Genomic DNA, 72089 nt, shown 5'->3' on the forward strand with positions numbered 1-72089 from the left:
ATATTATTTTCCCAGTCCTAAGAATAATATGATTTCTCAGGCCCGGGGAATTTCACCTTCCCTGTCTGAAGTTGTGCCGCTTTGTAACAGAAAGGCCTTTTGTTCCAGTTGCGCGAGTGCAAGCTTGCACTTGCCGTTTGTACCACACAGAATAAGGCCTCAGAATGGGGGTGGAACTTTGCTGACACATGTGATTTAGCAGAATACAAATACCAGGGTGAATTTGATATTTATATTCATTCTGGAACATGGCTTTATCACTTGCCTGGGGGTGAAACATTATTTTTTGAAACGTGAAATGTGAAAATGAAAAATTACAATATATAATACAGCAAAGTTCAGCATATCAGTATGCTGAATGGCTTTGGATATTACAGTGTGTAATATCAGTAAAACTGATATTCATATTTTAGAAACTGGGTATGAACATTGCCTTGTAAAACAGCAGTAACTGTTCTTTTTGTCAGCAAACACCAATCAATCTTTTCTTACCAAGATGGGATGCAGATGTCATAGCCTGCTTTCCTGGTCAATGTGGAAAAATACAAAATAAAATGTTGCTTTCCTGTGTTGGACCTCTGTCTTTTGAGAATTTCATGTCTGTGGCTAGCAAGGTTAGCAGCTAATGTCCCGCTGAGCTATACTCTATGCGAACATGCATCCATCAAGATCAAGCTGATAGGAATAGTGTGGGTTACCTTCTGTGCCTAGAAATAGCATGCCTGCTGTTCCCCTGCTAGGTGAACAATATATTGCAATAATAATAATAACATTAATAAACGATTGCATTTATATGGCACTTTCCTCACAAAGAAAGCACTTTACAGTAATGAGGGGGAAAAATGTATTTATTGTCCCATTCACTGTACAAGTGTTGCAGTGTCTTCATGACATACTATATTTCAATATGTTTCCAGCGTAACCAATTTTTACAGGTTAGCGCATCAGTAACTAACAGGCATATTATAAGGCTTGTTCAAAGAAAGAACCACACTTTCATTCGTGCATGGCAATGCAGTTAATGTGCGACCAGGCTAAGCACCTGGAGTGAGCCTTGGTGTGCATGAGAGAACCAGATGTAGCACAAGCGACTATGGGAGCTCGAAGAAATGGAGCGTGTGGACGTTGAGATCAATAAATAAGCCCACAGTCACACACACACAGCATCCTGTTTGTCACTTCTGTCCAGGTGACACACAAGTAGTCACAGACACCCCCCCTCTCTGTCCAAAGAGATTTACATCAGAGGCATCAGCAAGCAGACACCCATGTGATGATTTCACCCTCCACACTGCAAGCTCTTCGTCATTGGTAATCCACCTCACACTGGTGAAGCTCAGAGCCCTCAGAGATTTTCATCTGAAACCTTTACCTCAATGATACACAAGTGACAAAGCGGCAGAAAAGAACATGGAAATTCCACCTGAAGAATGTGTTCGCTAAATGATGACTTCACTCATTATAGCATCATTGCCTTCGCTGACTGCAGGGCTTTGACCAATAATAGCCTTCCTTTGTTTAGGTTTTGGTTTAGCTGAGTATACTATTACACCTTTGAGCTTTGGGCCCCCAGAATCCCGCTCTACCCAATTAAATTTTTTTTCTTTCTTTCATTATTAATCAAGGTGACCTCATCAAGGTGACCCGTTCTCATTTTGGATATTAAAAATCCGTGCTCATCAAGCGTGAGCGCTTACGTAGGTGAAGTTCGCTTAATCTTCCTCTTTGTGCGACCGCTCTCTGGCGTAGCTGTGAGGTATAAAGGTGTCGAGGAATTCCTGACACAGCGTAACCGTTCGGTGGCGGTAATGGGGGGGGGGCGGGGGGGCGATAACGGTCCTATGAGTCCGTCACGCTAAATCGCTCTCGATGAGAGGGGCTGTGGGAGTCGCCAAATCGCCACTTAGTCCTCCATTTGAGGCAGAAGAGAGTCGCTCTGTGCAGCCAATCAGGTGCTCGCCGGGTTTTAGAATTCGATTCCGCCACTGATGTGGCATTAAGATTGATCCGTGGTTCACGTCTGAAAGTCACCTCCACATTTACAGCGGTGCAATGCCCTCTAATGTCAGGTGTCCAAATTGGGGGGGGGGGGGGGGTGCCCAGAGGTCTTTAGCATTAAGGTTAAAAAAGACTTCCTATTTAAATATTTAAAGAATGTTTTCTTTGCATTTCCACATTTAAAAAGCGAAGGAACCCACACTCAAAATATAGACACATAAATATAAAACCTTCCTTAAAAGAGAGAGAGCAGAGAGCAAAGACTAATTTAATTAAGGTATTCACCTGCAGGGTGCATAAATATATTCAAAACAAAATGTTTTTGGTGCAAAGGAACGTCATTATTATTTTATATTTAATAAATCTCATGTTTTACACTTCTACATTCTTGGAAATATTGTGATGTTCATGATAATTAAATATTTATGTTGTTCTAAATAGCACCAGGTCTTATGTAGACTTACAATATAACATCATAATTTACACATGCACTAGTGGTTGTAGCCAATAAGAAGGCATTTGATAAAGGTCTCAAGGGTCTCTAGCATCAGGATGGTTATTTGAAGGGGCCTTCTAAGTGAGTATATTTACTGTACTACCAGAAGCTGGTTTTTCTTCAAGTTGTTTCCATCACAATACACATTGTACTTTAGCTAAAACTAAAACAATGTGCTGCACATCATATGTTCTGAGAAGAATAATTTGGAGAATGTGCTTCGCCTCTTCAACATCTGGTAATCCATTTCACAGAGCCGTCTTACCGCAGCTGTTCTGACAGCAAAGCACGTTATGGGAGTTTGGGATTCCACACCTGACTCGCCTCTGTCTGTACTCCCCTATATAAACCGTTCAGTTGCAGAACACTGCTCCCAGGCCTACGCATTAAAAAAAACACAACCGACAACAACAAAAAAAAGGACATTCCCGGGTCTGGCTCACCACTTGAAAGAGATCACATCCTTGAACTGAATGCTTGTAGACATGCCTGAGGGTGTGTGTGTGTGTGAGAGAGAGTGTGTGTGTCTGTGTGTGTCAGAGCCGAGCATGTACACAGAACAATATGCGTATACCTCATTCTAGCCATAAGAGGATGACTCCATCTCATTCCCCCTCCAGCGTGTGCGTTTCATTTCCTGTACGTGAAAGAAATGATCCGCACAGCTGCCACGGAAAGCAGATATGCCATCCCCTCGAAACGGACTTCAAAACAAGCCTCTTTTGTTCCCCACGGCAATTTAGGAAACAATATCACCAACCGCAGCAACGAAAGCTGCTGACGATTGCGCAAAGACTAATGACTACCTACAGATGTAAACTACCCTGTCCAGAAAATTGACCCAGTTGAGTCAATCTCGAGGAAAGACTCTTTGTTGCACTTTAACTTTCCATGTCATCTGCAGTAAAATAATTACATAAGATAAAATACAGCTGCAAGCAGCAAATCCGGGGTCCAAGCACCATGGGCGCTATTCCACTGCAATTGTACCATGTCCATGTAACACAGGGCTATCAAGCTCCAGTCCTGGAAGGCTGCAGTGCCTGCTGGTTTTCAGAGTGTTATAGCACGAGTCATTAAAGTAAATCGTTGATTGGCTGGAGAATCCACATACCTCGCCCTCAATGCCTTAATTGGGGCTGATTGAAAGGAAACCATGAATACCTGCAGATGCAGCAGCCCTCCAGGACTGTAGTTTGATGTAACCCCAGATACAACTTAACACCATTAATAATCATTGTTGTGTTGCCTGTTAACGATGCATGCGGACCACATGAGATTTGGTGGTGTTATTTGAATTGTATCCTATTCCATGTTTTTTAAAAATCTCGGCACCATAAAGTGTATAGACATTCAACCAGTAATGCTGAAGATCTGTGTAACCCTGTGAAACATGATATGACACTAAAGCTACCCACTGGTGGCTATCAGCTCCAACAGTGAACTGGACCTACGATTGGAGTCATCAAAAAGCCTGACAATGTGGAAAACTGCTGAGGTTTGACATCTAACAGGGAGCTCTCTCCCCCCCCCCCTTCCCCCTCTTAGCAATCTCCTCTAAGCCCTGTCTTTGAGCGGGGGAAAAAAAGGAGAAAAAAGGAAAAAAAGGAAAGAAAAGAGGAATCCCTCCAGGATGTCTGTGATATTTGAAACCCATCTGATCTCACAGCAACCTGGGTTAGGGGGAGGAAACCAGGCAGTGTACAGTGACTATCGCTGGCTGTGGTGTTGTGATTGAAGACAGAGAAGAGCCGGGTGGTGAACTTGGCACTGAGGTGAGGGGAGGGGTGGCAGTGGAAGTGAAATCCCCCCCCCACACCGCCCCCTCTCCCCCCCGGGGGTAATTCAAGCTGACAAGATGGAGGTCTGCAGAGTCTGACAGGTTCCACATCCATTACCAAGATGGGGGGTGGGAGGTGGGGGTGGGGGTGGGGCACAGTTGTCAGTCCTTGTGATGCTTAGTGCATCTATCCAAGGAGAGGGACTGAATGATCAAAGGATCAAGGATGACGAGTCAAGTCCAGAAAAGTCGACTCCGCTGCCTCGGCTTATTCTCGCTGGAAAGGGAAAGAGCTAGCGCAGTGCTATCGGAGGCTAACAGAACTTCAGCAAATGCTACAACAACCTACAAATGCATAATAAGGAATATATATATATATATATATATAATAAGTATTTATTTTATTTTAGGATTTGAGGAGCTTGTGGGTGGAAGGAGGGTGAAGTTGGGGGGGGGGGGGGGGTTGTCGAAATGCAGGATAAGGTCTAAATATCAGACATATTTAACACTCATGGAGCCACCGTACTGTGTAGGGAATTACAAGACGGAATGCCGGACCTACCGAGACGCTGAAAGAGTTTCATTTCACAGCTTTAAGAGCAGAAAGTGTTAAGGCGCTCGGCACAGAAAACGCCTGTAACTCTGGTGTAATTGGAAGAGCGTGCGTGGCACAGATCTGGCCCGCGGACCAGGTGCGACGCAGGGAGGCGCAGTGCCATGAAATTGCCACCATCGCGGCGGGACAGGGGGAGGAATAAAGAAAAACGCATTTCGAACGCTTGGCGGCACCGCTAAGAGCGCCGCGGAAGCGCCAGCTGCCGCTCTGAATCACAGTAACCGACGTTCGGGGAATTACACAGATGTCACAGAAGAGGATCCCGATGACAGCGCAAAAAAACAAAATGGCACTAGTCACGTTTGACATACGTGTCGTGTGTGAAGAAATGTGTCAGTCTTCATGGTTTCATTGCGTGTTATCCATTTTGTCCACCATAAAGACACACCCTCTTAATTTTCTAATTACCTAATTATCTGAAGACGTGCCCTCTTTACCGATCGCTTGTGGTTATTTCTAGGACTGAGGGTAGACACTGTTTGGTCTGTTCGTCATGCACTGAGGAAGGTTTGAATTGCATGCACTTTTGAGCACATTTTTTGCACCGATGTGTTTTAATCGCATATGCATAAGTCTGCAGCGTACTTTCTGCAACAGAACGAGCACAACAAATAAATAAACAATAAACCCCGCACAGACGTTGGCAGGTCTTAGGAAGTCTTAGACCTATGAACCACTGGCCGTGACTGATGTTACAGGAGGTGACCGTAATCCTAAAAAACAAGCAAGACCTCTGGCACTATTATTCTCTCTTGTGAGAATTCACAACCGCAGCTGGTGTTGCTTTCTTGCCATTACCCTACATTCACTGAGGACGTTTTTCCTGCAATCTTTTTTTTTTTTTTGGCCAGCTAGCTAAGTGTATTTAATTAAGTCCTAAATCTTTTTTGCACATTTCCTTTGGCTAACCATCAATCGTTTGGGGGGCAATCTGGCGATCTCAATCCAGTGGAAGCTAATTTCCTGTGTTCCTCACAGTAACGAATAACGACACAGCTGTGCTTGTCTGCATATTGTGGCTGCTGTACATACACACAGTACATACGCGTACACTTCATACTGGAACTCGTAATCAAATGTGATCATTTTTTATTTTAATTGATAACAGCAGGAATATTTCAGTTACGCCGTGAATTCTTGATTGGTCTCCGGCAAGCCAAATTTTACTTACAGACTTCTGTGGCGGTAAGAGCTCTTGACTCTATACCTTACTCTACATACACCACTGTATTTGAGAGAATCCATGGGCTGGTCTTATGTATTGCTTCCATATCCTTATCTAAATGCACATATTTAAGCAAGTGCACTTCATTGTTTAATCTCTTATATCATGCAGTTTAATAATATTTTCCACTTATTTTAAATTTAGGTAATTTCTTAAGCATGAAAATAGAATCAGGAGAAGAAGTCACCTGTGATTCGCAGGTGGCAGGTGTCTACAGTCATTCGTTACAGCTGAAGAGAGGGTAGGGCAATTTTCTCCAACAGTCTGGTGATTTAAACCACAGTGTGAAAATCAAGTCTTTGGCCTGCATTCAATAAACATTTCTCTAACTTTGACTTGCAGGCATTGCACATTTTTTCTTCACAAACTCAGTTTGGTGAATGGCAAGTGAAAAAATAAAAAGCAAATGTTGCCTTTGTTTGTTAAAACTAAGGATAAATGTTGATTGAACCCAGACTATTGTTTTTCTTTGGCAAAAGGCAGAGCACAAATCATTCATTGCAAGTTTTATAGTCACAAAACACATTTTATCCACTGTATAATTCAGCCTTGGATTCACTTAACCAGTACAGTCTACAGCATTAAGGACTTGTAAAGAAAAACACCCAGAGGGAGGTTTTTAAAATAACCAATACTTTATTTAATAATATCTAAATTAACCATGGGTGGATACGTACACACGGCAAAGATATAAAATGTCTAAACAAGATCAAACAACAACAGTGAGCTTCTTTTTGTCCTCCCCTGTAAAAGTCAGAGGAACAACTCTGATGCAACAGAAATCAAAAACTATGCAAGTACACAGGATCTCATGAAAGAACCTAAAAACAGAAATGTCATTGTGTTGCATGCTTCGCTGTTTGCAGAAACTTGTTTTCAGACGGTGTTTTTGGCAACAACTGTGATTGAAAAACACTGATGGGGAAACAAAAAAATGAAAGCTCCAAGTTTCCATCTGTGTCTGTGTCTCTTTTCAGAAACACTGCGAAACATTTACAAAAACACTTTTGATTCGAAAGTAGTTTTAAATAATTCAATACTTTTTCAATAGATGAATTACCAAGAAAGTTTCACTTTTCTATTAACACTTGCAGCCTATAACAGAAACTGCCTGCAGTCGTAGGTAAGTAGGCAACAACAACCAATCAAATAAATACAGATAAATGTAACTTAATGAATAAATAATTATGGATTTGGTCTGTGTTCAAAGATAACAATGTGGAAATTATGCGGCTAATTTTGTATCCATCATTACATAAAATGGCGACTTGCATTTTTGGGTGTACTGGAAGACCTCCACTCTGTCAGGGTATACAAATATTGTGCAAAACCATAGTAACTATTGTGCAAAGTCATTTTGTATACTTGTGATACCTCAAAAGTTTCTAGAATTAGGCTACAGGAGTATGTTTTTTAAATAAAAAAAAAGCTTTATAATTGCAGTTTGTATCTATTAAGCACTTCTTAAATAAGTCACCGAATAACAGCACAATGACAAGGTATTATCACACAGCTTCCATATCAATACAGTAATGCTTCATAGATGACATTTCAATTAAAATTAAAACAAACAAACAAAATAATGATAATAATAATAATAATTTTGTTCAGAATACACAAATGCACATATCACAAAAGCTCAGGTGTGTATGAACATACAGGCCAGGTATGCCTCGGATAAAAATGCAACATTCGATGACCCTGTTTGCTACCTTGACCTGGTCTCCATTTCCTGCTTATGTATAAATATTTTTTTGCACGACACCAATTGAAACTACCAGTAGTACGTGAGAGGGCCACATCCAGACTAGTGTACTTTGCTGTGCCTGAGACGGAAAAAACTGTGCAAAATGACAATTGCAACAAACGCTTGGCTCCTGAACAGGGTGGTGGGGGTAAAAAGGGGGGGGGGGGGCGGTGGCGGGTGGGAGCTGATATTACAAACATTGGCCTAGGAGAGACAGACAGACAGACGTACTGTAGGTAGTCGCTCTGACGCACGTACACGACTGTGCCTTTGACCGAGAACTGTAAACGCTGACATTTCCTTTAACGTATGTTGAGAAGACAGGAACCCACTGTAAAAATGCTGCCTCTCCAGACTGACAAACACACATCCCCCCCCCCGCCCCCCCCCACCCCCCCTCTCCCCCCCCTTCCTCCTTCACCACGCCCACCCCCGACCCTCCGGGTGAAAATTGCTTGCAGCCTGAAAAGTGCTCTTTTTGCTCCAAATTGGTTCTCCAGAATCCAAGTGCAAAAAACCCGACTTGAGTTTACCCAACATCCCAGGGAGGGCTCTCTCTCACGGCGAGAGCTCTGACGCAGATGCTACGCGTTACCAAGCTACTAAAGAGTAGATCAAACTAGGAGAGAGAGAAAAACAAAAAACAAAGAGCAGCTGTAAGTATACGGGTACCCACTCGCATGAACATTCGACACACGCTCAGTTCTGGACACCAAAACCACTCCTGAAAATATGTGGTTCATTAAGAAAAATGCAGAAATCAAGCAACACAGTACTGATTCATGCTTCCTCTGGGGTTCAGATGTTTTGATGGTTGATGGTGGCCAGGGCTGAATGCTTCTCAGTGTTAAAGGAGTTTATTTCTGATTGCTTTAAGTTGAAAGTAAAAAATTTTGTCCACATATGGAGCTGTCACTGTTTGTATGCACTGCAAAACCCCCCCAGAAAACTAACAAAAAAGGCTATGACAACAAACTGCATTGAATAAAAACAAAAACACAATGGAGTATATTCTTGTAAGAGATAAAGGATAAAAATATCAATGTTTGGTCAATGTTTGAAGAGCAGAAATTCACGGGGGAAATGACTATGCTGGAGCAGTGTATTCACCCATCTCGTTAGCTGAACAGCCATGACTGAAAGAAGAACTTCTTCCCTGCTTCCAGAATTTTGACAGGAGGAAAAAAAAAAACCCAAAAAAAAAAAAAAACCAAAAAGAAAAAAAAAACCCAAACCAGCGCCTGCCCATGCGGAGGTGCTAACGCGCCGGAAGGACTCTCTCACCCAACAGAGGTGCAAGTTAATTAGCCAGCCTCCCTCCAACACAGCATCTGGTGCCAGGAACACTTTGTCACTAGATTAAAGTTATTAATGTGCAGTATTTGCCTGCCTCCTTCAGCAAGTGTGGGGTTGGGGGAGGGTGGGGACTGATCCGGATGATGGAGAGATTAAACATGACAATTTTTTTCAGCCCTGTGGATCATACAGAGTGGACTGCGCGTGTGTGTGCGCAAGGTCGAAAGGAACGCAATTTCTCCTGATGCGGCCAATGCCACACCCACATAAAACAGGGATGCCGAGGTTAGCTCAAGGAAATGGCATCGATGACACTCCAACCGCCGTATTTCAGTTTGAATCACTAATAACCTTGCGTTTGAAAAAAAAAATCCTGCGATTTACGCGACCGCCGGGTCTTATGGAATACAGGAAAATTTGCCGCGTGTGCGAAAAAAAAAAATCAGATGCCGTTTTTTTTTTTACGAACCGCGTTTACCGCGTTCATAAAAACGAGAGAACGGGCTGACGCGGCAAACCGGCCGCGGCCGTGGCGTGCGAGGAGACGCCGTTAGCGAGGGCGCCGGGGCGAGAACTTTAAGGAGCGATGCGGTGTGTGTGCGCGCACAGCCGCTGTCTCCTAGCACATTACAGACCTCATTACTTATTTAAATTTGCTTAGCAGCGGCGGCCTTTTCTAAAGGGTGACTCCGCCAAGGCACAGCCTCCATTTTACACCGCAGCGCAGCTGCGAACATCAGGGGGCCGCCGTGGCAACGGCGAGCGTCGCGTTTGGGATCTGCGTCTACCGGCTCGGGGTTCGAAAAGCCACAGCCCTGCCCTTTTCGAAGAGCGACCCCGCGTAGCAGAAGTTTTTATTTTGAGCTTTCTCCCCCCCCCCCATCGTCCCCCGTCTCGCCAGGGCGGCCCCCGTCAGCTGCGTTTCATTAGATTTAAGCGGGGGGTTCGGCTAATGAGCTGTGGCTGCCGGTTGCTGCCTGGGTGCGGACCTCCTGCCTCGCTCAATCTTCAATTTTTCATTGATCTGCGAGGGGAAGTGTGCTTGGCGGCAGATGCCACACAGTTGTTAGTTATAATATGTGTGGGTTACTGGGGCATGCTGAGGAACATTAATGTGTGTGTGTGTGCGTGTGTGTGTGTATGTGTGTGTGTGCACGTGTGTGTGTGTGTGTGTGCGCGCGTGCATGTGTGTGTGCGTGTGTATGTGTGTGTGTGCGCATGTGTATATGTGTGTGCGTGTTTGCATGCCTGCATGTTTGTATGTGTGTGTTTGTGTTCATGTGCATGTGTGTGTGTGTGTATGGGTGTGTGTGCATGTGTGTGTGTGTGCATGTGTATATGTGTGTGTGTGTGTGTGTGTGTATATGTGTGTGTGTGCATGCCTGCATGTTTGTATGTGTGTGTTTGTGTTCATGTGCGTGTGTGTGTGGGCGTGCGCGTGTAGAGGGTGGAGGGCTGAGGGTTAGGTGTGTGTGTGCATGTGTATGTAAATGGGGTAGGCGAGGGTAAGGCTGTCATGCATAATGGTTAAAATACCAATTGACATGAAAGGGACTAATATAAGCAAGCAGGGCAGCACTGCTGAATTATAAATGGCTGCCATTTTGCTGAACTGGGCTGCAACCACCGTATCGACAAGATTTCCTGTTGCAAAAACACCAGCTGTTTGGGACCTGTGGGAAGGGGGGGGGGGGGGGGGCACTGTTTGTGGGTTCCTTGGGTTGTGTGCTACATCCACCAGTTCCTAAAGGGACAGCATGGCATCAGGCTGTGTTTCCAAAAAACAGGAGTGCTGTTAAGTAGGAACAGTATGGGTGGGGGGGTCAAACTCACTACGACCAATGAGGCGTGAAATCTCAGGTCAGGTCCAGTACACGCTATAATAAAGGGAAGCAACACCATGTTCACAACCGCTGTTCAGAAAGGGGGTGGGGGGGGGGGGGGTAACAAAAAAAAAATTAAAACAAATGACCACGTTGAGAGGCCACCAAAAAACCGGGGTCTTTCTGAAAGGACCATCTCCCTGCTCTTGATCTTCATAAATTTAGACTTATTGATCATAAGAATGTTTTTAGGTATTAGATAACAAACAATGCAGAGAAATGAAGATCAAAGCTTCAAGCCCTTTCTTTGCTAAATGTAGTTCATTTTACATCAGTCTGAATCCGGTGCCAGGCAACGGGGCCAACCCACCGCTAGAACAGTGGCTCGGATGGCACAAACCATCCGACAGCCAACAAAAATGTACTTTATTTTTTAAATTAAAAACAACAAAATAAAATAAACAAATAAAAATAAAACCAACCCTGCATTTTACATATGCACAACTGCGGAGGACAGAACGACAACAACGAGAGATTCTGTCACCATTATTCCTCACACGTTAATAACCGAACGACGATTAATATAGTTCATACTGTGCTCGGGGACATGGGGAAAGTGGTACAAACCACACACCAGTAGAGATAGTAGAAGAAGGAGAGGACGAAGAACGCCATTTTGCACCAGGCCTCTTTCTGGCAGAACTTGAGCGTGTCGCCGTTCATCACGGACGCGGGGTCGTAGAGGAGCTCGGGCGTGTCCGTGGGGCTATGGAAGTACCTACCGAAGAGGGAGAGGACAAGCACGGGTAGTTCAGCTCGAAACAGCGGCCCCTCCCACACCCCCCCCCTCAGGGACCGGAACATCCCCCATACGTTCGCAAGTGTGACCCAACGTGGTAAACGAGGGGGGGGAATTGTTCACATTTTATTTTCACATTTTTTTCATGTTGGCACATTATGGCACTTGAGGGAATGATGGGTGAGAACTTCAAGGTTCCAAATCTGCGCTTCAAAATGATTTTCTTTCGAAATCTCATCGGACAAAATCTAAACATTGTGTAAAGTTGACAGCTGAGCAATCTCACCCCCCTTCACAAATACTTTGTTTGTCGCTCTGGATAAGAGCATCTGATAAATACCAAATTGTTAACTGTAAATATAATTGTTAACACTTCAGAAAGAAGGAATAAGACAGACGAGAACGTGGGGGAAGGAGGACAGAGTTTGAAATATTTTGGGGACAATTGTAGATTGGATGTTTTTTTTTTTTTTTGGCGAGCACACATTCGCCGGTCGCCTTTCTGCCGCGCCGCATTCCGATTCGAGCGCTGAAATTCCGCTCCGTCCTCCGCGTTAGGGGTCCAGATGGCATGTGACAGCGTCCGGCGAAGGGTGGGCAGCTGCGGCGGCTTCGGGTAGCCCCGGAGCGAGGCGGTGTTGCCACGCCCCGTCTTCGAGGAGCGAAGAGCCGCTCCAGGCTCCGGTTCGGGGATCCGGACCTCTACCCTGACCCCTGCCAAGCCGGCTTTCGCTTCCGCCGAAACGCGGGGGCCCCCTGCTCTGGCGAAATCAGAAACGATCGAGCGCTACGCGACGCTGGCAGGTGCGCGAGAGACACACAGACACGCCGGGCCCCAGGTTAAAGCCAGACCAGCTGCGTACACAAATTAACCGTCACCGCAAGTGTGGCAGCAAATGCCAAGTGTTAACATGAAATATTAATGACGCGTAATGAGATTCAAATCAAAAGGCTTTTTTTTTTACGCCGCGGGAAAGAATCCGATCTAAATTGCGCCCGAAACATTCAGAGACGCTGGATCAGCCCGTTCCCGAGGCCACACCTCCTGTTGGTGCCCTCATGACCGGGGAGGAACAAAAACAAAACAACAAATAATCCCTCAACCGCAACAGCTGCTGACGCTTGTACGGCTTTCATCTGGGCTCCTGTCTGGAATAGCCAGATGCTGAAAGTACTTCTGAGGACCGTTGTCTGAGGAAAAAAAAAGGAGATTTCGGGAGCCCACAGCCACAGCCATCCACTCAAACTCCACTCCGAGACCCCTCTCACTGACCCCTCACTCTCATACGTATTTATGACTTATTATCTGGACTCTCGTTCCGCATGGCTAACCCTGTGGTGAAGCTCTCCCCTTTCTTTCTCTCTCATTCTCTCTCTCTCTCTTTCTCTCTCACCCCCTTCACCTCCTTTTCCCCTCTTAACTACTCTATTTGTTCCTCTCTATGACTCTTTCCCTGTTTCTCCCCCCACCTCTCTTTCACTCTCTCTCCCTCTTTTCTTCTCGTTCTCTCCTCTGTCTTTTACTCCCTCTCTGTACCTCTCCTTCTCGCACACCCACGTGCCCCGAAGGTCACACAGTTCAGACAGAAAGACACGCGGAGGAGGAGGACGAGGAGGGGAGGGGGGAGGAAGAGCGTCAGCTGAAATCTTGCGGAGCGGAGTGAAGTAAAAGCGGAAAGGCACCAGGCCTCAGCTGGGCTCGGTGGGGGAGGGAGACAGGCGTGTCGGGGGCCAGAACGTTCTCTCAGCTGCAACCCCGAGTGGCATCTGTAGCCAAAGGCCATGTGGCAGCTCGGGCAACTAACGAGACGCAAACGCGTCATGTGACTTCACCCAGCCGCACAGAAGCAGCCAATCGGAGTCCTTCGAGTCGCTGGGTGAGGCGTGCGCGATTACACTTTCTGTTGTTTGTTAAACTAAACAACAGCAAGACTAAAGAACCCCACTTACACACAAGAGACTTGAATTTTGACAGGCAGCCCATTTGTTTCTTAATTGCTAGGCTTTCACAGATATCACAGTTGACATATAAACAGGGGTTCATGCTACTGTGTTCTTTCCGAAACTTAAATCTGAGGCAATAAGGTTTGATCTATTCGCACAGATGAATTGTAATACATAATTTAGTAGTACGAGATGAGTTTTTGGCCGTTTTCTTTTATCGGTTTTTGTTCGGTTGCATTTGTCAAAGCAGATGGTGAGTAAAGGCACATGTTTGACAGCGACAGCCAACGCCAGCGAAGTGTGAACCACAAGCCACTGGCACCGAGCGCGCGCAGCTGTTTTTTGAAAGGGGCCGGCCGTTTTCGGGAAAACGGGAAGGGGCGATTCTGGTCCTTACCTCCACGTGTTGTAGAAGAGGAGCGGGACATTGAGGCCCACAGTCAGCCACTCCTGAGCGCACAGGAACATAATGCAGAAGAGGCCGTGGATGGAATATTCCGGAAGCACCAGCTGGGGAGGAGGAGAAAAACCGCAAGGCTTTAGCGGCTAATCACAATCACGTTAATGAAGCGGGCACTGTTGTAGAGAGAGAGAAACCGACATCGTATGAGAATGTAAGTGGCTATGCTCGAGTTACACTAGCAACTGTCCAGCAGCCTGAGGATAAAGCTAAATGGCTGAGATCAACCCATTCACATTAAACATGGCCGACGTATTATTGACCCATTCATTTTTTTCCCCTCACGTGAATATTATTTCTTTATATCAGTACAGGTTATGACTACTTGTAATAGCATTTATTATGGTTGAAATAATTAAGCAGAAACAAACAGCAACATAAAAAAGAGCCTGTTAGTTCATCTGGGATGCGTCAGTGGCAGTACTTACACAAGCACAGAATAATATTAAATAAATTTGAAGTGTAAATACAATGAGTGTTAAATCTTTGATGAGGTGGGACACGGGCATTAAATCCATTGTTATGCCAGATCTAGGTTGTTTGATGGTTAATTCTTAGTTCATTTTAGGTTATTAACCTGTAGATGAATAATTATGTAATGTGCAACTATTATGAAAATAAAATTTTGTAACATATTGTAGATTAGGTCCAGAGCTAAGGTTAACCTTCATTAAGGCCACGGAATCGTCCCCCTCTATCATTGGCTACATGAACCGCTCCTCTTGAAATAATGCGCTCGAGTATTCTGATAAATAATGACTGACGAGCATCCACTAGATGGGCGCCATAAATTGGTGATAAATGAGTGGGAATTTGTCTCTGAATTACAGCCACCCTGTTTCATGGAGTGTAGCACAGTGGGTAAGGAACTAGACTTGTAACCGAAAGGTTGCAGGTTCGATTCCCGGGTAAGGACACTGCCGTTGTACCCTTGAGCAAGGTACTTAACCTGCATTGCTTCAGTATATATCCAGCTGTATAAATGGATACAATGTAAAATGCTATGTAAAATGTTGTGTAAGTCGCTCTGGATAAGAGCGTCTGCTAAATGCCTGTAATGTAATGTAATGCCACATTTGAGACCACTAGCTGAAGTACTACTGCAATGTATGAGGCAGTCCACCACCTCCCTGCAAAAAACGAACAAAAAAAAACCCTCAAAAAAACCCAAAAACACACAGTCCCCAATTACACCCACGCGTAGTAAGTGCTAAAAACAACAAAGACCAAAATAGCAACTTCGGTACAACTCATTTCAGGCCATCTGCCATCTACATTGCTCCAAAACATCACTGCTGTGCCAATCAGATGCATTTCTGCATTGTTGTCAAAGGCGACCCATTGAATCAACAGTGCCGCTGACTCTGACACTGTCGCGAACTGCCGCAGTGCCCAAATTGCTCTATAAATAGCTGCTCAATCTGATGTACGCAATTGGGGAAAAAAGGCAATAACATTGGTAAAACAGTGCATGAGGAGGCCTGTTTGGAGAAGTATGTGTGAAAGCACAAAGCAATTGGGAGTTTGTGCTGATTCATCTGTGGCTTCGTGTGGTTCTGTGGGGGAGGTAGAACAATGAAACACACTACACAGTGTTTGGGATTTCTGCTACAATGCGTTGTAGCTCAGCCCCAGGAAATGGGAGGGGGTGGGGGGTGAGGGGGGGTGGGGTGCGGTGAGAGAAGACCACTGTGTATTTTATGCTCCTCTTGTGATCTTCAGTATGTGATTTCTTTTTTTGTACACACACAAAGCAAATGCAGGAGCTCATCTAAAAAAAAAACCAATTTCCTTTAATTGAACATTTCAGACAATTTAACTGAAGCTAAATATAAAAGATAAATATTTGTAAAATACCAATGTTCTGAACTTCTCTGATTACCTTAACCACCAGCTGCCAATTTACAGTGCCGTACACCGGAGATGAATTCATTCACTCATTGCATAAACAGATCAATCCAATCAAGCCTTGCACATGTCAGAAGGATCTTGTTTATATGTTCATCTTGAGCTCATGCCCCACATCAAGCAATCATGAACAAATGGAATTAAGCTTTGAAAATAAGATGAGAATGAATGAATAAAATGGTAAACTAGTAATGTTTCCCCCCCCCAGATATCATACTTTCTGTGCAGGGTTGGGGAATGTACAGCACATGGAAGTACTATGCTGCTGCAGTAGGGCAAAGCTTGGATCAGTTTATTTCACCTAGGAGCACCCCCTGTATAAGTTGCATGTGGGTATGAGGGTGTAAGGGACAGGCTATATTTAACCCTTTGAAGAGTAGGCTTTTTGAAATGTTTTTTTGCCAAGTCAGAGTTCTAGAACTCCATTGCTTTAAATTACCAGTAGAGATTGTGACATCAGCATTAGAATGTTCAGTTATGAACATTCTAATTGCATGTCAGTGATCGTACGCCTTAAAGGGTTAATGGATATTGTGAAAGGTAAAGCTTTGCTATGGATTTTTGGGATGGGAAGTGTAATTTTAATACAATTTCTGCATGCCTGGGGGAAGAGAGGTCAAGGAAAGCATGGGCTGATTTCTTAAATATAAAAACTAGGATGCCTAAGGGAGGGGAAGTGGATTCATTATAACGGCACACAGGGGTTTTTCCATTTTATACCATTTTTATTATCTACACCTAGTGTAACAGTAACAAACCCGTCCAGCTGCTAATGTTTTGTAGCTATTCCTGTGCATTGAAAATGGCAGGAAGAGGAAAAAAAAAATAAAATAAAAAAATCTATCCAGTGTTTTCTTCCTTCCTTGTCAGACTGTGAAAGCGTACCAAAGCACGACCTCATTTAAAACTATTTCAGGGATTTCTAATCTCAGTGCAATAATTACACACTTATCAGGAAACAATATTTTTAACTTGGCACGCGGCCCCTCTGTGTCGTCTGCGCAGCCCCGGTCCGGGTGACGTCACAAAGACGACGGGGGCGGCTTCGAGCCGCGTTTGGGCCTAATTGAAAAGTGGTAATTTGGAGCAGCTGGCGGAGCCGAAGAGGAGAACGCCGGGACCGATCCGTAATTACAGCTTCGTTTCGCCCGGCCCGAGGCCTCTTCCGCAGCTGACTACCTTTGGGGCGCACAGTGCTTCTGTTCCTCCCCCCCCCACCCCAACACCCCAACACCCCTTTTTTTTTCCCAGCGCCGCACTTTGAACTCGACTTCATTAGCTCGAAAAAAAATTAAAAGAGAGAGAGAGCTCCGCGAAGGAGATGAGATTACTCTGCACATTTCGGCACCCACATCGGACAGACCCCGTGCATCAGAGCGAGAGACGTGCCCGTCGGCCATCTTTGGTGAGAAGTTCTCACGTGGCCCGCGTTCTGCTGACAGGCTGAGAAGTTTTTCCCACAATAAAAAAAATAAAAAAAATAAATTCAGAGAATCTTTTTTTTTTTTTGGTTTTTGGTTTGTGTTTTGTCATCAGATAACCGACTGAACTTGTCAGTTGAAAGGATGCAGTGGAAGCTCTTTGTAGGATTTTTCACTTCCACAGAACTTATTTTACAGGTCTTCAGACATGCGCCTTGATGGTACCACTTATTTTATTGTTTCTGTACATTGCCCATTTCTTGCTGTTGTGGTGTTTACTTATCATGTTAAATACACTTCTGTAAGTCTGCTAAAAGCAGATTGCAAAAAGACTAAATTGCACATTTTTAAACTGTTTCAATGGCCCTCCGGCCAAAAATATTTATTATTTAATAGACACAAGTTAAGGCGAAAATGTACCAAGGTTAGATTGAGTTATCTGCACTACAGAAGAACACGAACCGCTCCAGGGTAACACCGATACAGGACGAGAAGTTGGAAAAAATGTTTAGGCTCATAAGCACGCAATTAACCTCCTCCCCCCTCCTCATAAGAACCAAGCCCTGGGCCCAGTCAAGAGAAAGAGACACTCCAACAGGTCAGACCCTCTCAGTAATTAAGAGACTCCGCTGCAGTTGCTCAGAGTCACTCAGAGCCGAAGTTCGAGAGGTTCCCCGGTGCGTTTGGAGGGCTCCTTTCTTAATCCCCCTCCATGGGACAAGCGCCCGTTCAGTGTCGCGGCCCATTCAGTGTTTTTTAGGTGCCTAACGAGAGCTCTCACGCTCCGCTCACTGATGCGCGTTTGACTCCCGCTCCTCCCCCCCGCACCGACTGGAGGGTTATTATTCCCAGAATGCTCCATTCTTTTTTTTTTTTCTTCTTTTCTTTTCCCCAGCAGTGGCTGTGCCGTGGTTACCAATTAACGCCACTTAACTTTAATTACACACTTCTCAGACTGATCACATGGGCTCGGGACACTGGTTGACTCGTGAGCCATTTTGGTAAAAACGCAAATCTATACCACCTGAGTGCTATTAGAGCCTGTAAACCTTTAGATTTCCCCACAGGTTTTAGCTCCCCTCCACAAGCTTATGTTCATTTGGACAACAAAAAAAAGAAATGCATAAGAGATGAGACCTGGAGACTAGAGTAATAAAGGGCAAAAAAGAAATAAATAAAATCTTGATATTAAAGTCCGTGGCACTGTAGCTAGAGTTTAACATTTCATGAAAAGATACGTTTCTCATCTTGCCATCAGAGCCTCTCGAGTAACTCTGGATGGAAGGCTGCCAAATGAAATGATAAAAATGGATATTCCTGCAAGCTGAAAATTTGGAAATGGAAGCTCAAATTCAACCTAATGTGCATAGTCATGCAATTAACAAGGTTAGCGCATGTGCCTTTGATGGCTCCACTGTGGAAACTGACAGGCTAATGATGTCACACCAGAAATAGAAGGGAGACCAAAATAAAAAAAATAAAAAAAAACCTAATTTCAAAATTCCATTAAGGACTGCATATTGCATTCAAAATTATAGACTATAGCTTTTTCGAAATTCATATGCAATCATGAACATTGATCCCAGGGGGGACATATTCCCTCTCCCCAACTTTGGAGAAACAGCCCCCAATATCATCATGCTGTACTGGGTGGTACTGTTAGACCCCTCAAAAATAAAAAATAAAAATCCTAAAGAATATTTCCCGTTTTCCCACCCACCAAGTTGATCAAGTAAATCTCCTTTCTTGTATGCCATAGGAAAAACTGGAGAATTGGATAATTCAGAAACTCAACCATAGGTTCTCTCGAGTGCAGTGGTACATCTAATAGACATTCTGGATTTTAGAATGCCCGTTAGAATTCAGAAATGCCCATTAGATTTTAGAATGCCTATCCAGTTCTGCTAGTGTACCCATTGAAGCCAGTGGACTAGCAAAAGGACATTAAAACAAGCAGTAAAAACTTGCGATTGCCATAATTGGGGGGGCCCCCTCTTCTATCACAGTCTCACAATACTAACCTCCAGGGTCTCGCACACCTGCATTTATTTAAGCTGCAGAAATCAATGCCTGATTGCACACAGGTGGAGATCACTCAGCACAATGAACCTGCCCGAGAGCAATTTGCTAATTCCTGTAGCACACTCCACTCTCAGTCCGCCCACAGCCAAAAGTATGTAGGCCGCTTAATTCTACTTGAGAGCAACTGGTAATTTGCGCTCCTCCACCAGAAGCTTAATGTTCAGTGGAATTGATTGAGCCCAATAAGCAATCACAATGCCAACACAAACATGTAAATTCAAATACAGTCCCTCAGTCCTGGTGCCCTTGTTGTTTGTGTTTTTTTCAGAGAAGTGGTTAGGTCACTAACCAATTAATGCATCGTTTGCACCTGGAATGCCTGAATTGATGTCCAATTCAAACAATGGCTCCAATTGAACAATTAAGAGAATGAGGTGCTGTTGAACAACAATATCAAGGATCTAGACTGCCTCTTGCTATAGTTTTTGAAGCACAAAATCATTTTACTATATGTAATGCAGAATTGTGACTGTATGTGAGACTTATCACAACAGTTACTTCTACAGATTTCACATTCTAATTAGGTACTGACAGCTGCCACTTAAAAAAACAGGTGTGATAAATAATTGTACAGATTTCCAATTTTGAATTAGTACCTGCAACTTGTCCTCACTGCTACTCATAAAATGCTTAATATAATTAGATCCTGACTAGTTGTTTAGAAAAAGAGCTAGATGTTCTATGCACAAAGTAATGGCCAGTCCTACTTTCATAACACACAAGTTCCTTCAGAAGCTGAAACCATTTGTGTCAAAATTTCTCTCACATTTTATTCAACACTCCAAAGGACGTTCCGTTTCTAAATATAGACGATAACAACACACACACACACACCATAGAAATCAACTCTGATTAACTTCCAGTAGAAAAGAGCAGGTAATTAAATGTCTTGCGGGAGCCACGGCAACGACAGAATTCCAGAGTCATCGTTACAATGGCGGAGTGGCAATAGTGAGAGGAGTTCGCAAGGCTCTGCAGAAATATGACAGAAAGAGAAACAGTCAACAGAATCCTCGGGAACAAATGTGAAATTTGCATATAAATGGGCGTGTACCACACTGAATGTTCTCCGCCTCATTGGTTGCTGGGATTAATCTGGCCGTGGTTCTCATTTTAGCGACATTTTTTTTTTTCTATGCCATCGGAGATCAAAAGAGCTTCTAGTATCCAATTACTGTCTTTCTTCTTACAACAGTGGCGATAATTAAGAGCAGCAAATGATTATACTTATTTTCTCTTTAAAAGACACTTGTTCCTGAGAGACACAATATCAAATGAACGTACTGTACTTTCTGTTTTGTTATGCAAGCACATGTTCAATTCAGTGCATTTTTTTTCCCAAGAAGTGAACGGGCAATTTAGCTAAACTTAACCGTTTTTTTGAAAACTAGCAAACAGAGCCAAACATCGACCAACTCGAGAGCCTCACAAAAGATGGAGCTGGACCTACAATGAAGTATGAAGTCGGAAACCATTTAGAATGAACTAGAGGTTGGCTACTGAATCACCCCACATGTTTGTTAAAAAAAGGGGTCAACCCAGAGTTCCATATTTTGAAGTCAGTTTGAGGAGCTAAGGACCACACCTCCCATCAGCCCATTAATGCTAAATTCCATGACACACTTCCCTTTGAATGGTATAGGGTATCTGCCAGAGCTCAGGCGTGATGAATACACAGGGTAGTGGGAATACCCCTCAAGCCTGGGACTCAGGGTTAAAGAATGAAGGGGCTGCTGGTTGACACTGGCGGGGGTGGGGGGTTAGAGTAGAAAATTAAGGGGTGGGAGTAGGGGGAAGCAGGAATTTGGGGGGGTGGTGTAGGTGTAGGGGAGGGCAGATAATTGCCTTAATTTAGCGATCATCGAGAGCACTGTGTCTTTTCGAGATTGGCGCTAATGATGACACGAAGCTCGTTGGGGCGAATGTCACACCTCAGCTGCCGGCACGTCGGGCCGACGCTCTGGTGACAAGCTAATGGGCGACTGGGGCCCTTTCACACCCTCGTACAGGGGAAAATGAGACACGGAGAGCCGCCATTCACCCTTTTCTCCGCCGAACATTCTAATTCTGATGTAACAAGCAGTGGAGGTTCTAGAACATTGCAGGAATTCTTTTTTTTTTTTTAAAAGCACACACTGGAGTAGAATTTTTTTTTTGTGTGTGTAATACTAGCCTGGAAGATTTTTTTATTATTTATTTATTTTTAAAACCAGGCTCCATGTGTTTAATTTTTAATGTTTCATCTTTGAAAAGTCAGTTTAGCATTTACATCAGAGCTAATAAGCAGCGATGTTCAATCAGCTCTCTCTTTTTCGGTTCACAGTGATCTCAGCCTCTCATGCATATTCAAAGCCCAGCCCGGCAGTGCTGCCAGACTCCTTGATGCCGTACATGATATCCACGCTAGCAGGGTAACAGAACAGCAAGCGTTTGAGTCCCAGAGGATGCCCACGCCCTGCCCTGGGCAGTTTAAAGGAAAAGGAAGTTTTTGCTGAAGGCAGCGTCAAGATCTCTCTGTTTCCAGCTCGAGAAATTGCAGCAGTGCATGAGCGAGAGAGGCGTCGAGGTAAGGACTCATTTTTGGAATGCTGTTCGAAAGTTGGGGCATGGGCTCTGCTTCGGGAAGGGTCTGGTGTCTTATAAAGAACTCGTCTGTGGAGAACGCTGCTCGAACGCTAGGGCGTGGGCTCTGCTTCCGGAAGGTTCCGGTGCCTAAAACTAATGGGACAAGGCCTCAATGTGGAATCTGCACCGACATGGAAAAAGTGCAGGTTTTTTGGTTAGTTAGGCAGAACCGCTGCTTCAAGAAGCCAACCCCGATGGTGAACCGGAAATCAATGGGTCTAAATCCGAACGATTGGTCCACTGAACGTTTATTCAACCAGGCAAACCCACCGAGATATAGAACCTTTTTTTGACAAGGGACACCTGACCAGGAGGGCAGCTCGATATACTCTGACAATAACCACCATCGACCAAGCAAAGAGTACCCGCAGTTAAAAACCGTGACACATTTCTGAGTTTCCAATTACCGAGATTCGATCAGACCGAAGGTGTAAACATTTGACATTTTGAGTGGCCGAGAAGAGGGAGCTGCACTCTGTATGTGCGGTCCATTTACGATTTAACAATAGAACAGGCCGAGCAAGTGTCCTAGCCTTTGCCGAAAGATGAACACTACAACAGCCCTTATTGTGTTATTTAGGTCTCAGCTGAGTGTTGCATTTGGGTGTTTTTCGAGTCCTATGTCTCTCGCTCTCTCTGTCCCTCTCTCTAGTGAAGATGATGAAAATGGATCCATTAATACGCCGCTTTTAATACAGGCATTTATTTCTGTAGCGTGCGCTGCTCGGATTCTGCAGATGTTTATTTTTAGATTCGGGAAAAAACGACGGAAAGTAAAAATGTGGCTCCGCATTCTCCGTCGGTTTAGTCATAGCAACTGGCAACCGAAGAAGGGAAAATCAGAAGGAAACAGAGAAAATGAGATCCGTGCAAACGAGGCCCAAACCAGGCGAGAGCAAACGCTCGGAAAGTGAAATCTCAAATCCAGATTCAGATGGCATCGTGAAAATTTGAGATGCACCACATTCAGTCTAAAGAAGCAAAAAAAAAAAAAAAAAAACATTATTCAGGCCCACATTTAGCATGCGTTTCACATTGGCTGTAAGTCTATAAGCCTTGGTGACACTTGTATCCACTGGTGCTGCATGATTGACAGCTGATATCGCATAGCCCATAAGCCTCGTCGCTGCTGCCGACGGAAGCGAACGCTACGTTCCGTTCCGTCCCTCGTTCCCCACGAAACCCGGGGAAGGCGACTCTCGCACGCCGGCCTGTCGAGCGCTATCGTGCTGCCGCCGCTAACGCCTTTAAAGATGAATGCGAAAAAACCACGCACTGCGAGGGGAAGGAACGGGAAAATCCTTTGTACTGAAACATCAAAACGTAGCTTCCCCCCCGTTTGAAGAACAAACACGGCGGGCGGAAGGCGAGCGGCCGCGGGGGGAGACGCCGCCGCCGAGTGCTCCACCGCGATTGGCTGAGAGAGGAGAATCGCCTTGACACCGGCGCTGGAGAACAACCGGGCCTTCGCCGCTCTGTCGAGACTCTGAATTTCAGAACGAAGTAGGAAATCAGAGAGGAAAAATGGGGGGAGGGGGGTGGGTCGAGACGAGATGAGTGGTTCTTTGGTCGACCGGGCTGTGGTCCTGTTCACTCTGAAGCTAGATCGTATCGGACCGTCTATACAATACAGAAGACCAGCCTGCTGAGCGACTCCAGGCCTCTATGCTTCTGAAAAGCAGCTATCCTGGATTTTTTAAATTTTAAATCTTGAAAGTGTAAAATGACTTCATTTGAAATCAAAGGACAGAGAGACAACTGTCCAGATCACCCTGTAGTGTACTGTATGCCTACATTCCCATATGGAAATGCAAGAAACTTTTTAACGGATGCAGAACACAAATACAGAATGCAATTTTCAACATTAATTTTCACTCCCTGTGGGAATTCCGAGAGTGTTTTGGCGGGAATATGTAAATGTTCAGTAATGCTAAGGAGATGTATACATCTCCATAAGCAAAGTAGAAAAAGAGCATTTCCCGCTGAAGAATCTATAAATACGATGAAAAAAAAGAAATGCCACACAAGGCTGAGTGGAATCTAATGCACAAACTACTGAGCGGAGGAGACAACGACACAGCCTGTGTTTAATATTAATTTAAATTGCTTGGCAGCTGGCTGTCAGTTGCTTGTTGAGTAGAAATGAAACATTTTTTTCTCTCCCCACCGCTACTGCCTAGGATTAAAGCCCAGCGCTTTTACATAATCTGTGATTATTCAGACGGTAAAAAAAAAAAAAAAAAAAAGTTGGCAATTTCCCGTACCTGGGAGAGAAACCCACAGGGGGAGGGTTCCACTTTTCTAATGCTGGTTCTGCTTTGATCTGCTCGTTGTTTGTTTCCTTAAGCTGTCACACATTTTGAGAATGCAGAATTTTGAGAAGTTATTTTATTTTTTTTGGGGCCCACACAATGCAATTAAAGAAGCACTCCAGAATGCCAACTTAATTGACGTTAAAACCCTCAGTGTAAAATGGGTTTTTTTACGGAAGTTCGTAGAGGTCATGCAATATTTATTTCCTTGTTCCCGTTATCTTGAAATCACCGCTTGTCGTCTTGTGATCTCAACATAGCAAAAAAGCTGTTTTCTCGTGGTCACTACCTGTTCGTCTCGTTATCTCGACATAACAAAAGTTGTCGTTTCGAGATAACGAGATAATCTCTGCCAAGATGACCTCTACCGTCTGAATGCCGTGATTGTGTGATGGACAGGTGATAGAATATTCTACACTGCCCTACGATGGATGAACACATTCAATTTTACTTTGCCCTGGGCAAGGCTTGGGTAGAAATTGCATCATAGAAATCAATAATAGACAACTCGGAGGTTTACTTCGACCAGGGCAAGGCTTGGGTAGAAATGACATCATAGAAATCAATAATAGACAACTCGGAGGTTTACTTTGACCAGGGGCTGACTCAGGTTGAAACCAGGGACAGACTCTCAGGTAGAAACTTGGAAGCTGCTCCACAATTTCTACCTGAGGCAGTCTATTGCTGGTGGGAGAGAAGACTACACATAAAAAATGTGAACCTCAAGCCATATATTATTGTCCGCCTATCCAGATTCTCACTCGACTGATGGAATCATGAATTTGTCAATATGGACACGACATGTTCACAAGGAGACTTTCATTATTAATCCTTGTGCATTTATTTGAAAATCTGATCATTCAAAAATATGTTGAACGACCCATTCACCTGGAATTGAATACGATTCCTCTGAAATGACTTATCGATCATATTCAACATGTACCTTTATGAATGATATTCACAGCAGAACCAAGCCTGGACTAGCTTGCTTGCCAGGATTTTAGGTTTGCAAGGCATACGCTGCATCACAAACGCAATGCAAATACCTCATTCTGTAAATCAACACAGACGACAACGGCTATACAGTATGTTTCTGTACCCGAGACTAGGAAGGGAAAAAGCAAAGAAAAGAAGAGCAATTAAAAATATTTGAGATAAATCAAGTTTTCAGGTACTAAGATTGTTTTTTGAAAAGAAACGTGTCTCATGTCTGTGTGAAAGACAACAGAAGCTCCTTCAAACGAGCGATGCACTGTGTTTGGACGCCGCCGCGGATTCAGGGAAAGCTGAAACAACAGGGCACACGTGTGCTGCGTGGGTCATTCTGGCAAGGACACTGCTGCCCCCCCCCCCACGCCCCAGCCCCCCCCCGCCCACTCCCACCTCCCCAGCTCCCCCCTGGCCCCCCGCCCCCATCCCCTCTATGTGACACGGGCCGCAGGCTGTATTTAGCAGATAAACAGAGGATGACAAGCCTGACCTCCCCAGGGCCAACGGCCACACGGAGGGCCAGAAGCCAGAAATACAGGTACCGGGCGGCCGCGCGGAGGGCCAGAAGCCAGAAATACAGGTACCGGGCGGCCGCGCGGAGGGCCAGAAGCCAGAAATACAGGTACCGGGCAGCCGCGCGGAGGGCCAGAAGGGGCAGACGGGCCTCCGAAACACACGCCAGATTGATGCCGCGCTGCTTCAGAATCGTAACCGGCCCTGGCGTCTCCAAGGTTCGTCAGGTCCCGCAGAGACGACAGCTAAGATCAAAGCTAACGCTAATCAAACGCCTCGTTCCGTGCAGGCTAACTCATTAAGGATGCACAGGTCTACATTCATTTTTTTTTTTTAAATCATTTTTAAAAATCAATTTCTCCAATGCTTCGCTTGCTCAGCGTTTTTTTCTGTTCCGCTTCAGAATAGAATAATAACTAGATCACATTGCTCATCCGGCCACATTATTAATTTATTGGGGAGGGGGTGGTTTCTGTGTCTCCAGGCAATTGATAAATTATCAATGTCGAAAACTTTGGGCATTCCCAAATTCTCTAGCATTGCAAACCCGGTTTCCTCCGACAGGACCCCACTCGCTGAAATGCCTGGAGAGGATTTAGGGATGTCGTGTGAAATGTGTGCATACGCACCAGCCCATGTTTCACTCTCACTTCAGCAGGAAAGACTGCAACGCTGCCCAATCGCATGATGAATATTATCGGGGTGAGTTTCAGTAGCATGTAAAAACGGGAAGACAGAAGACAGCACAACTAGGACAAGACTCAGAGAGAGACAGAGGGAGAGGGAAAGGGAGTGTGTGTACGTGTGTGTATGTGTGTGTGTGTGTTGCGTGTTGTGTGTGTGTGTGTGTGAGAGAGAGAGAGAGAGAGAGAGAGAGAGTTGATTTAACACTGAACAGTCTGCAGTGTAACCAGACATAATATGATGGTCCAGCAGCAACATATTCTATTATCATGTAATATTATATTAATGGAGTGGGGCTGAATATTATAGTAATGAACATTCAGACCCATTACAGAACTCCCTCGTTAGCTTTATATATAACCTAATATTGTTCACCCTGCATTTAACCATGAAATGGATGTTTCTCTCCATGATATTGAGATCATTATTCTTGTCTGTGAAAGGCAAGATATCGGCTAATATGGATGCACAACAGTAGCTTGTACAGCAGGTTAGTAAAAAGGTTCACTTAACATAAAACAGAAACCCATGTCATGTGACTCATTTGCATTTATGGTTTCACCAGTTGAATCTGCAAACCCTGCCACTCGGAAACACGAATGATTCACATCCACCACCCCACTCAGCTTGCTGCTCTCGATTGGCCAAGCCAGCTGTCCGTGCGAACGGAGGGCGAGATCTGCGATCACGGTTACCTTTCGCAGGAGGAAGCAGATCCGCTCGATGTTCCTGAGCCTCTCCCGCTGGAAGACAAACAGGAGGAGGAGCAAAGAGTTAATACCCCAGCGAAGAGTTAATACCCCAGCAAAGAATTAATACCCCAGAGACAAAGGGCACATGCAAAACCCACACATACATGTAACACTACAAGGTGGCAATCTGCTCCCGCATCATTAATTCAGGGCCTGAGCCAAAGGTAATTAAGGCACAAGGAATGCTGGGAAACTACAAGAAGTCTCATTAATGGCACCTCAAACTGGTGTGCCGCTCGGAGCGACAGAAAAACGTGCAGTTACAGTGACCTTCCTAAGTATATTATATATTTATTTATTTATTTAGTCTTGCAGTTGACAAGCAAGTGGCTTTTGGAAGAAAAAAACAAACGCTGCTGTAATATGTTTTGAGGCAGGCAGCAGGCAGCGGGGGAACCGTTTCCCGCCTCAGACGAGACGCTAACGCTGCCGTCCCTCCAACTGCCGTCGCCCAACTGCCATCCGCCGCCTGCAGCGCTGCTGGGCCGCTGTCGGGCCTACGAGCTAACGGGTCCCGAAGGCCTCGTCTTAACCTCAGCTAACGGCCGCTCGTTTTCGCCCCTTGTGGGATTACAGAGCGGCAGAACCGCCGGCGACATCGAGCGCCGCGTTTAGACGACTACTGTCGGGGAACGGGCCCGGCAAAATGTCTCGAACAGAGACAAAGCTCTTTCAGGATTTTTCCCGCCGTGAAGTTTACAAACATGGCCTCAGCTTTGACTCTGTTGCCTCCATTATTTTGTAGGCCAAATTGTCATGATACCTATTTTTAGCATTGCCAGGGTTAGACATCCTCCCATGTTAACAACAAATTCCTTTCTTCCACTAGCCTTTTATTTATTTCTTTCTTTATTTGTTTCTTTAGCTGTTTGTTTAGCTGTTTCTCAGCTGCTGTGAACTGTAGCCAAGCATTAGAGGGGAAAATATTATTTTGCTTTAATGTGGAAGACTGAATAAATATAAATAAATGGAATGTGGGTAACAAGGAGCAGGGAACAGCCCGGAACTCTCCTAAAGCGTTCTGCCTGACGTGCTCTGGCAGTAGGGGGGAACTCCGCTTTGAAAGGCTCTATTAATGAAGTCCGAACATGCATATTTAATTGCAATTCTTAAAAAAATAATAAATCCCCAAGAAGGAAACACTTCATCTGACACAGTTCATTATTCATACCGCTGGACTAAGCTTCTAAATAATGTAATATGTAATGTAAGAGGTAAAGAGGGCTTAAATCAGAGGTAAGACTGTTGAAACACATTGTACAGTTCACTGTTAATTTCCCCTCAAGCAAAGGCTTTCTTCTGTTTATCCCAAAAAAAGAACAAAAAAAATAAAAAATACAAAGTGCCCCATACACATTAATATGCTCAGTGTTTAATCAACTCTTGCAAACTACATATGACCCTATTGGACTCACATGTACTCTATTACAGTTGAATTATCACTGGACATTTTACTGTGTACACTAATGACTGGGTCGCTGATTTCTTCTCAATTCTTAAAGATCTGAAGTAGCAAAATGCACATTTCCGGTGAATGCACTCTGAACACGTGTGTGTGCGTGTTTGTGTGTGTGAAGTGTTTTGAGAAAACATTTGTAAGAATTGCAATCGGAGTGAAAACAAGCGAAAAGCTCTCGTAGGCTTGCTGAAACAGCACAGCATAATGGCACTCGCTTTTCACTGTGTCTACAGATCCAGTTGCAGCGTTTAGGCGTTTGAGGAAAAACTGCAAATTTAACAGAAGCAGGGAAATAATAGAGAAAGACAAGGGAAAAGGAAAGGAATTGTATCGCTAGTGCTGAGAATGCTGCTGTTGAATTCCTTTTGACAGTTAGTGAGAGGTAAACTTTGATTGAACCCATTCCAATTCCCAGCCTCCACCCTGCACTGGTGTTTCATCTGAGCAAGTCTTACAAAAGCAGCACACGATAAAATATGCTGCACTTATTTTCGACCTACACCAACTTTAATCAAATCTGAGCGTGTGACATGTTTTGTTTTCTTCAGATTTTCTTGTTTGCTTTTGAACAAGGCCATGATGCAGATATATTCCAGGAGCAGCCGACATATCAACGTGTATATTTAGCGAGCAATTAGACCAAATTCACTTTGAAATGTTAGTCTGGGACAATTCAGTTGACATACAAGTTGTGCAGTACTGTAAAATAATTTTTAAAATGAAAACAACAACAAAAAAGAGCATTTTTTGGCAGGCGAATCACGGACAGCTAATTAACACCAACCGAAAGAAAAAGGACCCCTCCCCTCAACATTCTACTTGACCTTCAAACTGGAGCCTGCAGCTTCTCTCCAGGGAAGGACAAGTGCATGTTGTGCTTCCCAGCCAGTGTTTATTGGACTGAACAGACACACTAGAGTTGGGTAAAGAGAGGATGCTCCATATCACACTGCGCAGTGTGCTATTAAGTACCTTGGAGCCCTCTGGGAGAGGCCATCAGCTGCCAAATCTCATTAAAATCTGATGCAGTTTCCTAAAAAGGGGACATTTTAGGGTGTGGGTCTGGTTGATACAGTATATGTATATTAGTATGGGTGTGTGTTTGTTTGATACATTATGGACTTGCTACTGTGGTTATGGGTCTGATTGTATGTTTATTGTATTATAGGTGTTGATTTGGTTGATACAGGGCAGAGTTGTTACTGTGGCTATGGGTATGGTTGATACAGTATACAGATATTACTAGGGGGTGTGGATTTGGTTGATACAGTATGGAGTTGTTACTCTGTTTATGGGTCTGGTTGATATACTGTGGTTATGGGGCTGGTTGATGCGGTATGCTAATGCAGATAGATAAGAAGGATCTGCAGTGTCGGCTGATCTATTTGTGTTTTATCGGACTGGTCTGAGAAAGCCTACCCCAAATGCTGAATTTCCAGGCACAGGTAACCACAGCACACGAGAAAAAGCAGTCAGTCAAGCCAAACCTTCGGTGTTCTCTCAGCATGGGAATGGCCAGACAGCATTAATAAAATGTGTATCCAGGAAAGCAACTCATAACCTAAATGCACTTCACTCTTAAGGTGATGAAGCTGGAATGACCTACTACACAATATTGAACAAGTGCTACAGACCCATTTACAAGGTACAACATACAACAGGTTCATTTCCATATTGTTAAGCACATTGAAAATGCATGCTTGATCTCTTCCACTGAAATGATTTTAAAAAACATTGAGGTTTATGAGGTGGCACAAATTAATATTGCCACGGTTTATAACAGGGTCGTTGATAATTCAGTGGAGGGAAATCATTGTTCTGTATCAGTACTGGGAAAAGGGCTATTGCACGATTAACAGGCAAATCAATCCAAACTGGGAAATTTAGACAATGGCAACCGGAGTAGCTATTAAAATTTTACAATAGGCAGAGCACGATAAAGCCATAACTTTTACCAACATGGAACACGGTCATCGTTTATGACATGCATTCATGTACGTTGTAAAGGGCACACATTTTTTTCTGCGGAAACACTCTGTATTTCATATGCTAGCTCACTGCTCCAGAACCGACAGAAGCTTCAGAACCACCCCGAGCTCAGACAGAACCCTCAGGGAGGACGGAACACGGAGAAGATTCCGTGTTCCACCACAGCGTCTGCAGGCGAGCATGTTCTCTGAGCCCAGAGAGCGATGTAGGGGAATGTCCCAGTGCACCCTCTCCCTCCATAACCGCTAACACTGACACAGGGGATATGGGTACTGCGCAGCGAATCTGACCGACCCCGCACACGCGAGCGCATCTGCGCAGTGCGAGCGCAGACGGCCCTTTTAAAAAAAAAAAGAATCGCTCTTTAACGCGTGCACGTGCCCGGCGTGTCTGGCGCCGGAGCGAGCGGCTAAATCAGCCTGCTCCGGCACCCCCCGCCGAGAGCTCCCAGGATGCACTCTGGCTTCCGGAGAGCAGCCCGGCTGACAGGCGGCGCTAATTAGCCTGCCCCGGCGCAGAAGGTAAGAAGGTCGGGTGGTGAGATCAGCGGGGGGTGGGGGATGTGATCAATCTCCCCCTTCTCCCCCCCTCCCAGTCCTAATGCAGGGATAGAGAAGGTAGTGTATGTGCTGGGGTGGGTGGGGGGAATGGAGAGCAGAGCAGCGTGGGATCTTGATGCGGGCTAACCAACGGGCTAGCTTTAAAGAAATGTTAACCACGTTTTCTTCGAGCCTCGGCACTACGCAGTGAAATGCCCTCAGTGTTACTTCAGCTGAAGCCCGAATGTGTACGAGTCCAACAGGGACCGTACGTACTCTGCAAGAGTTAATTTAACACTGAGAGTTTTACTGCGTAAGGTGGCTCAGGCTCATCGATTATTCAGCACGAGGTAATGAGCGCAACCTGGTGTTTTTTTTTAAATTTTTTTTTTTTTAATTGACTGCCAGGGACAGCCACCAGTAGTGATTGTTTCAATTTATTTAAACGACGCGCATCTTTTCACCGCTGATGGCGCTGGGTTGCGCGGCGCTGTTGGGAGCAACCGACGCGCCAGTCGCACAAACAAACCCAGCTGTTCCAAATGCATTCCTACCCCTGGCGGGATGGAGCCAATCGCATCCACCCTGCTCCCCCCCCCTCCCCCTTTCCCCCAGGAGCCCCCCCCCCCCGGTCACAGCAGCCCCAGTCTGTGATTGTGGTGAGGGCCTCTAATGATGGAAGCCCTCTTTCAAATAACCTGGCGTCGGCAAATGCCCGTTTTTCGCTTTGGCAGAGATGGGGGCACGTCCCCTCCACAGCCCCCAATTTTTCCACAGTAGATAGCATGCCCCCCCCCCCCCCATACCCTGTTAGCCAGTCATTTGTCAGGACTGTGCTGGTGCTTCTTCGGGAGGAATGGGGGGGGGGTATAAGTGACATTTAGACAGCTGGCTTCTGTATTATTCATGCCCTGCTGTAGATGAGAGGAGAGGCATTTGGAAAAAGTGGAAGGGGGGGGTGAGAATCACACCTGGAACCTGACACCTCCACCAGCAGATCAAAGGTCTTTCTTAACCACACCCCCCCCCCCCCCCCCACATGAATAGGTAGACGGGAGAATAGAACTGCTGCACTCGGTTTCCTTATTTATTCCCCCCCCCCCCCCCCCACTACTAACCGCGTGAAGTGGATTGCCCTGATCGATCGGGACCTTGAAATCCGCTTGGAGCTCATCGAAGGCCGTTATCTGAGAGAGAGAGAGAGAGAGAGAGAGAGAGAGAGGGGGGGGGGGGAAAGGAAGAGGACAGAGAGTTAGCCTGCTGGAAGAGTGAAATGCCAGCTTTGGTTTCCCTCTGAGAGGAAGAGAACCGCTCGAACGCGGCGTCTTCGTTCACCTCTGATTCGTCTCAAATTCACCTCTCCGAGCCGGGAGCGCGGTACGCAACCAATGGAGCGGACCATAAACAATTCAAATCGCCGTGGCGACGGCGGCGGCAGAAGCGGTGGCGGTAATGAGACAGAAATCCCCGGCAACGGCAATCTTTGATGTTAACGCCTGTACAGTCGTGTACGGTACAGCAGACAGCGGGGATCCAGGGGTGTCTAATGAAAGGAGAAACGGATGGGATCCCAGCTCAGCCAATCGCTGAGGAAAACAACAGCAGCGGCAGAAGAGGAAGATAAAGAAGAGCCAGGCGCCAGGTTCTACCTCGCGTTTTAAGACAAAGCACAGTAGCAATACCCTGCAGCCAGACTGCACTCTGCACTGTACTCTTGCACCCTGTCAATGCACAGTACCTCTGACACAGGAATCTTAACTTAGAACTGTCCTTTTTGTAAACACAGGGGAAGGCGTGAACATCCTGTCGATAATATCATTCGACGGGCGTCACAGCAGATCACAAACACGTTGCCACCTTTACAAGGGTTTTTTTCCCTCTCCTTGTTCCACCGACCCCCCCCCCCCCCCCCCAGTATTTGCCATATTGAGGCATGGTTTGTCATACCTGTGTGTAATTCACTTCTCTGGAGCTTTTTGAAAGACAAGTTAATTCTACAGGTGAACATGTTAACCACACCTCCGCCTATTGCTTTTGACGGACGTGTAGCTAATTGAGGCTTATCGTTTGCCAAATTAACACCATTGTTCTGCAGCTCTCGTTCACTCCCTGATGAAGGCCATGTAGCTGGGGGTATTTTATTGTTTCGATACATGAAAGGCATTTTTACTTTATATGGGCAGAGTAGCCTGCCTTGGTTTCTGTTTTTGCTCTTTGATTCAGGTTTGTTTCCTGTACCTCTTTTGCTGGCATAAAAGCCACAAAAAAAATAAAATAAATAAATAAATAAAAATAAAATCTGTGTCCATGGGTCAGTGAACACTCCCTTTTAAGATGCTTCTACTAGCCCGTGCCCACGGCTACAACGAGAAGCTGGAGCTTGTGATATTCATCCCGTAAAAACGTGATGTGTTCACACATTAATGAAGACAATAGCCTGTGTGTGTATAATGTCAGTGAAAGAACAAAACAACCGACAATACCAACTGGCACATAAATAATGAAGTGGCTCTCCTGTTTTATTCATGAAGGTGCGGAATCACAAGAGACCACCTTGAACAGCTGAACAAAAAAGACAGTTGCTCAGGCCAATGTACGAGCACAAATGTGCACAAACAATTGTAATCACGCGGTTCCTGCATTTTCCCTCAGCCTAAGCTACAAACAGCTCTGCGCAAATCACTCACAACTGGAAAACCCAGACGCCGTAGCCAATCCAAGAGGACTGCGTGCCACAGACCGGGGGACTTCCAGACTACACGCAGAACCACACATTCGGGGGGATTACTCCCGTTGACATCCTGAAGTTTAAAAAAAAAAAAAAAAACTGAACGCTGACAAACGGTGCCAAACCGACGCGCCACTTAATGGCTCTTGCGTTGGGGCTGAATTCTGAGTGACGTTTCGTCAGAAATGCCACTTAAAAGGCAGGCCGTTCGCGAATGCCTCACTGTAAGCACGCTAACATCTGTGTGTGTCTTGGCACCGCCAAGAGACCATGGTAATGGTTTTTTTTTCTTTTTTTTTTTTTGCTTTGGGGGATAAATCTCACAAGCACAATGCCTCCGGCTGGCAAGCGATCACATGAAAACCCCCTCCGTTTCGTTTGCTGCCTGCTATAATTAATGCCGTGCGCTGTGGTACTTCTCAACATCACACGTGAAAATACTGAGCGCCATTCCCTAAGTCTAGAGTAAATAGCTTATCATGGTACGCCTGGTATACAGTACAAAACACATTTTCTTTTTAAGATACCAGAAAGCTGAAAAAACATGGAAATATCTGACAGTTTGTTTTGAAATTAATTTAGGCATTTTCGAGACATTTTCTCTATATTAGAGCAAAAGATGGTGAGGTATTTGTGTTAAAGTCAAAATTGTTAAGTGTAACATATTAAGCAAACATTAACTGAGCATGAACATCTTTAAACTGTATTAAAATACCTTATTAACTTCCCAGTTTTAAATGACTTTACTAGGAAAGACCGCAAAACAACTCAACTAATGCTTTACAGCAGTAATTGAAGTTATATAAGCAGTTATAACTCATTTATTAAGGGGTAAGCACAATCTTCTCTATAACAGATCCTGCAAAACAATGAACAAAAGGAACCTTCATGTAAAAAGTGTTCTTATATGAAACAATTATGTAACATAAACTATTTAATATTTTATTGTAAACATATTGTATAAGTTCTAATGGGAAGGGTTATCAATCTGTTCCAAAAAAGAACTTCAGGGTTGAGCAATACATTTGCTGTGAGAGACAGTCACATATGCCAGATCATATGGCTCTTAGGAGGACCCAATTGCATGGGCACACAGTTCTAGTATAATTTTATTTTAGTACACATCACTTTATGGTCTACCAGTTTAGGTCAAGCCCAAGATACAATGGGAAGGAGAACCCAAAACGCAATAAATGCAAATAAAGGGAAAAAACATGGCTGCTGCAATTCAGCTTGAATGCGTGTCATTACTGTAGAGGAGATATGGTGTACAATTAACCACTAAAATCAATAAAGTCAATATAAGAGTACATTTTGGTAAATGGCACCAATTGTGCTGCTAGCTCCTGGCAAAATTACTGCTTGGCTTGACAGGTAAAGGCTCTCACAGTGCTTTATTTTAACAGGACTTAAGACGCTCGGCTGAAGTCTCAGTGTGATAAACCACATGCACTGCAATGTGACCCCCCAGACCACATGGAATAATCATTTATTGATCTGCATTTCCTGTCTGAGCTGCAGGTGCTTTGTGTTTATATCAGCAAACAGTTTAACACATTCCACCCCCCACCCCCACCCCCCAAACCACTCCCCCGCAACCCCACATTTGTTTCATCTTTCACTGTGGGCCTGATTGTCTGAATTGAAAATCTACATCTTTCCAATTTACTGAACAATTTGTTAGAATCTGCATCGTTTTTTTAAACCCTAGTTCTGAATGGCCATTTCGTACTTGTGGGGCTGCTGTTGCGCTGCTGTGACAGCATAGTCAGTTTGTGATGTCACAGAGGGGCATTCACGTCCCCTGGAACACACACGTAACCAGCCGCTGCTTCATTTCATTCCGTGGTCCACCGGCTGAGCTGTGTAACCATGGCACCAGAGGCCTGCACATCTTCAGGAGCATGCCCAGAGGTGACTGTAATGACATCATTGACCAGAGGAGTCTCTCTTTTATGGTGCGTTAGGGTAAAGCTTTCCAGATGGAAACCTGGCCTACAGAACCAGAACCAGAACCCTCCTGGGTGGTACATCATGGTTAATTGTGCGTTTCCCTGTTGGACTCCTAACTACAGACAACATGGTAGTTATATTATTCTGCATTGTGGGCATATTACTACACTAAGGTCTAATGCTTCATCTAGCTATGACACCCATAAGCTTTGAATATACAATTTTCCACCTTGCTTTAGATCAGGGGTACTCAAATCTGGCCCTCAAGGGCAGCAGTACTGCTGGTTTTTCTCTTCTGCCTGATAGTCTGTAGTCCAATAATGTCTCTAATGGGCCAGAGATTACACTCACCTGGCGCGTCAGGTTAAATCAATCCCCGATTAGAGAAGAGGATTGAAAGCCAGCAGCACTTACTGGTTTCCAGGGCCATATTTGAGTACCCCTGCTCTAGACCACAGACCACTGAAAGCCCCAATACCATTACAAAGCCAGCAAGTCATCAGAAACTCCTGTAAGTATCTAAAATATCCTGAAATGAAAACTGAAAGGGCACTATTCCTTACTATGAACAGGTAGATGGATACAGAGAAGCAAACGGAAGACAGGTTCAATTTATAAGCATCATTAATGTCTTTAACTAAAGAGTGTTCTTTAAAATATCAATGTGCAGTACAACAGGTTAAGCAGCTAAACTATTACAAGTAGTAACAAAAGTTACACAATCATCCGACGTCACTTTGTCAGCAATGAACCATATAATCTGCCTTCGGAAACTTTGATTCTAAAGTCTGTAATATACAGGTTATTGTACTACAGAACTTTTCTGTGATACTCACTGTAATTAAACGAAGCTCTTTGTCATTTTATCGCTCTCACTCTCTCCCTCTTTCTCACACCTCACACGCACACTTTTCTCTCTCAGAAACAAGATACCAGACGTTCCGTTTTCATGTTTTTCCCCCCCCCCCCCAATTATAAAGTTTCATGCAGTTCCTTGCTCATCGGAACGAAACTTTGGAAACGCCACACGTATCCAACTTAGGCAGCTGCCTCCAGAGCCTTAATCACACACACCCGCTCATCGTGAGATTGTGACGAATCCCGAGGCTCTAATGAAGGCCTCCGCTCGGGCCAGAGGACACGGTGTCGCGCGCAGCTGAGGACCAGAGGAGCCGCGAAACGGCCGATTTTGCTCACGCTCCCCGATGACATCAGACGCCGTCGAGAGCAACAGCTTGCCAGCGACCGGCTTTGAGCCGAGAGGCGGATCGAAGAGAGACGCCGACGATGTCTGTTTCGCAGATCGCTAATGCGCCTGTGTGCGTCTCACATCGCCAACGGGAATATAGCGGGAACACCATGTGCCAGCTGAGTGATTGTGTGAGTGGGGGGGGGGGGGGGGGGGGGGGGTGTTATCTTAACGTATGTCCCTTAGAATGACGAGCTTCTTAATTATGTCCTTGCCAGAGGTTTTTTTTTGTTAAATATAAATCACAAGGTCCTGATAAACAGTATGTAAGGCGTACTAATGATGTGTGTTTGTATGTGGGCTGTACATGGCCAGTGGGTGAGGACTTTCAGCCAGAGCACTGAGCCGAGCATGAAGCACACAGCAACACACTTCTCCTTATGTCCTCATTGCCTCAAAGCTATTTATTGCCAATGAGAGTGCTCTCTCTCTCGCTCTCTCAGTCTCTAAGGAGTGACATACTGTCAAGATATACTGTTGATACTTCACAGCCATACACACACAAAAGCACATGAAAACATACACATACACACACACACAGATAAACACACACACAAGCATGCACACACACGGCACATATGAACACACACAAGCATGCATGCGCACACACACACACCACATATAAACACACACACACACACACACAAACATGCATGCATGCATGCACACACACACACGGCACATATAAACACACACACAAGCATGCATGCACGCACACACACACACACAACACATATAAACACACACACAAGCATGCATGCACGCACACACACACACACAACGCATATAAACACACACACACAAACATGCATGCATGCACGCACACAACACACACACACACACACACACACACACCTCCTAACACACATAATTGAAGCGAAAAATACAGTGACGTGTTGTTGGACACCCCTGCTTAATGAGCGTAATCCATCAGTCCAGTTTCTGACACAGCAGTCATAATTCATCTGAAGTGACATGACTGGGTGTTCCCCGGGAGTTATTAATGACATAACTTGTCATCAATAAACATTCTGTAAGTACTTCTTGCTGCCCCAGCAGAGCTGAATGCATCCATTTATATACAACACCGCAGACAACCATGTGCTCCATGAAAAATGCAAAACAAAATGAAAAATCTATTACAATTTTGCGTGTAACACAGCAGCGTGTCGGGGATTAAAAATTACTCAACTGTGCAGAATCAGAACAGTGTACGCAGTTTGTTATGTCAGCATATTTCACAGCTATCGTCCCTCCAGTAAATACCATGGTCGCGGTTCACTCATTTAATGTAATTTTTAAAGGGGGGAAGCCTGCCAAATGACCGCGTAATTCCCTTTAGAAGGCACGAGCCACGGCGACAGTCGCTTTTCAAAAGTACAGTCTGCGCTTGCGTGACTTAAACGAAGAAACTCGGTTTATATTCCAAGGTTAGAGAGTAACCGATAAAAGAGGTAATAATCGCGTTTAAGGATAAAATGTGTGCCATCGTTCTCGTGGCAGCAGCTGCACGCGCAGAACGGTGCTGCCCTCCTCCGAATTCAGCACCACGTAAATGACACGGTGATAAATGCCAGTGTCAGATTTTTTTCCAGGTCTGTTGCTACGCAGAGGGAGGCCTGGAACACAAGGAACAATCCCCCTCCCACCACCAGCCCTCGCCCGCCCCAGCGTGGGAGCTCTATCAAGGTACTTTGAAAAGGGGGCATTGCTGTTCTTTGTGACTCGACGTTGCAAAAAATGTCAGACTCCCGAGATGCGTTTTCACACTACTTTGTTCTGAGAATGGACAACAGAGAAACGTACTGAAACGATACAGTGATATGATAAAAAAAACACCAACCCTGCCTTTACAATCAATCATGCAACACTAGCGCTGGATTGGATTGTCACATCGTTTTGAGGATTTTGAGCAAGTGTCAGGTGTGTCAGTACATTAAGTATTACACTTGCTTAGTAATAAAAGATAGATTTTTTCCCCATGTGCAAATGTTTATTTACCATTTTAAATGGGAAGCGCACGTATAAACTAAGCAGCGACACAGGCATTTAAAAAATAACTCCCCGCGTTAAAGTTTTGATCAAGAGAGGGAATGCGCCACGAGATCTATAGCTAAAAACCAGACAGACAGCTCAGCAAGCCTCAAAAGGTCTCTCAAAATACTTCAAAAACAGAGTGCTGGTCTTACACACAAAATACAAACCACTTAGTAAAAAAACTAAAACAAAAATAAATACATCTTGTGTTTTATATATCCCAGCAAAATGGAATGTAGGTTATCTGCCTTATCCTGCACCCAGCTGGATTTTCATAACAGAACTAAAAGTCAAATTTATGCAGCGTATGCTGCTTTCAGTCAAGAGAGTATTAAGGAGATAAAAGACAGCGTTAGACAGGGTGCGAAGCCTAGAAATAGATTAACATATATTAATATGACACATTAAGACTACAGCAGGGAGTCCAAAATTCCTGTCCAAATACATCAAATGTTCATAGCTACCTTTATGCAGCATATCAATTAAAACGTTATTGAGGAGGAGGAAGGAGGAAGTAAAATTTACACTTACGTGCCAAATTGCAAAGAAGATCAACGAGGCGCAGAGAACCAACGAGAGCATGTAGCAGAAGGCAGCAAAAGTAAACATCATTTAAATTAACCCGTGGAAATTTTCCCAGAGATGATTCAGAGGGAAAACTGAAAATTAGGGCGCAACACCGACAAAAGACAAATCGAGCATCGTCTTCTGAACGTTTGCAACAATTTGTTGCAGATCGTCTCCAGCGAAGGGTGCGCAAGTTTCACTCTTTAAACGCCGTGTTTCAAAACCAGACGGCTCCCATAATAAGCTTCGGCATAATGGCAATATTCGAAGAAAGCGCGGTGTGTGTAAATAGGGACATAGAAAAAGGAGGAAATGGCTATCTTCTCAAAACACATCGGTCACGATAATATCCCCGAAGTAGATGCGATGCGATCCACAAGACGCTGTACAGTACTCTAGGGCAGTCCGGAGACGCGGACTGTAGCTGACAGACACAGGTAATCCATTCTGCGACACGACAAAGTGGCGCCACGAGAGATTTTAAACACGAGCTCAGCAACTCTCTCCAGGCGACATAACAGGTAATAAGCGCTCCCCTCAAAACACGATTAACCTATAGATCCACTCCACAAAAGGCGCAGGCGGTGTCTCCCAACAGGTGGATTTAAAGTGGCAGTAACTTCTACACCTCTTCAATATCCCTCTCCAGAATAACTACCATTCTGCTTTATCATATGCATAAAAAACGACTGGGTGACGCTTTACTTGCATGTAGTTTCATCAGTTGGATAAAAACGTATTTCCCAGAAGCTTAGATGAAAGCAGCTGCCTACACTACTTCTTGAAATTTTTTGTAAGGGTTTATTTGCGTAACTTCTAATCTTATATTTGTAAAGCGGGACAAATTACACATTGGCTCTTGTTCTTTCTTATTCCTGGCTCATATCTTCACTGTGGGTCATTCAGCGGTTGTAAAATCCCACACATATCCCATTGGGATTGTATCCTGATTGCATTCGGAAATCTTTGCTATTGCACTCACAGACCTAGCATAAGTTAAGTTACCGCTGAGCACCCAAACAAAATCACAATTTCACATGTGAGTTAAAATATTCACATGTGCAAATGTTACATGTGAACTGGACCTTTTCATATGTGATTGACCTTTTCCACATGTGAATAAAAATTCCAACATGTGGAAACAAAATATGTGACATGAAATCATGTGAAATTCCTCATTTTCACACATCACTGGCTTTTTAAAATGTGAACTGCACAGGTTACCTTTTCCTGCTCTCATCTTAGAAGTGGGATTATTTTTATAGTTCACATGTGTACTCTTCACATGTTGGGTGTTCACATGTGGTTTTTGAACACGTGTGATTTCTTTGTAAAGAGGCCCATATGGGGGTGGATGTATGATTTCAAGATACGCATGCAGTTCATGTACACTTAGGCCAGAGTCCTCACAAATTCCACGTAAAGCAGAAAAACAAAACATGTTTATTTTAAAAGAGCGCCTAAAATCTTAAGAACCGCTCTGGATGTTAATTTTTAAAAAAGCCACTTCTTATAAGTGAAGGAAAAAAAAAAAACCAAAACTTTGTTTAAAAAAAAGCATGACTCACGGCAAATAAAGGAACGGTACAAAAAAAAAAAAAAAACTTTTTTTCGGTCATTTAACTTTTTTTTTTTCTTTTTTTTTTCCTGAGGTTCTGTCAAGCTGTCCAATCTCAGCATGAAGCCTGTGGCACTGGCGCATACCCCAATGACTTGGTTCTGACGGTGTGAGCGGCAGGCACACAGCGTTCTTCAGAGACCCTCTTCTTAACGATCTTAGGACCGAGCCGGGACTTCGGGAGCTTTACATCCGAGCTCTAAATGGGACATCCTCATTATTTCACCACGGTGAAAATCGGCAGTTAAATAAATCATGGAAGCACACTGAGGAATATAACTGGAGGGGCCTCGCTTTGGGGAGGAGTGGGAAGGGAGAGAGTTCCTTTATTGGATTCCTATATTCTGCTCACAGACGTTAAGATTGTATGTTTGATTAAAAGTTAATGTCTGTCTGTCTGCCTGTCTGTCTGTTCATCTGTCTATCTGCCTGCCTGTTTGCCTGTCTGTCTGTCTGTTTGTCAGTTCATCCACCTGCCTGCCTGCCTGTCTGTCTGCCTGCCTGCCTGCCTGCTTGTCTGTCTGTCTGTCTGTCTGTCTGTTATCTTGACCCTTTTGATGTGGGTCTGTGAAAGTGTGCAAACATTTCAGAGACTAGAGTTTGAATTCATCCCTAATATATTCCTATATTCTTAAATTAAATGTTATAAATGTACGATAATTTAAAAAAATACATTATTTTGATGTGTACACTGTCGAGCTTTTACAAGCTTACGACACAATCAATGGTTAAGCATTGCAATGACAATAACATGAACAATAAAAAACCAAATCTTTTTTATTATGATGATGATCATTCATGTTATTAATATGATTATTTATAATAAAAATTGCAGTGTATTAATAATAATAATAATAATAATAATAATAATAATAATAATAATAATAATAATAATAATAATGGTGATGTCTTATTAAAGAATCGCTGTTCTTGCTATTATATAGACCTACTGCTGTTATGCGCAATCTCTTGCCGCCATCCTGTGGCTGAATTCGAAAGTAGTTCCATTGTGGATTCGGCAGGTTCTCAAATGTCAGCGCTTCCATCACCATTAGATGACGCTGTAATTGATCAATTTTAGTGGTTTATAGTGAAGCAATGCAAATAGTACATAATTTAGGTCACAATGCAAGCATCTACAATTAAATGAAACGTTTTATTCAATGCGACACTTCTTCAGATTGTGAGGTAGTGTCATGACGCGTCATGTGTGACGTTCTTCAGCACTGCAGACAGCAGTGTTTTGGTTTCATGTCTGCAGATCTTGCGACATCGTTGCGAATCGGACACCAGGAAATCTTATTTTCACTGTAAGGCCAATTAATGTAGGCATTAATGTTAGCACCTAGAGACGCAGCTATTGAATATTGGAAAGCAATGCAGAGCGTATATTAGCAACTATCTAGACAAGTTACAGTGATTAAAAAACACAAATAAATTAAACAATCCTAGCTATATTGGGTTCCCCTTATCCTAATGGTCATCGGTGTTCTCATCAGCCAATAAAGATAAATTATCTCAATTCACAGTCCCTCACTGCAGTGCGCTCTCAGCCGTTTCCAAGGCGACCGAGGACGCTTGTTTAAACAAGTTTTTCAAGCTCTCTCTCTTGCCCTTCAAGTTGCGTTGTCTTAGCAACCATGCGTATTCATCTTGGCTTAACTAGTTATCTGCAGGTAAATTTCGTGACAGAGCAGGCGTTTCGTGTTATTTTAATTTATAAAGATTATGCTTTAGTTACCTCAAGTAGCTACGTACCCTCATTTTTTAACAACATGCACAGAGACGAGGATGTGGACCTGCGTCGTGATGAAGGTATAGGCAGCATTTCTCTGTAATCCGTTCAGTATTATTATGGAACGTTATGGATTAACAATGAAATCCTAAATGCTTATTAAAGTCTAACAGAGTTTATGCGAGTCAAAACTGGATAAATTGTACTCTGTCACGGTTGTTTTTACATTGAACATTTTGCGGTGTTTGCTAACAGACGGCCTTATTTGGGACATTAGTTTATTTGTTTGGGGAACCAAACAAATCTTTCATAGTCTCATTTGCAACACCAGTTCATTATTTGGCATTGCTTGGTTCTTAAAATCGGAATAGGAATTTTTTTATTGAAATGTAAAACAATACTGATGTAAACATCTTACTAACAAACAATTTATTTAATACAGTGCAGTATAAAATGAAAGAAAGCAGAGCAATGTAGCAATAGTTTCAAAACAGACTATTTTAGGTCATGGTCATGCCTTCACCCACTCCATGCAGTGTTCACTCTGAGAACAAAGATTAGCTTTAAATGCAGAATATGAACCTTTTCACTCACAAGTTGCTCTTATGTATAGTAAGAGAACATAATGAAAAGAGAGGAAGCAGCCTGGTTAGCAACAATTCCATGATTCTAGAAGATCCACTGATTTGAACATTTTGAATACAGCACTGTGATGGCGTTCACCAAAGGCTAAATCTCGGTGGGTGAACCTCCCCACTCTCTTCCTCCCCCCTTCCCTCGACAGGACCTCAGGGATGCCATGTCTGTGCGATTCTGAGGCCCAGTGGGGCAGCAGAGCAGCCTCTCAAACCCCAGGGCAGACGCTACATCCCTCACGGGCATGGAGAAGAGGCCTCCTACAGACCCCACGTACAGCACATCGAGCCTGACCTCACTGAGTAAGTGGGCCTGCTGTGCGTTGATCCGGTCTACAGGGACGTACTGTGAAGGAGATTCTCTGGAATCTTCCAGCATCATGTGTTTTAAATAGAGATTGCTTCTTAGAACAGCGTTTATGATGTCATAATCATAGAAGTGTAATGGAAAGGAACACCCCTCTCAACAGATGCTCTCAGCCTCAACAGTGAAAGGTACTTCCACACTCCATTTTAAGACCACTTCCACTTCCTCGCTCCTTTCTAATGTTCTCCCTCCTTCCTTACTGGCTCGACACGTCTACTGTGAGATGCTGCAGACAGTAAGACCTTTTCACTGTGGCAGTTTCATTAACTCTGCAAGGACTTCCTTTAGTACACACAAGGTCGTTTGCATTTCTCACGTCTCTGTAGAACTCCAAAGGCCTTTTATGTGCTGTTTTAGACGCAAAAATTTATTGCACACTTTAACCATCAGTTCTATGGTATAAGTGATCTTCCTAATGTGTACACAAACAGTATACACTATATAAGTCAGGGGTCGGGAACCCAAATGTTAACACACATCCTCTTTAAACAGATTGTTCCCTGTTGCTGTGTGATGGATGGCTTTGGGGGGAAATAAGCAGCAAGTAGTACATGGCAAGGAATGCGTCGTGGTGAAATCCTGTTTCTATTGCTGTCTCCAGACTATTCTGAGCTGACAGCGTGATTCACCAAGTCCCAAGATTATACCATGTCAGAATTACTGCCAAGACAGGAAGTGAAAAAAAAAAAAACTTTATTGATTAACTGTTGGATTCAGTTCACTGAGCCCTTCTTGGGACTGTCTGCACCCTGGGAGAGTTACGGCTGTAAGCCAGAAGGGGGCGCTTGTTACCAAATTGGGCGATTGCTGCCGGCCTTTCTGCTCACCTCTAGGTTTACGTCTAATTTGCATATTTGCAGGTGTGACCTGGACTGGAAATCGCGTCTGCGCTGGCTGCCTCAGCCCCGCTACAGCGATGCCCCCTTTCCGGAAATAAAGGCCGCCAAATTCCCGGACGGGGCCAGGCTGCTGAGGTCCTTCCCGCGTAAGTGAGCGGGCTGTCAATCAGCGAGGGCTCCGGTGACTGACAGCGGCCGTCTATTTCCCCAGAGGAGCGCAAGGCTCTCCTGTGGAATTCACAGAGCACAGTCTGAGCTCTGGATCTCAAAATCACGTGATTCGAGGAGGCGCACGTCCGCACATTAAGCAATGAAGCACCTTGGGGCAGTTCTGGCACATTAAATCTGAACTGTGATGAGGCAGTTTGCACCAATAGCTGAACAGCGATCTTATTTGACAAATTGACATCTGTGAGCAGTAATAAAATCCAGGCGTGAACCCGTGTCTTTCATGACACTATTAAATGGCGCATCGTCGATTATTACAATGGCGACACGTTAAGAGCAGTAAAATGCGCTTGCAAAAATACTTTACGGATTTCCCGAAAAAAGAAAAACTCTTTCGTGACATCACTTGGGATTGATGATCTAAGGAATTGCAGTAATTGCTTCCTTCATGAATTATATGAAGTTATATGCCAGATGTATGCTTTCATGCCAGTTGCATTTCGAGCCTCGCCCTTGCTTTTTGCATCACTGGATGATAACGGCAGCTCAATCATTTAGAAAGATTTTTTGGTCGCACCAGTTGCAGTCACCAAAAGACGGATGAACAAAGGACCTCCGCAGCTTTCTGGCACATGCATCTTAGACAACAGCACAAGGCCCCGTGCTACATCAGCCCTGTTAATGTACATTTCACTCACAGAGAATACATTTGACCCCTATCGGACTCGCGTAAACTCGCGTGTTACAGTTGAACTGCCACTGAGCATTTTGCCGTGTACCGGCGTAAGTCACAAGGAAGGCCAGCCATCATTGGCTGATGAGACCACCGAATGTTAACCGTTACTTTCTTGAAGGAGTTCTCCTTTCCGTCTGAGGCGTTGTGGAATGCGGACCGTGGTCCTGTCACCACAGACGACCTATCAGCAACCGGTAATGATCGAGCGCTGTGTGAACGCTTTGTGATGGCGTACACAATCGAGTAATTTGATCGCCTGCATTGCTATAAATCACATTCCCCTTCATGGGATAAATAGATTAGAGAAAGATTACCTGAAGGAAAAAAAATATTCAAATTTTTCTTCTTACAAATTCTCTGCTCACTAGTAGAATTCAATTTTACCACTTTGTTTTGCAGATGATAACATGATATCTGAATCTGAATGGACGTTTTATCCCAGCTTTGGGCTACCGGTGACCTACCATGTTGGCAAAAGATGCCTAATTGATGGCGTTCACCATTACAGAAGCTTAAGGAGCTCTTCTGAAAGAACATTAGAGTTGAGACTCGGGAGGAAAAGACAGAGTGAGTCCTCTTTAATGATCATCCTGTTCTCTTTTTACATTTGTAAAAAAGTACTCACTGGCATTGTCTGAAAGCTGTCAGCAAATGGTTGTATTTTGGGTTTTACACAAATCTATGACCATTATATTTATTATTTTAAATACTATTTTATGCCCCTTGAGTATTCTTTTCAAGTGTATTTCAAAATTGAATTTATTCTGCAAGTCAACGCTGCAGGAAACAGGGTGTATTATTTATGATAAATATGTCATTATTGCCTGTTATTATTACAGTCAGGTCTCCTTGCTGTGTGATCAGGGGGTCCAGGCCTTATATTTCTCCAGAGTACAGCACTGACTTTCACAAATTTGGATCTACGTTACCCGCTGTGGGTTTTGGGTAAGTAATGCATACGTTTCACAACACAATAAAAAAAAAAAGTAAAAGGAATTATGAGAATGAAACCCTACTGGACTGACTCATAAAAAACCAGATGAGAGAGGCCCTCGCTGTCCATGTGGCCTCACACATCATGTAGATTGGGGTACTTTGGAATAGCATGTGGATTGCAATTGCACACATTTATATACATTTTCTGGTATTACTTGTTTCTGTGACACAGCAAGTATTGTAATTAACCTTTGTAATTGCATTTTTTCCCTATAAGTTATGCTGTGTTGTTACGTACTCTGACAAGTGACCAACATAAACAGAGCTGACACCAGGTTTGCCAAAACAAAATCATTATTTAAAAAAAGGTTGCTACATCCAAACAAGATAAAACAAAACTCACAGTCTGAAGTAACCAGAATCATGGTGGTCCAGGGGTGAAGGAGAGAGAGAGGATGACGAAGCCACCCAGAGCTTCTTAAATAGGCTCCAAACAGGTGCACACCATTAACCCGGAACAGAAGAATTACATGGCTAGGAGGCTGCTAGCACCCCCTGCTGGCCGATGGGTGTAACTCATGTGCGTTGTAAAAGCTTAATTCAGAGGCAGAGGAAGATACCGCCAGCAGATGGCGACATTTTCTTACTCATCAGCAGAAACTGTTACAGTCCTAGTCCCATTGGAGGAAAACTGCTGAAGGATTCCCAGAGAGTATATATATATATATATATTTTAAATACTTCAGAGCTACGTGGTTGGAGACCAGGCTCTGTGAAGTGATGAAGCTTGATGGGTCTACAGTGTATGTTTCCTGTTATATTGATCTGTAATCCTTTGGGTGCCACAATCTACCAGTAGTTAAGCAATTACTCTCTGATGTTTGCATTGTTGGTGCATACTGTCAGTCATTATGTGCATATCATATTGTATATTTCACTTACGTCAAGGTAAGTGAAATATACAAAACAATCATGCCATTTGCCCATTTCAAATCAAAGGTCAAGAGTCTAGGGGTCAAGGGTCATTCCATTTATCCTTCTGGTTCCATTTAATTTCCAATGCAGATCCTCGGCTACACTGAAAGGAGACACATTCATCCCTCTTCAGCATCCAACCGGCCGTCAGTGGTGAGCATCTGCACTGAGGACATAACTTTCAATCACGGAAAGCAGGGAGAAGTCTATGCATCCGGTCTATTCAAGATCTATCACCGGAATAAAAAATGTGCTCTGCATGTAAATTACATATTTTACTGATGCTTGAATTTATTTATGTATTCTCCCCTGGGCCGCGGTTCACTGTACCTGTGCCTGTGCCCTCAGCATGACCTACCGACAGAAGAAAGCCTTGAAAGATCGAGAGGCCGACGTTCTGGAGGTCAGGAAGCTGGACGACTGGAGGCCCGCAGCGCCCATAACCCCGCCCCTGTGTGAGAACAGACACGGGAAACACAAGAAGGCGGACTGCTCGTGGAGAACGGCGCAGGGGGAAAAGCTCGCTTCGTCCATGTCTGCGCTACTTTCGACAAAGATTAAATAAGTCACAATTCACAGTGACATTATGCCAACCACCAATGTATAGAAAAGACCATTGCAAAAAAAAAAAAAAAAAAAAAATTTAAAACATGAATGTAACCAACCACCCAGATAATCACAAATTAGTGCTCCAGGAAGTGTGGAAGAACGATTTCACAGTGAGCAGTTCCCTTAAGCACACGGTTTGTAATTAACAACCAGTCGATGTTTTGATTTGATTTCCACCTCTGCGGAGTGAAGTTTTCCACCACTCCTCTCTGCGCATAATGACTAGTTTTTGTAGTGCCGTTCCAGAAGGAGCGTCATTTTGCCCACGGGAAAGAAAGGCTGAGAGTTTTCCAACCCGGAAATTAATTTTTGTCCACTGTAGAGGACACAAGTCTCTCCTCTGAACCTCAATAACCACATACTCTACCATGCTGAAATCTACAGCACAAGACATTGAGTGAAAATTACAGTATCTTTGCAAATATTTTCACTGCGCAATGTTTTTGTTATCCAAGACTCTTACGTAAAAAAAAAAAAAAAAAAAGAAGAAAATACTTAAACTTTCTTTCTGCTGGGCTCAGGAGGATATAAGGCGGCGGAGGTGTGAGTTTAACTGCAGGGGGAACATAAAACACGGGGAGCAACACATCCAAACAACCAAGGTCGAACGCAGGAGGTGGTTTTTTTGTGCTGTACGGCCGGGTTTTGCTGAGTTGCAAATGCCACCCGCCTGAGGCAGTTAATAACTTGACCTTTCTTTCCCCTTATCAGCTGAGACACATCAAATAGATTTCCTTTAATTCCCCCGGGAAGATACATGGAGGTACCCTGACTGATTCAGCGAAAAGCAGATCACAGATCTCAGTCACCGTAAACTGGAGTCTTCTTATATATATATATATATATATATATATATATATATATATATATATATATATACTCTTTATAGGATGCTTGGCAGCTTGAACAGTTTGTTAAGGTGAAATTTAAAAATTCAGTTGTAACTCCAACTGATGCTTTATGTTCTGTATATATTCATATATACAATAATGAAACATTCAATCATTCACTACACCAGTTGAATATGCTGTCAGTGTCATAATTCACCTGGCTAGTCATACCAGTGTGAATGATAATTTTCTGAGATAAGCTTAAAATTTAAGAGGTTTTATGTTTAATAATGTTATTTACTTTCTGGCTTGACTGTAATTCTGACATAATGTAATAAAGAGCAATGGGCAGAGTAACTTTAGCACTGCATAAATCCCTGCGTTTATCCTTCCTGTGACTCTCAAAGTGCAATAACACAAAGAGAGGGGAGAGAGAGAGAGAGAGAGAGGGAAAGCAAGTGAGACAGATTAAGAGTGGGCAGAGAGAGAGAGAGAGAGCGCAAGAGTGAGCGAAACACAGAGAGCTAGTGAGAGAGCGATGGAGAGCGAATGAGAGAGCGACAGAGGGAGAGGAAGTGAGAGAGAGATTACGAGTTTGCATTTGTACACACACACACACACACACACACACACACACATAAAAAAGAGAGAGCGCTTACCCACAGTACCTTCACGAGCTCCCTCCTCCTCCCTCCCCCGAGGAGGTCCGGGAATGGCTTTTCCCTGACAGAGCGAGCCGCGGCCAGGTTCGCCCCGCTGCAGATACGACCTTATCTCCCAGAGACAGGCCCTTCTCCTGCTCGCCGCCGCCGCCGCCGCCTGCGCTTGCATTTCAAATGTGTAAATCCGCCACAGCATCTGACTGTGAAGTGACTGCGAGAGCCGACCGGCTTCTTAAACACAACTTCAGCTACAGAATAGCCCTCGGCCAGCAGCTTACAGTACGGTACTAAGGGCGTTGCGCTAACAATCAGATGGGGGGGGGGGATTTCCGTTGCATCTCTTAAATTTTTCATGTACCTCGCGTCCGCATTTGATGATCAGCAAAACTAATGGAATAAATCCTGTTTGTGTTGCAAAAAAAGGCTACACCTTGTAATAAGTGAAGGAAAATGTCGATTGAACCCCAGGCTGCAGCAACATCACTCTTGAGCAACATGATCGTTATGACATAGGCGGCCTTTGTTTGCCACATCTTATAACAGCCTAAAATCATGTAGACTCTGGTGGCCATTAAAGCTTGACATTAAAACGAGACACTGTAAAAGCGTGCCAAGCTGAATCGATTTGAACTGATTTGAATGCTGGAGCTGTCCAGGGTCCTGGTTTGAAGCTGGCCCTGTCTATGTGGAGTCTGATACCCCCTGAGTCTCTCTCTGTAGTCTCCCAAGCCGTCGAGATTAATTTGCATCTCTAAAGTGGTCCTGAACGTGTGGGTGGACTGGGGCACCATGCTCTGACCCCTGGGTCTGACCCCGGCAAACTGCAAATGCAGGCTAGCAAAAAATATACGAACTGGTTATTTCAACACCGGCGTACAGTAAACACGTGAAAGCATTTACCTTCATTGTTCATTGCATTCAAGGTTGCGTTTGTTTCTTTCCAGAACTGCGATTTTAATTTTGTGATATTCGGTGAATATAAAAAAAAAAAACGGTTATTCTGTTATGTTCTCTGCTGACATACTGGAGTTTTATTAGCTCATAAAATTCATCCACACCGGCAGGAAAATCAGCAGGCCCTTGGGGAGCTAGTGAACTCTGACCTCTGAATGGGCCCTGAGACATGCACAAACCACCGGAAAAGGGGGTAACTGCCGATACAAAGCTCCCTGTGGGGTCTTAGCACGGGGGCGGGGCCTATGTGCGAAAAACACTGCAACCAACAGCAGGGCTGTCGGGCGAAATTCCCAAGCCTGGGACAAAATTATATTACTTTTCCCTGAGCCTGGGACAATAATATTTACCACAGGTTCACAGGCCATTAACCAAATCCCCTCCCCCCCTCTCTAGGGCCTGGGACCCCCAACTGACGGTGGCCCCGACCAGCAGTCTTGAAGCTGGGCTTTCAATCAGTCCACTAACTGCTCTGCTAAATGCTGTGTGCCCTCACAGTACAATTTCACCAGGGAGCTATACCTGTAACACTCCCAATAATGGGCCTCATCAAGCCTTCTCCAGCAACAGTGACCGCTGGGTCAAACACACCAGAGAGGAATAAGGCACACACCCTAACCCACCCTCTTTAGCTGTGTTCGATACCAGTGATCCTAAATGGCCTAATCAACAGCAAAATAAAATAAATTTAAAAAATGATCTGTAGAATGAGTGGCAGACTGCTGGAATGAACAAGGCTTAGACACATGCAGCCCCATAATTTGGCTTCCCTTCTCTCTGTGGCATTCAGGTCTTTCCCCGAGTCCAAACACAGAGGCGCAGGTGAGAGCAGCTGTCTCAATATCTAATGTTAGCGGACAAGCAGCCGAGCCCCGACTCCCCTTCAATACACTCCACCGTGTTCACTGAAGGGAGTGCGCGTGTTGACATTTAAAGAGCGGCCCTGCTCGTGGTGGAGCTCAGGTTTCATAAAGAAAAGAATGACGTGTTTAAAGTGTGGACATGCAGCTGTAGGGTCTGTTTGCAAAAGCGTTTTGTGTGAGAAAAAAACGAGTGAAATTCTTCACGACGGCACAGAACGTGGTATGAAAATAAATTCCCCTCTCTTCCATTCCAGCCGCTTCTAAGTATTGTTGGGCCCGCGAGAGACGATCGTAAAAAGGACGATAATATATTAGAGTGAGTGTGTTCCATTTCGTAAATGAGTTTCCGGGCGCAGATTAAAAAAAATATAGTCGGAAAAAACATTCCGGTTCATGTAAGGACACGCATTCCGAAAGAATGTCTGCTGCACTATAGGCCTTCTGTAAAGATTAGCTAAATACAGCGAAGTTCGCTCCGTATTACAGGCGTTTGGCTCCGAAGCCCCCGGCCATATTGATTAGCACATAATTACACAGTGAACCCTTGCCATCGGAGAAACGCCCAACGCAGCCCTCTTTCTGATTACGGCAGTGTATTTCCGTGCCCGGAAATGGTCAGCGGGAACGTTTTTTTTGTTCCATCACAGTGCCCACTGTTTTTTAAAAACGACAACGGTATGTCGTTGACAAACCGTGAAAACAGACCGTGGGTGGTTTTCGGACTTCGCCAAATCGCCGCGTCGCTGCTTCAGCTGTGTTCTTTGGACTCCGAAGCGTTCGTCTGCCTGGGTCACATTGATGCTACGGTGTTATAATGATGAATGAGTCTATTTGCCTTCCCATTTCTATGACTACAGTAATGCTTGGACAAGGTCATAGAAACAGGACTGTGTGCAGGACCCAGCCTCCCTTTATTTCAAATAGTTGTATCTGTTTAATCTCTTAATAATCAATAACTTTAAGCTTGCCAAAACAATTTATAGTGTCATGTTCAAGATTTAATTAGGAAATACAAACCAAACACCCCGACAGAGGTGATTCATGTGGAGGTAGAAGATCGTAACCATTGACAGTTGGATATTTTTTATATATATAAGAGGTCAGCTTGGGATCTTATATTTCACTGGATTTGTTGCTTTGTTGCTGGATATTTATGCTGACATGATAGATCACAACATTTCCCATTAGAGTTTTAGAGTTGCCATTAAAAACATTACACCTTAATTCAAATCATGCGGTGCTGATATTTGACTGACTTACTGTATACATGTCATTGTAATTTAATTGACTGTTGTGAACATCCAAAAAATAGCTTCTGAAGGTTTTATTTTTCAGAAAGATACTGTGCAAAATCAGAAACTGTATTTTTTCATTTTAGAATATAAAATGATAACTGTTTATGATCATAGGATAGAGAGGGTAGAATACAGTTGACAGTAATAATGCAGAACTGATTTTATGTTGGCTGCCACTAGAGGACAGTGTTTAATTTATTTTCTCTTGGCTCAATCCATCATTTTAGTGACATTCATAAAATGCAGTTTAAAAACTCTCTCTCTCTCTCTGTCGCTGTGTATGTGTGTCTATTTTAAGAGCTCAACGATCGTTAACCATTTAAGGTCTGAGATCATATATGTGATCAGATACGTGATCAGAATGTTCTTAACTGCACATTCTAACGCTGATGTAACAATCACCATTGTTAATGTAAATCAATGTAATTCTAGAACACTGACTAAGAATTTTGAAAAAAGAAAACAAACAAACAAACAAAAAAAAACTGTACTCTTCAAAGAGTTAATGACATTGCCGGAATTTAGGATCTCCTGGGCGTGTCAGAGGAATGGAACTCCTGTGAAACAGAACTGCTGTGATGTCATAGGCAGGGAGGTTATTCTGTAGGAAAGAGCAGCGATGCAAGAGCACCTATCTGCATCCGTCAGCTCGCCGCCCGCTATCTTCAGTGCGACAGTGTGCTGAATCAGCAGCTTTGTCGTCTCGCTGCCATCCTCTATTCTCTGGGCCTGCCGGGCTCCTCTCCGCTGAACAGCGTCCGTGTCAAATTTGCTCTGCCGTCATTTCACTGAGGGTTTTTAACCTGCTATTGAGTCAGCAGACCTTCTTCTTTCTCGTTTAAGCCGAGCGGGCAGTAATGTCCGCTTCATTTAAATCAGCGCGCTGAACATCCAAGGAGGCGGCTCCGCGCATTGCTTGCCAGGCACGGTATCCCTCTTACGCAACGTGCCTTGAGTTCACCTTGACATAAAAGGTACTGATAAATAATCAATAGTGCGCGTAGGAGGCGTGGCTGTAGAACTGGAGGATTGCCTTGCGGGAAACAGGACGGGGATTCACCCGATTTCCGATGCCACATCTGCTGATTCGGCTAGCTCTTTATTCTTAATAAATAAAGGACTTGTGCCCTCGCGTTGCTATTCACGCTATGCCGCGCCTCTTGTTTTCATCGGTGTCCTCACCTGTTTCCGTGGGATTACTTGCAACCGTGGTCATCAGAAAGGGTGGGCTGGGGTTTGTTTGCATTGCTAAGGACCGCATTAATTCCTCTCCCCCCCTCGTCCTTTTTTTCGCTGTAGATGACATTTAGAAAATCTCGAAGGGCTCTCTAAAGATTTCACGGTGACACCGCGCTGGTTCGCCGCGGTGTGAGAAGGCAATTTCCCATGTATTTGGGGCTTCTAAATAAAGCGACTGTCTGGCGCGCGTCACCTCCAGCGTGACCTACGCGGGAATTCTGGGTATTTCGTGATTAGGCACAGCTGCGGGGACTGTCCATGTCTGGCGGTAAGGTCGCCAGACTAAACCAGGCCAGCCCAGCCCTCCCCCTTCTTCGCCTACCGCTGGGGAATTCACGGGCAGGCCTGGAGGCTCAGGCCGGGCCTTTCAATAACAATGAGAGCAGCAGGAGCCCCCCCCCAACATGAGGGGATATGCTGGGGCCGTAGTCACGACAACGACCCGGATAAATGGAGCCTCAGGTGCGGCCCAGGGCAAACCCTTACAGCGCTGACAGCGACGTGATGAGAAACCCCCCCCGGCTGTTGCTTTCATCTACGGTGTTCAAACTTCCATTCTCGGACAGTAGATTCTCCAAACAACAAGTCCTTAAGTGTAACATCCAATTCATTAAATGTCCGTGAAAGGCATTCTACCAGTACAGATGCCGCCCTGCCTTGCATGCATAAAACTGTAAACTGCAATGCGGTAAATAAGGCACTAGTGGTGATGCTAGTTTATTTTTTATTTTACTTTTTTATTAAGCCATTTTATTGGACACCTGCGGAGTGTAGGTATACAACAGTGGTGACCAACCCTGTTACTGGAGATCTACCATCCTGTAGGTTTTCATTTGAACCCTAATTTGGCACACCTGACTCTGCTAATTTGCGGCTCAACATGAGCTACAGCTGTTGAATGAGGTGTGCTTGGTTAGTGTTGGAGTGAAAACAATCGGTCTCCAGGCACAGGGTTGGTTACCACTGGTATATAGCGTATGTGAATATGTAACTTATATATTTATTGTAGATTTCCAATTAGCATGCATGAAAGTGACATCGGTAAAATACAGTACTTACACCAATACACTTGCAAAATGCAAGCAAAACCCCAGGGCCTTAAGGCACCCATTGAACTCACTTAAACTTACCCCCCCCCCCCATCCTCCATAGATTGACTTCCCTGTCTGTTAAAACTAATCAGTCTAAAATTGAGTTCATTGAGTTCATTTGGCTGAGATTTAAAGATTCATGCAGCTATCCTTCTATCTGAATCTGCAGCTGCGTGTCTAAGTGCAGGTACCACAAAAGCATATGCCTACTTTTCATACAATCCATTGGAACTCGCGGAGATGAATAATCGGAAGCCGTCGTCGTTTTCAATTAAGAGCACCAGAAGCGTCGTCAATTCTTTTCCATTGATTCCCTTTTTAAGACAAATTAAAGTATCAGGGAAGGCACAGATGTTCACAAGGGCAGAATGGGCTTTAGATGAATAGCCCTTTGATTAGGTTTTCAATATGCAGGAAGTCAGCATTCGTCTCAGAGCGCACTGACATTATGTCTGGGAGACATGCTGATTACTGAGACGCATACAGTTGTATTTCCTATTCAAATGACGATAGACGTATCACTGCACGTGTAAAAAAAAAAGGGAAGACTGGTGTTTGCTTGTATCTCGAGGCCGGTTTATTTTGAGGAACGTGTGCTGTCGTGTAGACAAAGTTCTCTATGATGAGAACTTAAAGGGAGAAGAACTACCAGCGGCAAGCAGAACAACCAACCACCTAAAAGAAAGTCGGTTGCTTTTTAATGATCAGACAAGTTTTAGTTTATTTAATTCAGATCCCAAGATACCCTGGCTGTTTTTTTTGCCTGAGAGAAAATGAAATTGCTACAGAAGTTTCCGTAACTTATTTCATCTTATTTTACTGTGTGTGTTCCCCCTGACCTTATTACCAGGCAGTGCCTGATATTGGGAGGAGGCACCCTAATAAAAGCCCTGCTCTAATGTAACGAATACCAGCCGCGTTAATCCAGCCGCTCGCTGTACCTTTCCAAACAGGTTAAAGGAAGGAGGAGAGAAAATATCTGGGGAGACGGTGGCTGTAATGATGTCAGAAATCGAGAAGACGGAAAAGAATATTTTCCGCAAGAAGCATCGGCCATTAGGGAACGCCGTTTTTCTGCTTTTGCCTGGATATTTATAGACGACCGCCTCTAGCAACAACAGCTATATATATATTATATATATATATATTTTGTTCATTACTACAGTGGTTCAGGTGAATGTGAAGCAGGGGGTATCTCTGCAGAAATGCATTATCCACTGCTACACTCTGTCATATAGGGATATGGGTCTCTCTGATACAGTAGTTGTCCTGACATTGCCCTGCCTATACTTAATTGACCTTTTTGTAGCATGCCCGTATTATTGATAGTTCAATGTGTTATACTGCTTAATAAAGCAGTTATAAGGTGTTAAAGTTTGCTTTCTACACATTGTTCTGTACTGGCTTTTCTCTGTAACCCCCCCATCACACATCTAATTTTCTTAATCCCTAATTTGTGCTAGAGCACAATATATGCATGCGCACACATACCCCCACACACACCCCACACACACACATACACACAAGCACACACACAGACACACACAAATACCCAGACACACATGCAAGCACACACAAACAAACACACACACACACACACACACTCACACAAACACACACACACACACACACACACACACGCACACACACACACAGACTTCCTGTAAGTCCTGCCTCTCGTACCATCTTCCTGTAAATCAGCGACTGTATGACTCCACCACCGCGGAGGCCTTTTTGTTGATGAAAGCATGCGCGACGGTGTACACGGAGCCTTGTGTGTCGGTGTCTAAATAAATAGATTGAGACGGAACGGCCCCCATTCACTTTCATGAGCCAACGGGCCATCTCAGACTATCTCCGAACAGCTGCTTCCTGCTCGTATTAGACTTTTACTGTGTGAATCTGAAAACCCATTTCACACATGCCTAGCCATACTTCATCATTTTTTTTGCCATGTCTGAATGGCAGAAAAGGAAAAGCGTCAAACCCCGTTGACATTTTTTTCTTTTTTTTTTTTTCTTCCTCTTCCCCCGATAAAACATTCAGGAAACACTTTGCAAATAGCAAGCATCCATCAGGCTTGAATAAAATGCAGGAGTTGGTATGCGGTGCACTGAAGAACTGTTTGTTCTGAAGGGAAACTGGCTGGATTATATGATAGAAAGAGCCTTTTAATAACTATAAAAATCCCACAAGTGGATAAATATGAGACTGGATGAGATATAAACCATAAAATACAAAGGTTGTGCAGTTTGATGTGTTAGAAGGAGACATCCCTGTTAAAAAAGGTATTACAAGGAGGACACTCTTCATACACTTATTTGTGCTTTTCTGTAGTCTAGCCCAGGAGTAAACCATGCATTTAAAACTGAGTTTCTTAAACACAGTTTAAATTTTTCCTGGCGTTTGTTCTAAAATCTGGATTACATAAATCTGGCTGTTCGAACTCTGCTTGCTAAACTTCTTTAAAGTAAACCGTGAAGAGGGCAGGATTGAATTCAGATTAATGCGGTTTCCCCATTGTGGTGGAGGCAAGTCTATTGCCTGGGCAAATGACAACGAAGACCTACAAACACAAAAACCACAAAGGCCATCCAGAACAGATGTTATATGCAAGAGCAAGCCACTGAATTACTTTTTATTAAATTATGTTTTCCAACCAATAAATATACAAATACATCGTGATAGAGATGCAGTCCGCAATGGCACATGTGAAAACAATGTGGAAATACACCAAACATGTATGAAATAAAGCTGATAAGGACAATTACATATATATATATATATGTAGATATATGAATGTGTGACTTCCCTGGAGTCAGTGTTTGTGTAGGTGGATTACACATTTTCATTAAGTGTAACAAATCCTTGAATTTTCATATTCTATCCCAGGTTTGTGAAGGAACCTCAGGTCAGCAGCAAGTGCACATATTTATTCTAATTATTCTAATTATAATTAGGCTTTCCGCAGGTTGATTAATCTTTTCCTATCTAAGTCAAGTACTGCAGTTAAAAAATAAGTAATCTGAAGTTAAATAATTTTTTTCAGAAATCAAAATAATTAAATTTGGATCATGTAAACAAGAATTAAACCTCCTCCTGATTTAATTGAAACTTCCAAGAATTAAAAATTACATTACAGCTTCCTGTGAATGTACCAATGTGCACAAGGATAATCTCATTGTCTTGAATATTGAGTATAAAGCCAGGCACGTAAAATAAAGAGAAACTATAGAAATGATGACAGTAACAAATCCTTTCAGTGTGGAGAGACAGAAAATCTTGCTTTTCACTGTGTTTCCAGGCCTATGAATACAGTATGGAGAGAAAGGGGTAAGATCATAGTAGGACCCAGTTTATTGTGTATGTGACTCAAAAGATGAAAAAAACGATGAAATTCAATTAGAATCCTTCATTGTCTGTTAATTATGGCACAAAATGGCTATTTTCCTGTTCAAAGAATACATGGACAGAAGAAATATTACTATGAATAAAAAAAAAACGTTTATTAGAGCCAATAGACCTCCATAATTTTTTAAAAATGCTATGATAATTATACCAGTTTGAAAATCAGTTACCCCTTTTAAAGAAGTGGTATGTTGTCATGAGAACTGTAAATGAAGAGGAATGAAATGTTTGATGAAGCATGACAGCAGGAACCAATAGCGAGGGTCTCTTGTGGTTGGTAAAGTGCTCAGCTGGACCAGTTAACTACAGTGCTAGTGCTGCTGGGTATTGAGCATGAGCGGTAATTCCTAACTACTTTCACAAGCTAACAAACCTTATAATGGGGGAGGGAAGGTGTCAGTCTTTAAAAAATGAATAATTCCCATCGAACCACCGTTCAGAACCTTGAGAAATATGGCCGCCCTTATCGTTGAGTGGAGCGTGGTGAAGATTTATGGGGCTATCAACGTCAACCTATTGGAAAAATATTGTGACATGGGATGAAATAATGAAAAGTGACCTGTGCAGTTGAGCAGATGCTAACCATAGCCAATGCTAGTCTTGGCTGCATGGCACCCTTAAATGAGGTCAGCTCGCTATACAGTATAGTGGAGGGACAGCTGAACTTCAGAAGTGAACTTTGGGGTACAACTGAGGATTTCCTTAAAGATTTTTTGCATCTCTATAGGTTTGAGAGGGGCGTGGGGGAGCTCTGTATAAACATATGATGTGTGAAGACAGTGTTGGGCTTAAATACTGTCATTCCCCTTGAATGATGATGGGGGACTTCACTATTAAACACAAATAAAAGTCTTCTACTATGGATTGGAATGTGTCATTCAAAGCTTCAAAAGTTTGCCAACAAATAAAACCGACAAGATTAATCAACATTCCTTTCAATCCATTTTAAAACACTAGCCTTGTCTACTGTTGGTCTGAGATACCCAAGTGTGTGAAGTATTTATAGCTGTGACATTTTAGAGATAAATGTGTTTACTGAAGCCAATAAGCAATATAAAAATAGAAATGAGACATCAGAAATATCCGAGAAGACTCTTTACATCTGGCACTAAAATTAGGCGGTTGAGACATGCAAAGTTACATATTTTTGCATGAGAGGGCTACATATCCACATCAATCTGTGGCAAAACAAAAATTCAGAAAAGTAGCAGCACAAAAACACATTAGTGATGCTACCTTCAACTGGGTTCTCCTAATTTGCAATTTGCAAATGTGCTTGCAAAGCAAAATATGAAATGACATGTATTTTTATTTTGCAGTAAAAACAAATGAAAAGAGATTGTCAGTGACACTGCTGTATCCACTTGGATAATAATATACCCACACCATTTGTCTATTTGTGACTGCATTTCCTATTTAAATAGCCTAGAAGCTGCTGAGTAAATACTTTGTTTTGCACCTTAAGGACTTGCATGGTAATTGGCCAGCTAACTTGATTGAAAGTGTGATCAAATTCAATAATTACACAGCAAGCTATATGCTAAATAATACACATTTATCCGAAGGTCACTGATTGATTTATTAATATATTTACTTGTGTATATTGCATTTGGTTTGGAAGACTTGGTAAATTATTTCAACTATTTGCTGTGTCTTGCATTCGGGTGGAGGAAGGACAAGGTGGATCTTAGCCGTGTCACTTTAACGCTCAGCTTTTAAATAAGGAGCACAGCAAGCTGGCACAGTAAAAACAGCCCGGGACAAATTTCAACCAAGGAGGGTCCAAACAGCGCCCAAGGGAAATTTTCCCGAAAAGACGGAGGTAGTCAAAGTCCTTTTCCGATATTTGAATTGACAAATAAATCAATACGAAGGGGAAAGATTTTTGTCTCGACAGCGAATGATAAAAAAAACAGCCTTCAGGTATTCATCATTTTAGCGTGTGTGTTTTTCAAAGCACCGTTTTTGTTTTCACGAGGCTAAAGGGAGGAGATACCGCTGCTAGGCTACGGGAGCCGCTCCACTGCACTTCCCACAGTGCTGCCGCAGCATTCCGCTAACGCGTTAGCATTGCAGGCACGTCGGCGCGGCAGGCCCGCGAGAACTTTGCAGATCGCTGTGTGTTTGTACTGAGGGGAAACCACGCGCACCCGGCCAGGGACAAATAATGTGTTCAGTGAAGCAGGAGGCTGAGCGCGTGAGACATGTTCAGGGTCTTTAATGGCGCCGTAGTCATGAAGGTTTCGGGTGGAGGGGTGGGGGGGGGGGGGGGGGGGGGGGGGGGGGGCGTCTGAGGAGGTGGATATCTGCCCGTGTTCAAAGCTCCCAGCTGGGAGTGTGAGCCATAAGTTCTCCAACAGAGTGAAATTGACTTTTAAATGTTTGGCTGAAATGGATTTCTTTGCGCTTTTATCTTACAGAGGCGCTCTCAAGCATGAAACAGACACTTACAGGGATATCATGATAATGAGTGCTCTTGGTTTAGTCGTGTTTACGGTGCTCCCAAGTCGCGTCGGTTTCTTGTAAATACCGTTATCAGACTCAAAATGTAAGACTTTAATGACTGTCCAAGTTGGAATCTCTGGGTAGATCAACCACACCTGAGTTTACTAGTTGTGGCATATCCTGTAACCTTTCACTTTTTCTACAGAGAACTGGCTGCAAATATGATAATGGATAGGGAATAAACATTAAATTTCTGCACAGTTGTTACATGGTTAATTACTGTGTGTACACATCTGTATCCACTGTGAATAGATGTTCTTCTGTTGCAGGTTCCATGTGGTCCTCAGGCCTTAGACAGACCTTCTCACATGGGCAAAGGTATTAATCCTATGGTCTATCCTCCCTTAACCTGAAGGCAAAATTTTCTCATTATCAGATACCGTACAGCAGGGCTATTCAACTGGTGGCCCGTTGGGGCATGATACAACCCTCAGTAGACACACTCCTGGTAAAAGTAAAAATTTGGTGGTATTCAGATGCCTCAAAATGTCCAGGCCACCATCTACACAATGTCAGCATGGCGACAGAACAATCAGTAACAGTCATGCACGTTTTAAAGAGGCATTCATTTTGTTTACGCATATGTACAGCATATCTTATTCATGCATTGCTTTTGCGGTACGCTACAGTATGTGAGTATTGTTTAAAATGCGTGGGCCCACAGGAGGAAGTAGCGGAAGAATGCTGCTTTGCAGTGTATTCCTGTGCCTACAGGAAGTTGACCGCTAGTAACACAGTCTGTAAACTAATCTGCACTTTATTGAGATTACCAGTTTGATGACTGCATCTCTACTTTGCATTTCCTGCTGCGTTGATGGCGGTAACTTATTTAGCGGTTTTTTTTTTCATTTTCCGCTGAACAGCACCTGACTTCTAAACACCTAAATCTTCATTAGGCCGTGAAATTTGCATAACAGCCATTGAACAGGGAGCGCTGACGCAACTAGGGAGGCGCGGGAGGTGACTGCCGGCCTGACCCGTGCAGTCATTATGTCGCTCTGATAAAAACACCTGCTCCCCAAATCCCTGGTTGTGTAGGAATTAGCTGGCTTTTCTTTCGTCTTTACGTCTGTGACCAGTGGTGGCTGCGGTCTACTGCAGTCTTGCACCTGGCATCTCCTGACGGTTAACCTTCTTTCGAGGGCTTCTCTAGGACGGTTAAACATCTCTTATCATTTATGTCGGCGTCTGAAATATAGCGTGGGGTTTGGGGGCTGCAGGTCAGCGTGTTTTATGTTTAGACCAAAGCAATGTGCTGGCTTTGTATGTTTTCTCCTTTTTAAACTGAGAGACATCCAATCCATCAGGGTCTTTCGCAGCAGCGCACAAACCGAAGCTTTCAAGCAAATTAAAGTATCTGTGATTGGCTGCCTGTTTCACCGATGGACGCAGAGATATAAGCGATTCTATTTAAAAACAAGAGGGCACACAAATGTAGACTTCTCCAGTGTGTGTTCCCCTGCCATCAGCATTAACCGCAGGGCGATCTCCTTCCAGGATTTAATAGCTTTATTGATCGTGTCATCTCGCATGATAAATAATTGGAATTGCTATTAATATTATGATACGGCTTAAAGTCTGTCAACAGAAATCCCAAAACCTCCTTGTAATTACATTAATGTGTTTAAATATCAGGACGCCCTTATAAATAGCACTGCACACATTGGTATTATTGTGTTGTGTTTACGCCAGTTTAGGTTTCTGCTCAATTAGATGCGGTGTTCCTGAAAAATGAACCAATTTGAAATCTGCCGCATATCTGAGAAACACATGCAAACATTTACACGCACGCACTCACACATACACGACGTCCCCGCACGCGGTTCTGACAGAAGAGTCGCTACTCATGGCTGCATTCAGTTGTCTTTTTTTTCTTCTCACATTATGACTCAACAAACCGGCAGTGCCTCCCGCGCGCACACGCCTCGGTGCGCCTGAATCACAAATCGAGGTGCTGCGCTTCATAATTTATGGAGACGGAGACGCGGTCTGGGCCCCGGTGCATTTACATAATCCCCCGAGAGATCTGATGGCTCTGACACCGGGCGGATCCGCCAGACCCGATACATTTTTAAACAGCCGCGATCGCGGTGCCAAGTGACAGCTTTATCATAAGATTTGTATTAGAAAGCGCCGCTCACACTTAAGACTTATTTTTCGGATTTTAAAGAAAGGAGATTGAAAATGGAGGGGAGTAAAAGGGGGAGGGGTGGTGGTGGTGGGGGGGGGTCATGGCTTCTTTATACAGCACAGGTAATTGGGGATTTATTTATCGCCCTCGCCGCCTATCTTCCCCGGGCCTGGGTCTGACAGTGCTTTATGTACGCGATCAATTATTTACGGTGCGGTTCTTACCGCTCGCCATGCCGCTTCAAGATTTAAGGTGGGCGGGTTGGGTTGGGGTGGGGTGGGGTGGGGCTGAGTGGAGGGGAGGCCGGGGGGGGAGCTTTTACCGGGACACACTCTGGCTCACGGCCATTCCCGGCAGGAACCTTGCCGGAAAATTCCATCAAAGGTTTCCACGCGTGTGTGTGTGCGCGTGCGTGTGTGTGTACGCGCGACCCTTGCCCCGCTCTTTCCCGCTCTTTTTTTTCTTGCGCTGCCATTCGTTGGCTCGAGGAATTCCGTGTTGCCTTGGCGATGACAATGCTCGGCGTACGGTCTCACCTGCACGTGGGGAAATTCAGGGGAGATTAAAAAAGCAGGCAGAGGATTCTTCTGGAGCCGCCCGCTGACGTTGATGTATGGGGCCTGGCGAATATGGAAACGCCGACTTTATAAACGATGTGGACAGAAAGCGAGCCGTATTTCAATACGGGCCCCGTATCGCCTGTCAGGGGATCTTAGCGCGGTCACACGCTTGCCTCTCTCTGCTTTCTCTTTTTTTTTCACCTGACAGGAAGTTTTAGGCTGTTTCCAGTTCTCGTGAATCTCAGAATTCTTATAATCCGTCAAGTGCAAAATGCCATGATGGTCGTCTATGCCCATAACATACAGCAAAGCAAAGGATTTATAGAAAGACAGCTTTTGAGCATGCCTATGAGACTTTGGGTCAATTATAATACACTGCACACAATTTATTCCTGTTAAAAGTACTTTCAAACCCCAGGATATTGGTCCAAATATTAAATACATATACATTGAAATATCTATTAATATATTCATACTGTTAGCAAGTGTCATTTTTATTTAGGTGTCGTATTCATTAAAATTATGATCACTTTCTCTTTCGTGTGTGTAAAATAATGCCAGATGTGTGTTTTTACACGAAGCCGAAATCTCCCCGGCCTTACCGAACAATCTGTTAACTTGATAATGAGCTTAACTCTGGCAGTCGCTACCAAGCAGCAGCAGCAGAGGATTTGTATCCCTTTCTGAATCACAGCAGGGCCCTCGTGCCTTTTGTGTCTGGAACGCCAGTGTGCTTGCTTCAGAGGCACGTCGCTTCTCCTTTAGCGTTCGGGAGGGAATCCACTAATCTCCTCCCTTCATTTGAACACGCTCGGCGTTTTGGCGTTACATTCCCCTACAGTGATAGGGCACCTAAATGAGTTCTTGGGAGAGTATTACCGAAAATATTACTGCCGCAAGTGCAGAAAACTAATCCAAAGGTCATATCTTTCTACCTTGTGTGTGGCACATCTCTGTGTTAGAAAAACAACAACTGATTGTCATTTAATGAGCATGTCCAATCTGCCCTTTGTCACTTTGAAGGTTTCTTAGGGGGGGAAATCTACATGGAAAATTGTAAACGAACTCCAGGAAACTTGACTCCCCCTTGATGAAACAAGCACACTATGAAAAAGGCTAATTTGTAAACCGGGCACTTTTCCTGGGTCCTCTTGCGTTCTGTGGGTCTTCTCCTCGTTGAGTACGATGGCCCGCGTGTGTGTGATTTACGTCCGTGCATTCTGATCTTTGACACTCTAAACTGATTCATCGCAGGGAGGCAGTCCTTTCCTCTTGACAACGGCGGTATATCGCGGTACAGCCGTAACCCCCGACCCCCCCCCCCCGTATTTCTCTCTTCTGTTCCACGCAACGTGACAGGAATGTCGCTTTTAGCGATTCCGGGGGGGGGGGGGGGGCGTTAACCCCTCTCTGTCATACTGTCAGCTGACAGACCCGTTGAAAAATGCATGACTGCGGAGATTTGACCCGAACAGACCCTACAGAGGGGTCACTGGTGTCAGTCAGGCTGCCATCTTCACACACTGTACTTATCCTCAACGACATACAAACGTGCTGGGGACAGCAGTGTGGAAAAGCCAACAGGGAACTGGACCTGTAGATACAGTATGAGCATCAGGTGGGACACATTCTAAGTGCCATTAGTGAGGGACTGACTTCCAGGTCTGCTGGTCAGAAGGCGAGAAGTAGTATCGGATCATTTGTACTGAATTCGAAAATTTTCAAGATAAGTCAGCTAAACACTGTATGAACCGATTTTGTGACCTAAGATTGCGACCTTCTTGAAAATATTGCGAAATACTGAAAGCAATGTGTAAGCAACTCATGTTCACTGTACCCTTCAGGAAATGTTGAGACCACGTGCACTATTTTGGGGTTTCTGGGACAAATTCATAACTAAGTTATTGTATTTCAAATGGGATTAGGCGAAATACAATCTACTGCATGTAGTCAGTTTGATCACTTGGACAAAAGACAAGCACTTCCATTTTAGTTTGGCAATCCATTGCCAGAAGGAATTTGTTCTACAGCAACATTCGTCACTTTCACATTCTATTAATGATCAGCATTGGCACATTAGTGGTGCAGATTCAGCTCTAGATACAGAAAGGGGCGGAAGGAGGGAAGACAGCAATTGCTTTATGTTTAACCCTTTAAAGAGTAGGTTTTCTGGAATGTTTTTTTTTTCAACATTCTAAGTCTAAGTGTTCTAGAACTCCATTGCTTTCAATTACCCTATAGTCATTGTTACATCAGCATTAGAATGTTCAGTTGAGAACATTGAAATGACATATTTGTGACCTCACACCGAGCTAAGCCAAATCAAGGTGCTGCCTATTGTGTCTCCTTTTAATTGAAGAGACACCCAATCCATTCAATAAAGGCTTTCACAGCACCACCCACCCATGGACACAATGTTTCCTGTGCTGTCTTTGGCAACACCTGCATATGATTAATTGGATTTACACCTAATGGTGTTAAGATAAGAAAGGCTAGTAGTTTAATCAGTTAATTGGAAGCAGCTATGTTAGTCTGCCAGAAATGTCATTGCATTAATACAATGTATGCCTAATGGGTTTGTTGTGGATATAGTTTAATTATTTGTGTTGGCTGAGCATAAGATAAAACCAAAAGACTACATATAATAACCCATAGGAATTCTATCATGCACTGCAAAAATACACTCAGCGTTGAAGTGGGGGTGTAGTCAAATAGGTTTTGGAGGAAAATAAACCCTAATTGCTTTTTCCCAGATTCAATCTTACCAGAATCATTTTCACCCTTTTTGTTTTGACTAACACATTACTCAAGTAATACAACATATATATTTTTATCAGTACATAAACTGTGCAACATCATAAGTTTGGCTGTCTTGGGAATATTATAAAAATGAGGGAAAGTTGTGGGAAGAAAATGTAACGCTGGGAATAAGTCCGCTGCTAAGTGCTAAATACGAAAAGCCATTACGCTTAGATCTGAATCTGGCCAGACGCATTTGATGGCCAGATCCTGTTAATGGGGTTCACTCATTTATTTATTCAGATTTTTATTATCGATGGACTTCGGTGACAAATAACCCACTTTAAAAACCGCGCCGATAAAAGTCCATTACAATCGACCCGGGCTGTTTCTTTTTATGCCTTTCCAGCGACGCAATTTTTCAGGGGTTTTATCTTTCCCGCGGTTCGCTGCGGCGTAACTCACCTCGCTTATTGCTGGAGTGTCAGCCGGGCAGATGAGAAAATGAAAGCGTTGAGAACGAGGCAGAAAACGCCGATGGACAGTGAAACGCGGGCGGGGGAACGAGGGCGGAGGCAAGCGATCGCTCCCCTGGACGCTCATTAACCCCCCTTCGTGAGCGAAATTGATTTTGTCGAAAATCCACATATCGGATTTATGAAAGAATTTCATAATGAGAACAAGCCTGCGTTGCTGTGAGAAATCACAGTAGGCCATCGTTCTTTTACTAACCTGTGCAGGTTATTGGTAAAAAATGGAATTATTAATTTTCGCCTTTCTTCAAGGATGGATTAAAGATGATGATGGGTGGCGACATTGATCCTTGCAGAAATTAAATCAATATCTCTTTAAACTGCATTTGCTAACACTTTACTCGAACCCTTCGACATAAGGCTGACATAGTAGGCTACTGTCCTGCACGTGACATAACAGCTGCCACAAGATGGCATAACAGATGACATCAGGTCAAACGACATATTTATGTTATTGCACGTAAACTGACATAATCTGTTACGCCATGTGTATGACAGTGTCAGTCTTATGTCCAAGGGTTCATGCAGTGTCAACACACATTTAAATAATAAACAAGACCCGGTCAAAACCTAGTATATGGCTGGACCGCGTATGGGTGTGCGGATGTGCCGGTCTGATGTATGGTGTAACACACTTCATCCGGCCGACCAATGGTGTAACTTCATCACTCAGTCACTCAGTCGCAGACATTCGCGTTTATACGGCTGGCCTCGCTGTTGCGGTCCAGCCAAAAATAGGCTCCTACACAACAATGTGGTCTGATTTGGTAGCTTTCTGTATGTCACCCTTATTGGGATGCCTATTACCTGCAAAACGTCAGGTTTTTTCCAATTTAAAACTATTTCCAGCATACGCACTGTGAGTTTAAATTACTTGTTTGTATCTTCAAAATTGGGTGGCATTGTGGTGCAGTGAGCAGGCTCCAGCCCCCCTGCAACCCTAGTTGGGAGCATGTGGTTTACAAAATGGATGGCTGGACGGGTCACCAAGATTGAATTTGAATTTTTTCTTTAAACCTGGGGCTTGCAGTGTCCACCAGTGGATCACTGAGAGTGTACCCTGAACTGACAGAAGTGCCCAGAAGGATTTTTGAAAATAATATCATAAGTATCCAAATAGTCACCAAGCCTATGTCTGCTAAGATGCCCCTGAGTTTGAATAATTTAATGTATTTATTCAAGCTGAAACGTATTCAGAAGATTGAATTCTGGAAGAATGAACTGCATTCATTTTCTTGCTTGAAACAGGGGAAATTAATTCTTAAGATCAAAGCTGAACTAATCTAGAAAAGAAGTCTTGCATGCTAACTAAACAATGATGACAAAATCTTATTTTACATTTTATATTATAATTTTATTACCATGTGTGCATTTCAGGCATAACAAGGGATTCTGATACAAAAAATAAAATCATTTGAGATGAACAAACCACTTTCTACTTTATCAGAATATTAAAATGAAGAAAAAAAAGATTGCTTGTCTTCTAATATTATAAACATTTATCATATAAAATAGACCTTTTTAACCTAAATGAGCCAGGATCACATCAAACTTCGCATTGCATATAATCACTGGTGTATGGCAGTCATGTGTGAGCTGATTCAGTATAATGTTTAAGCAAAATTGGGTGAAGAAGTCTGCATAATCCATGCCCTGTCCAATAATATGTCATTTAAAAATATTTGTTCATTTAAACTACACAGCAGAAATTTGGCTCATGAAATCTTGCATGTCTGTGAATGGATAGTTGCCTCCAGCCGTACAAACCTTGTACTGTAAGTATCCTATTCAAATGGACAAAACAAGTATTAATGGACTTGTTTTGTCCATTTATTCATGTTCATTCAGAGTAGATATAGTAAATATAATAAAAAATACATGTACTATACTCGGTTTAAAATTAGTATTATTATTTTTTAACATTTGCTGTTTATTTTATTGTTTATTTGCTTGGAAGACGTCAGTCCAGCTTTGATCACCCACGTGGACAGATGTGGTTTAAGATTCCGTGGCTGTGACTCAAAGAGAAATATGGCTCACGCTCACACCTGGGACAGGATTTTTTTTTTCCCCTTCCCATCACGCAGTTCTTATCCCTGGCAATCTGGGTAACGCCAGGCTAAGCCCACAATCGAAGGCCGCCTTGATAAATCTCCATGCGCTGATGCAATAAGTGCCTTCCTGAGCCCTGTGGGACCTCATATATTTTCTCCTCGAGGCTGAACTGAATCCTAGCTCTGAGATAAGGGACGAGACTAGGGGCGGTACAGCAGGAACGACCAATCATAAGCCTCCATCTAATGACTGACAGCCCCATTAAGGCATCAATAAGTAAAAGGAGAAAACCGCTTTAGAATAGGCGGTGGACATGACTACTAATCTGCCAATAAACGCTTTCTGATTGGCTGCTGTGCTAGTGCCTAGCTTTCTTTAAATTAGCCAGTGGAAAAGATAATTCATTGGACACCTTGAGTGGCTACATTATGAACTACTCAGAAATTAATTATGAATAGCCACTGGAAATTTGTAGCCAATTTCCCATCTTACATTTTCTAATGAAAGAGTCATCTTTCAGATTAAAATGGATGTCATTATTAGTGAATGCATTTAATATGTACCCAGTAACGCCTGAATAAGACATTTTCAGTGGGGAAAAAAATCCAGCACTTAAAAAATGCAAATACCCTTTCAAGTATCTACTTGATAAACTGATTAATCACTAATAAGCTTTCTATGATAATTCAAAAAACTGCCTGTTAGCTTTTAATTAGGAAATGATCAAGGCGTCCCTCTAGAATTTCAAAGCATTGTGGGAAATGTAGTTTCTCTAGACATTTCTAAACATTTTCCCAGTAAGAACTTTGAACAGATGTTGCCCCTGAGCCAGAAATTCTGAACACAAATGCAGAACACAAACCGCTATTCATCTCACTTAAAAGGCATAATGAGTGAAAGGACTCAGTTTATACCTAGTTTCCAATTTCCTGTTCAAAAACTGACCTTCTCCATCTCTGTCCCTTGTTAAATCAAATCAATGCTGAATCTACTCTAATACATTTTACTGTGACAGAGTATACTTGGTTCCTCTAAGCACTGTATTTACTGGCCACAGTCCTCTGTAATCAAATATACATTTTGTTATTTAGGAGATCAGCATACACTGATTAGCAAGGCTCTAATTAAATATAATTTCACTTCAGTTTATCTGAAATTCAGTTAATTTGTTTTTCAGTGCAATTGTATTAGTAATACTTAGTGCTGTATATATTGCGTACTGCTGGACAAATATACTTACAAACATGCACACACACACGCACGCACGCACACGCACACACACACAGACACGTAAATCTTCTACCCTGGAACAGTCTCATTGCTGTATTATTGCAGTCATAATGTGTATTCTGTTCATTACATTCTTATCAAGCTTTGTTTTCTGTTTTCAGGTTTCACCTTTTCCTGTTCTTCAAACTTTCTTTAATTATCTCTTTAGCAAAAAAAAAAAAACCAACCAATGCTACGGTTTCCAATTTCCAGCTCATGGGTTAGCAGCTAATTGTTATGCATTACTGCTATCAGCAGAGGCTTATGAAATATTACCTCACCGGGGAGAACTCTCAAGGGGAAGGAGATTAATATGAATACTGTAATGACCTTTATTGTGTGGGGACCACAGGTAGTGTTCCACCACTTAATGTGGACTGACAGGTTTGTATCCGATTGGAATTATTCCACAACGCTCATACTATTATTCCATATAGTACTGATGCCACCATATCCATATACCAATGGCGTTCATACTGATAATAAGAAAAAAGCAGTAATATATTCACACTTCAGTGATGTGTACTGAAAACTGTGCCCCAACACAGGTGCACGGTTTCTTCTGAGAGACAAATGCCACGCGTGTTCCTGAAAGTCATTTGTCAAAAATAAGATTTAGGGCAGGACAAACTTTGATGGAACACTTTTGTGCTGCAGTTGAGCGGTGCCTCAATTAACTTTGTCCCTCCTGGAACGAGGACGGGTGAAAGACGCTCATTTTTAGTTCCCCCGCACACAGTGGACACCAGACTGCCATGAGAAAGCATTTTCTTAAGTTTGTTGATCAAAAATAAAGATAGGACCATGCGCTGCCCTTAGATTGAACAGAGGTGAGAAGTTTGATGGATGCTGCTATGAGGTAAGTGCTAATGCTCCCCCCCCCAAAAAAAAAAAATATTTCTTGGTGTGTAAAAGAAAAAAAAAGAAAAGAAAAAAGAAAAACACCACGGGGGCGGACGTGACAATAAATCAGGCGGCGAGGCGCAGATGTGTGAGAAATGCGGGCTCATTTTAACAGCTGCGCGCGGGAGGTCACCTGAGAGAGGACGCTGACAGGACTAATGGATGCATCATCGTGCCGGTCCAGCCCCGCTGCAGGAAAAAAACTAAACTTAAAAAAAAAAAAAAAACCCAAAAAACAGCAGTCTCATCTCACCGGGGGCTGGATGGGGGCTCACCTTCACCGGCTGCGGCTGAGCGGAGCCGCCGTTCCTGACGCTAAGCCAAAAAAACGAGGACGGTCGACGGACGACCTTTCCGCGGTTCGAGCACACCCTTCCTCTGAGCGGTGCGGATGCTGTGAAGCCGGGGTCCGACTACAGCTGCTCCTGATGTACAAGCTGCT

At 43.7% G+C, this 72089-nt stretch overlaps 2 protein-coding genes across 5 annotated transcripts; one reads left to right on the plus strand and one right to left on the minus strand.

Moving 5' to 3' along the window:
- Positions 1–8288: 8288 nt before the first annotated feature.
- cnih3 (cornichon family AMPA receptor auxiliary protein 3) lies at positions 8289–40706 on the minus strand. 4 transcript variants are annotated; one of them, XM_035420885.1, is made up of 6 exons: positions 39957–40706; positions 32577–32645; positions 27415–27462; positions 14122–14234; positions 11616–11759; positions 8289–8481 (listed from the first exon to the last, which is right to left on the minus strand). In XM_035420885.1, the coding sequence occupies exons 1-6, from the start codon at positions 40035–40037 to the stop codon at positions 8454–8456; spliced, it is 483 nt and encodes a 160-aa protein (XP_035276776.1). In that variant the 5' UTR covers positions 40038–40706; the 3' UTR covers positions 8289–8453. The 4 variants fall into 4 exon arrangements, with proteins under 4 accessions (XP_035276776.1, XP_035276775.1, XP_035276774.1 ...); XM_035420884.1 differs by having other exon boundaries at positions 11616–11762; XM_035420883.1 differs by lacking the exon at positions 8289–8481 and having other exon boundaries at positions 10475–11759.
- Positions 40707–43189: 2483 nt separating this feature from the next.
- On the plus strand, positions 43190–49814 carry LOC118229348 (spermatogenesis-associated serine-rich protein 1). The gene is made up of 7 exons (XM_035421244.1): positions 43190–43425; positions 44130–44283; positions 45208–45332; positions 46490–46657; positions 46930–47035; positions 48092–48154; positions 48350–49814. The coding sequence occupies exons 1-7, from the start codon at positions 43251–43253 to the stop codon at positions 48564–48566; spliced, it is 1008 nt and encodes a 335-aa protein (XP_035277135.1). The 5' UTR covers positions 43190–43250; the 3' UTR covers positions 48567–49814.
- The last annotated feature ends 22275 nt before the right edge of the window (positions 49815–72089 follow it).

This window comes from Anguilla anguilla, chromosome 6, assembly GCF_013347855.1.
Source record: "Anguilla anguilla isolate fAngAng1 chromosome 6, fAngAng1.pri, whole genome shotgun sequence".
NCBI classification, from domain to species: domain Eukaryota; kingdom Metazoa; phylum Chordata; class Actinopteri; order Anguilliformes; family Anguillidae; genus Anguilla; species Anguilla anguilla.

Excerpts from the sequence above, each read along its gene's own strand:
- cnih3 (XM_035420882.1), bottom strand. The coding sequence starts at position 40,037 with ATGATGTTTACTTTTGCTGCCTTCTGCTACATGCTCTCGTTGGTTCTC. Across the intron at positions 32,646-39,956 it reads TCTTCTTTGCAATTTGGCAC|ATAACGGCCTTCGATGAGCT; the intron begins GTAAGTGTAAAT and ends TCTCTCTCTCAG. Across the intron at positions 14,235-27,414 it reads TCTGCTTCCTCCTGCGAAAG|CTGGTGCTTCCGGAATATTC; the intron begins GTAACCGTGATC and ends CCTCCTCCCCAG.
- LOC118229348 (XM_035421244.1), top strand. The coding sequence starts at position 43,251 with ATGCGTATTCATCTTGGCTTAACTAGTTATCTGCAGGTAAATTTCGTG. Across the intron at positions 44,284-45,207 it reads ATCGAGCCTGACCTCACTGA|GTGTGACCTGGACTGGAAAT; the intron begins GTAAGTGGGCCT and ends GCATATTTGCAG. Across the intron at positions 48,155-48,349 it reads CATCCAACCGGCCGTCAGTG|CATGACCTACCGACAGAAGA; the intron begins GTGAGCATCTGC and ends CTGTGCCCTCAG.